A 60,948-nucleotide genomic window follows, 5' to 3' on the forward strand; every position below is an offset into this window, starting at 1 on the left:
TTACAAAAATTATTTTGAAAGTCATACAAGGCCCCGTAGTAAGAGGTCTGAAAGTCATAGAAGACAGTGGATTGCCAGTTAGCAGGAAAGAAAGGAGGGAAAGGGTGATAGTTTTTAATAATTTTGAAAATTTTAAAAACACATCTTACAAAGGTTATTTTAAATCTATATTAAAATTTATGAAGAACATTATTCTATAAGCACTCAACAATTTTAGGATTACAAGATGAGAAAAAAAATTTCCAAAATTGAGGAAAATGAATTAGTTATACTTTATATTTTTAATGTTAAAAATTTTGATATATGGATATAACATGATATATTGATAAATAAGTTTACAATTCTCTATCATGTAAATCGTTATAAATTAAATTATTTTATTCAAATTTTTATCATATATTGACAGACAATAGGTTAACAAAATTTGGTTTCAACTTATTTAAGATATTAAAATTAAGAAAGTCTATTTTGTACTTATGAAATAAACTTTTTTTAACATGTTAATCATATACTTCTTTGAATTTTTTTTTTTGCCTTTTTCCTGTACTTTATCATATATTATAATATATAAGTATTGTTTTGAAATGATATATAAAACTGTGCATAGTATAGATCAGAATACTAGTTTACTTAGTAACAAAACTCATTGAGAAACTTAATGAGACAAATGCCTCATATTTATCTAGTCTTAATTTACTTAGTAACAGAACTCATAGTTTTAGAACTTAATTTATACTCATCGTATTACTGGCTATTATTAGTTCTCATCGCCAATTAATTCTTAAAACTTTTTTTTTAGCTTCCTTTATGACTAATTATATTACGGTTACGTTGCTTTTATTTTAAATTTTAGAAGGCCTATCGTAAATAATGCACAAAAATTCTATGGTACGAATTACATAAATAAATTTGAAAATGTACATCTAACATATTTTTTTGGATTGAGTATTAGTATCTAATAAAGGAGCGTTTGGTCTAGTGGTTAAGGTTGAGGCATTTAAGAATTCAAATTTCTCCTTCCCCTCTCCGTTTCTTGAATTCCACATCTCCCCTACTACTTAAAAATTTTAAGTTAAAATTATGAAGTGTCACAATTGTTGTAGATGTGTTTTTTGAAAGGACATTTTAGAAAAACAGACCATCCAAATGGAGCCAAAGCAGAGCACTGGTCAAAATACCTTTCATGTGCAAGCACTTATAACTATGATGATCAATTTATTATTTTTTCAGTTTTTGTGTGATAGGAAATGTTAAGCACTTGTTAAAATGTAAAAATGAATTCCTGGTCATCGAATTTTTCTTTACATTCAAATTATACTTCTTCAATTTTGAGGGCCAATATAGATTAAACTGTCAAATTTTCCTCTAAAAGCTTTGAATTCGAACTTAATGTCGAAACAGTGAACTAAGTGCTCTACCTAATTTTTAAGTTGTATTCTTATGTAGGAATTTAGTTTCAAATTTCTATTTACATATGAAATTTGCTTATTAATATTTTGATAATATATGTTTTTGTTTATACAAGATCCAGAATGCATATGGCTACAATGTACCTGTTTTTACTAAAATTATTTTAGGATAAATTACACTTTACCTCTTGTGATTTAGCTCTTTTCCACATAATTCTCCTATGGTTTCAAAAATTTTACATGACCCCCTTGTGACTTGGATTAAAGTGTTAAAGTGATAGAAATGATCCTCTGCAATGGAATCCATGGAAACATCGAGATTATCCTTGTCTAGAAATTAAAATGACTAAAGTGATAAAAATATATAAACATAATATGCATGGCACTTTAATTCCTTATTGTTTTAGTGCTCTATTACATAACTTCTTTATGCTTTTCAAAATATGTACGTAACTCCCCTATTGTTAATAATTAATTTTCAACTTTACATAAGCGTACTTTTGACATTTTAGTTAACTCCATTATGGAATGCAAATTTCATCAATTTGACATTTTAATCTGAATCACATGAGGATTATATATAACTTTTGTAATCATAAGAAGGTTATGTAGAAAAGTATTAAACCACATAAGGGTAAAGTGCAATTTATGAATTATTTTTATTTTTATTTTTATTGGTACCAGATGCTGATTGTATATGGGCATGCTTAGAATTGAAACTTTTAATAATAGTAAAATTAATTAGATTCATCTTATGCTGGCAATGGTAAATTAATAAGATTCAATTTTGTTTTTAACATGTTCTTAATAAATTCTTGAACTTTTTACCTTTTGCTTTTCATGTAAATTTTTTTAGTGTTTCCTTCACAATATTAACCAGTGGTATGCGCAGGTTAAAAAAATATTATACTATACTATAAGAATTATCAAAACTTAGTTGGTTTCGTTTCAAATTAAGAAGAAAGCAGCACTTTTGAGATTAGGGAAATCCTGATTAAAATTGAATTATATTGTCCTGGTAATCCTTGATGACGTTTAAGCAATTTTCCAAAATCCTCCATTTGTAGATAATAAAATGTTGCAAATTACTAAACAGTCAGCAAATTAATGCCAGAAGTTTTTCCAATTTAATGGTGACAACAAATAATTTTATTGAATTGACGTGAAGTAGCAGCAATACTGGAAACGCATATGCATTTCGTCAAAGACGATGCATACTTCATCGGAATCGGTATGCCTTCAACTTCTGAAGTTCTTCAGCCAAATCTCAGCCGATGAAATCAATCTTTGTTTTTTTTTACGCGATGAAATTAATCTTTTGAGCTGCCTCTGTGTAAACTTTGGATTTTGACTGTTATTTGATCTTAAATTCGAGTGAGATTTTGAGGGAGTTGATGAAGGAAGCTGGTTAATTGCCATAATCTCTTTTTTCTTCTAATTGTTGTGTTTTATTTCAGTATTCTAGCTCTGTTCTGTGAATTTTGTATAGATCGCTGAAGAACTCATTTCAATAGTTGAATGCAAAGCTTTAGAATTTTAACTCTCTAGCTGCTTTTGTTAATTTATGTGCTTTTGTGTTTAAAATTTTAACTTTAGTAAAACGGAGTATGAATTTATTTATCTGTATAAAGTTCCAATAAGCATTAGTAGCTCAAGTGTTTCCAATAGTCAGTAGTGAAGAACTCCATAGAAATGCCGTTAAATTTTTTATATGAATTGATTGATACTACATTTTAGCTTAAATTGAATTTAGAAAATGAATTTTCCTTATCTCTGTCATTAGGAAATGAAGTTTATTACCATGTGAAAAATTGTTCTAGGGCATTAAGGAGAAGTTATTGTCAATTAATGTTGGAGTTATGTATTTCTAGGTTTGTGTGTTCTATTTTGTTTGTTGATGTGGCCTTTTCTTTTTCATCTTTATGCATGTGAAGCAAGCTGGAGTTCACCTTCTAGACGGCCTTTTGTTGATCGCGTATCATTAGTTGAAGATGTTTGATACATCACTTGTTTAATTAATTTATTTGACTAAGCTTAAATGTTTGATGATTGAATTTCTAACCTTTGTTAGCTGATCTTTTTTTTTTTTTTTTTTTTGTCGACGGAGTGGGGTGTCCGGGTCAAGTCCGTAAAGGCGGCCCGACTAATCCCCACTCCGGCCCGGTCCAGCGCCCCAACCAGACCTAGCACGTTAAATGCACGGCGAACTGATGTTGCTGCGGAGGTTCGACCCCAGGACCTAACGGTCCCGAGGAGGAGACGCCAACCACCAGCCCATTCACGTGGGGGCTGTTAGCTGATCTCAAATTGAAGAAAACTTCCCAACTTGTGGAATTGGTGGAAGAGAGTAAGGTTGCACTAGTTAATGAAATTGTAATCATGTGCAAGTAAGATGATGCACATGATTCTGTTGTGAGTTCTTTGTTTTTCGGTGAACCATGATGCATATAATACTTATTCCAATTGTTGATGGCTTTTCTGTTATGGTCATAGCTTGAAATCTGTTGTGTCTGAGTCATCAACTCTTTCCATCTTTCCTCCTATTGAAGTTTTGGATATTTATTCTGTCACTAGACAAATTGATGACTATAGAATCGACAAGAATGCTGCCAATGCTAAAATGAGCTACATGATTTTTAAGTAAGCCTTAGAGTTCAATAGCTTTATGAATTTTGAGAAGTTTCATTCATTCATGACTTGAATTCTGAGAAGTTCACCATAAAACTTCTTTTGGTGTTTCAGGTGTCGTAGAGAAATCATGGGAGGCTTTCTTTGAACACTTGTATTTCGAACTTTCAGCAGAGGAGGCTTTCTCTGAACGGTTGGATTTCAAATTTCAGGTAATTAAGTTTCTTGACTAAGTACTATGTGAAATTGCAAATTGGTTTATTTTAGATCAATTTTTCCTGCAGTAGTTGTTTTGTTTTCACAAAAATACTCTCTGAATGAATTTGTTAAATGGAGATAAAATAGTAGACTATTAAGCGGTAGTTTGACCTTTGCAAGATTTCTCTCATTCAAGTAGAGTGAGCATTTCTTGAGTGAGTCATTGGCATTGAAAATCAGTTCACTGATGCAGAGATGTGGCTTTGAGCTTATGAAGTCTCTTTCTGCCAGAAATGGTCATCTATATTCTTAATTTTTCTGGGGGCATCTCTTCAGATTGGTTACAACTTACTTAAGCCTCACGATGATGATTAAGAAAGAAAATAACTTGTTTCTGATGCATGAAAGTTGTGGTTTCATCTGCTGTATCGTGTCTCATATTGAAACAGGTTACAGACATTTTTTTGTCTCTGGATTTCATATTCTGTGAATGCATAAACATAAGAAGTTGGAAAGTTGGTCAGAGGTATAGTTTTCTGGTAGATAGAACTCTTGCAAATAAGAGAGAGGGATTCATGTCTGTTTCCTGGAGTTAAAGAAAAATGCAATACCAGATACTCTGTTTTATAAATGCATCGATCTGATTTTTTTTCATCCTTTGGTTTTGCTTTCTTTTTTCAGTTTTACAATAATTTCCCTAATTTGCTGTTGAAATTTTCTTGAGTAAATAAAGAATGATTAAAGATAGAGCTCATAATAAGGACATAAATTCTTTTTAGAATATCAAAACTGGATACTCCGTCCCCCAAAAAATATTTTTGCAAGAGTGCTGCAAAGCAATAACATTAATCACTTCCTCTGAGAGCTCTTATAATTGAAATGCTTTCTAAAGGGTTGTGATATTATAAGTGTTTCTATATTATTCTTGTCAACTAGGGCTCGAAGACCCAAAAGTGGAAGATTATAGCGCAGAATCTCCCATTCAAGGTTTCTTATGCTCATTTTCTTCTCTGTGCATAATATTAACTATTCTGCAATTCTTATATTCCGTTTATTAACACGTGCCATGTGTTTGACATAATTGAACAACTCTGGCCTATCTTATTGAAAAATAACGGCAGATGAGGATTGACTCTTAAGCCCCCAAGAGTCAGCTCGAATGGTCTGCTCCCCCTCTTTAGGGTATGGCAGATCTTCCTGGACAACCAGGGTTCGAGCCCCCTTGTCACCGTGCTCGAGTGGAGTGGGGCCTCCTCTCCGGGTCGGAGTGGGATTAGTCGGGGCCCCGTAAGGATTGACCCGGATACTCACTCAGTCAGAAAAAAAAAAAAAAAAAAGAGGATTGACTCTTAATGCTACATTGGCTAACATCTAACTGCAGGCAATAGTGAATGAGATAAAGAACATGTTTTCGGCTGTGGCTTTCATGTGGGACGTTTTTATTCCTCAAAATCCTGAGACAGGGTGTGTTTCCTTAAGCTGCAACACTTTACAGTTTTGTTACCTATTTATATTTAGGGTTGATACTTGTCCTGTCTTTTTTCAGGTTGTCGAAGGGATTTGCTTTTGTTAAATTCACATCAAAGCAGGATGCAGAAAATGTATGTATTTAGTCTAATAACATCTTTAATCTTTGAGGCAGTTATCTGCCTTTCCAGTTGAAAAAAGAATAATAATAAGATTAGTGCGTAAAACCGCAATATTTCCCAAAATGTTAAAACCTTCAGAGATGAAAAAAGAATTAGGGACAAAAAATACAAAAAAAAATTGTTCAATTACTACCAAGGGAGCTTGTCACCAATAGTGTAGCTTATGTCACCATGATAAGAAAATTAACTCATAGCAAGTGACAGGTGTCGAGCCTGTGCAATAATAAATACCTACTCGAGAAAAATGAATTTTCTGTGTATAGTAGTGAGTAAGGTCGAATCCACAGGGACTGGGAAAAATTCGATTCTTTTCAAGTTCGGGACACGGGGGATTTTTATCAGAAATAAACTAAAAATAATTAAATAATTTAACCAAAAATAAATAATTAATTAATACAATTGTAAATAGCAATTAAATAAATGATAAATAAATTCTAGCCAAGGATACAACTACGCAGACACAGTCCATTCATCCGATCATTGATGCAAAGAAGGTTCACTTAATTTTATTAATAGGCTAGTTATAGTCGCCGATAAACTCTAACGACCAGCTTTTCCTTAATTTATTGATAACCAAGGTACGACCGTTGATTACTTCTAACCAGGAAATACTCCTAGGTACGACCATAGGAATTAATTTCCTAATTGCATTAAAAACTAGAAAAGCCTAACCCAAATTAATAACACGCTACGAGGGTTATTTAAATCAGATTGCATGTTCTCCTAGTATGTGAAAATACTAGTTGTCACTAATATTAACCAACTAAACAATTACGGATTTAATTGATTAATTTGACAGGAGATTAATAAGTCAAATTGCACATCGGGCCCTTGATATCCAATTAACAAAATAATCTCATGGAAATTAAAATAGAAAACATGCAAATATTAACAAATTAAGGAACACGTAAAATTAATTAGATCTCACAGATATTTGGGACTGCGTCTTCGCGTTGATCCTTGACTAGATGAGAAAATTAGTCACGCCTCATAAGAAAATCTTCACACAATTCAATTGAATTCGAAGACATAAATAACTCTTGCTAGTAACTGAAAATGAAAATTTGATTCTCCGTAATCTAATGCAATAAAACTAGTTTCATGGAAGAAACTATTTGAATGAAAGAGACCGAAGAAACATAAAACAAACTTCTGGAGAAAACTTCACACCCAAAATCCAACAAACCAATCATCTACCTATTCTACCTACGGAGCTTCTTGGAGACAAAACTAAAACTAGTCTAATGTCTTATATAGCACTCGTCTCATTCCTTTCCATTATTTTATTTTAGCACTAGTTTCCTGAGAGAACTAGTGACGTAGGAAGCAAATTAGAAAAGCTCCATCATCAAAGCCAAAGCTCAATCATCAAAGCCAACATCTTGGCTAATGAGTACATCTCCCACCATAAGGACAGACTTTCTACGTGGTCCCCGTTAGATAATGAAAGAAAACATCATTCCAATTAATTCCAGCACAATCATCAATTCCTCTGCAATTATCAAAACGGAGGAGTCCACTATAATCATCAATTCCAGCACAAATACACCCGTGGAACCTAGCTTGTATGTTCTTTAGAAACTTCCCACGTGTGGAGTATTTGTTGTAAGAAAATCTCTCTTTTCTGCTCCACTTCCTGAAATTGAGTCCAGATGCCAAATATAAGTATATGTTGACAATTAAAATAATATTTGGCATGGAAACAGGGAAAAATTAATAATAAAATTACTAACAATTAACACCTTATCAGTAAGACTTAAAATGACATGACCAAAGTAATTAGTTGATGATTCTCGAGAATTACTTGAATAGTTCAAATTGTTATCGTCTCTTAAAAGGTTTTGAAGTATCTCCTAATTTCTTTGAAAAGAGGAGAAGTAGTTCTATGCAAATAGGTTTTAATTAGATTCTCTGAGCTTGGAATGTCTTTTTTCTTCTTAGAAAGCATTTTTTGTCTGAATGTCATTTGTTCGGTTCTGATATTGTATTTGGTTGTGGGGTTGTGGTCTTCTGCTACAATGTGAAATTTGAGATACACATCAGTATTTCTTCTATTAGTTATTGCTTATGGAATATGGCCTCAAATTTATTCCTTTTCAGTTTAATTGAGTACGAAATCTCAAGCTTCAAAGTTTGATTTTAACAGCTTCAGGCAAACGTACCGCTGGGCCAAATTCAGCTGCTAACACTTCGAGTTTTGGTGGACTGAATCATGGTTTATGTTGCCACCTAGTTTTTTACTCCTTTACATTATTTGAAAAAAAAATTTGTTTTTTTTTTTTTGCCCTTTTAATACTTCACAGATTATCAAGATGTTCAATGGGAACAATTTTGGTAAAAGATTGATAGTTTGTTCTAGTGTACTGGAACTTTAATTTTATTCTGACATTCAATTTTAGTATATTTGAGCAGGATAAGTTTTGTATCATCAAAAGATTGATTTCTAGCTTTATTAGTGACTTTTGTGTGCGACACAATTTTATGTTGCAATAACATTGTGGCGCATTTTTTGTGCCGCAAGTAGAGTGGCGACACTCAAACTAGTGTTGCAAAAAGCGACGCAAATACATGCGACATACCCAAAAATTGTGTCGTTTTCTTTTGTAACGGCTACTTTTGTAACACAATTGAATTCTGTCGCATTTGTACTGCAGAAAGGTTTTTGCGGCGGTTTTCTGATTTCTTGCAGCAGAATTCTGGCATCGCAAAAAGTCAGTTTTCTTGCAGTGCATTGTTGAATTTGACATTACTGTACAACTCTATTTATATTTTTAAATCCTAAATTTGATTTTACGAGTTGAATGCAAGAGGTCAAACAAAATAAGTTTCCTTGTAAATCGAAAATGATAACCACAAAAAATGAAAAATAAATGAAATAACCACATGTCAATAGGAATTTGAGAAAATACTTATGACATACCCTATAGCCTAGCTGACTATGACACGAGCATTGCCTGTCATTCATTTGCTTAAGGTTTTCAAGAAAAAAAGAAAAACAAAAGAGATTGCATGAGATACATGACCAACTTGGAAGATGTTATCGAAAATTTGAAATTTAATTCGTGAACAAAAATAATTAAAATTTATTTTATTGGTTAAATAATTAAATGGGTTATCCAAATTAAAGTCCATTTATTTACAAAAACAAGTTATTGATTTAATTAAATTTGGCCTAAAGTGAAAGTTAGAATTAATATCAATCACTCTAGCTGGACATTTTGAGCCATGTTTAAAGGGTTAACTTGATTGCCTTGTATTTGCTGATGGAAATCTTGAATCACAAATAACCCACTGGAAGTTAGGATACACAAGCTTTCCATAGATATAGGGTATTCTTGCTCTAAATAAAATACACACACATATATATATATAACAGATAGACATAGGCGGCAAGAATTCTTCAAAATTTCTTGGAGTTTTTCAAGCCCTCAAACCCATAATCATGAAATGTTCTTCCTCAAGATCTGCTACGACTCCCGTGGATCTTGAGGCATTCTTTCTCGAGATATACACTCAAGTGTTTTTCTTACAAGCTTTTGGGCATTATTGAGGTAGATTTGTTGTCTATTTTTGTGCCTAAATCTCCATTAGAAGGGAGTAAGAATCAAGGAAGTTTTATTATTCATCTTTTGTAAAAGATCAAACAGATTAGTGTGCCCATCAAATTCGAAATTAATGTCTATGTTTCTTTGTTAATTTGTTCCTACACTTCTACACACTTGAAATTTGTCAGAACAATTTATGGCATGCCTAATCGGACCAAAACAGTCCATCTCTTTTCCTTCAAAAAGCATCATTGCCATTCAAGAAAACTTGTTTGCTCAAAGGAACTTGATCATTGGGGACGATCCGTATGCTGGTCCTATGACATTAATGTACTCGCTGCCAAAATAGCCGAACAAGTGAAATTTCATTTGCAATTGAAAGAAAGTCCGCAATCTTGGAGGGATCTCCTAACAAAATAGCCAATCTTTTGAGAAAGTGGTCCTCTCTTCTTACCACAACAAAATATTTGCTGGGACATCATGCCATCTATGCGAACTAATGCTTGGCAATTGGAGGAGTAAGTTTTAGAGATGTTAAAGGTGATCGACAATTTGAAAAGTATCATAGAAGAGTAATTTAAAGATTCTCAGTGATGTAGAGTCTGACAGCAAAACTTTAGATTTAGGCACCAAGAAAGATAACTGCAAGGACATCAAGGAAAGTCCCCATAAACCCTCATCTCAAGAAGATGAACTGCCAATGTCTATTGCTTCCTTTATGATGTAACAATTGCAACGTATTATTGCTAACTTAGTGAAAGCTTAGTTTGCTAACTCATCACAATCCTCGGTTCTTTACTCAAAACCATATAATAGAAGGATCGACAGTCTAAGGATGCCACTTGATTATCAACCTCCCCAGTTTAGCAAATCTTGCCAATGTTGCTTTGCTACCCACGAGATCTCATTTGTTGGTAGAGAAAGATTTGAGGTCACATACATTGGAGATATGAAAGTAATTAAAATACATATAATGTACTGACTGGGGAGGGAAAGTAAAATATTGTATATGAATTAGGTAGTAAAAGAAATTTAATTGCAAGTGTGTCTCATTTATGTACACTCATACATTTTTTGATGAAAATTAAATTTAAGACAAAATAGTTAGAGCATTTCCTTTCTAACCTTTCGTCCCCTCCTCAAGAATTACAATTAAATGCAAACGACCAAATCCCTCCTACTCATGTATTTGCCTGTCCCTTCCACTCTTCAATCCAAACGATGCCTAAGCAATTTTTCTTTTCTTATCACTATTTGTTTGTTGAGGCCATGGTTAAACGCATTTTTTCTTTTCCTGGTTATTGGTTTAGGCAATTAGGGGCAGGGAAAATGGGAAACGATTCCTAGGCTTATCTTACCTCAATTCTTTTTTTTTTTTAATTCAAGAGAAGACTCTAAACCTTATATCGGGGAAGGGAGAATGGCTTGAGAATTGAATTAGGGACCTCAAGCTCACGTGGCTGTGTTTACCAATTGAGCAACAGGAAAAATAATAAGTCATTGTGCACCAGAATAGATGAAAAATTAGGTGAGAATTATAGTAATGATTGTTATCCACTGTTCAAAAATAATTTGATCCTCCACATCCATGTAAGGTTCCTTTGAATGCACAATTTTGGATCCCATCAAGTCATTGAAAGGCTAAAGCCCTATCAATCTTGAGTTGTTGTTTGGATACTGGATAGCACTTGCTCTGATTCATTCTCACTGACTAAATCATCTTTCATGAACTCCTTCCACAGTTTCTAGACATCAGTTTCTTTTGATGTCTTGACTGAAGCATTTGCCTTCTGATCGTCTTGATCCTTGCGATTGACTCCTCATTTATGGACTTAGCTATGCTTTCGGAGCTTTTGGTGCAATCAATTTTCTTCTTCATTTTCTAATGGCTCTCAGGTTCTTGTTCTACCTCCATGCGCTGAATTATCTTGTTAACTAAGGAGAGGCCTAATATTCGGGCTGAGAACACAATCAACTCTTTTGACTTACTCTCCATTTTCTTGACATTTTGTTTCAAGGTGGCTATGCGACTCTCAGACTGCCCCACGTGACAGTTTAGTTTTGCCATTTCTATCTTCAATGAATTGATTTTATCCTGAAAATTTTCCAGTTTTTCCTCCATTTTAGACCTCTCAGCTGTTAAGTATTGATTCTTCAGTCCTTGTTGTTTTTAGTTGTTGGAAGTTCATCATTCCGCCTGGTAATCTTCATAAGCAAATGTTCATGCCCTGCCTAAAAGCATTTATTCTGGTATTCATATTGACTGAGTCCTATCTTCCTGAACCCCTGCAAGGTTTAGACACAAAATGAAGCCAAATAAGACGCAAAGGAGAAAGCAAAATCAGAAAAGAAACCATGTCTATTTCTTTGGAAACCAAACCTCAAATGAGTACAACAAAAAGGCCTTCACCATGGTTTATGAGTTATGATAGACTTGTCAAATCCTTGCATTGACTAAAATCGTGATCATCCAAGGTTAGTTATAATATGGCATGTGCATATTGTGAAAACTATGTGCTCAAGGGTGTGCAAAAATCAAGAAATGAGTAAACTCACACAGTTATTAAGTTGGTAAATGAAGCTCGAAAAATTTCTATGCATAAAATGTTATAGGTAGAACCTCCGCAGCAAACTTGAGATGGTCCCAGACTATTAAGCTGGTACATTCAGAATTCTAGGATATCATGTTGTTTATTTACGGATCATCTATCATCTTGAAGGTCTTTGTCAATAAGGGGGGTGGAGAAGAACCACATACGCTCTTCACAAATTCCATCTTCTCTGAGGCTTCCGCAGAGGGTAGTGATGATGGCCTAACATTTCCACCTGTTGAATTCAAAGCCAAGCCTCAATTGATGACTTTTTCAAGCCAAAATTGAGGACTTTGAATTCTTTGGCCTAAATTTCTAAATCCCACATCGGTTAAGTTTAACATTTGAGAGGTTGTTTGAGAACTATAAATAGCTCTCAAACAAACCAATTCAAGTACACCAAGCAAGAGCCAATAACTTGCTTTCTTCTCTCTCTTTGTAATATTTCTTCTAGTGAAATATTAAATTGTCGGTAGTGTCCGAGGACGTAGGCAAATTAGCCGAACCTCGTTAAATTCTGGTGTTCTATTTTATTGTCTATTTAGTAGCTATATTTGTAGGTATATTTGTAGTGAGTTATTGTGCAATTAAGTGCATATATAGGTGATTCTGTCTAGGAAATTGGTACTTAAGCAGGCCAGTGTGCCTCACCAAATATTTCCTGGGAATTACCATTTTGCAATTTTAGGTACAATAATTTACTCGTTATACCTTAACTTTGGTAGGGCTTCCGCAACAATTGGTATCAGAGCTCGAGGTTTCTTAGTATGCTCTGTGGTTGCAGCATGGTCTGATCTTCCACATCAGAAAAGATTTCTTGGGCTATTGTTACTCTACATTTAGGAGCTACTAAATATAATTTGTAGAGATGGCCGAAAGTAGATCTTCATCTACAATGCAAGCATCAACAAGCTCGTCATTATCTATTATGGCGAGAAATGTTATGACGAATACAAAATTAAATGTGGAGACATTTGATGGTACCGGTCATTTCGGCATGTGGCAAAGTGAGATTCTAGACGCGCTCTTTAATCAAGGTCTAGACATTGCCATCGAAAAAGAGAAACCAGAAGAGATTGAAGAGAAGGAATGGAGGACGCTAAATCGTTTAGCGTGTGGTACAATTCGATCGTGTCTTTCAAGGGAACAAAAATATGTGTTCTCAAAAGAAACCTCTGCAAATAAATTATGGACTGGATTGGAGGAGAAGTTCTTGAAGAAAAATTGTCAGAACAGGCTCAACATGAAGAAGCGTTTATTTCGCTTCACTTATGTTCCTGGCACAACTCTAAGTGATCACATCACTAATTTCAATCAGTTAATCACTGATCTGATGAATTTAGATGTGACATTTGAAGACGAAGATTTGGCTCTCATGTTGTTGGGATCTCTTCCTGAGGAGTTTGAGCATCTTGAAACAACTCTACTCCATGGGAAAGCTGAGGTGTCCCTCAGTGAAGTTAGCTCTGCCCTGTACAGCTATGAGCTCAGAAGAAAAGACAAGCAAAATAGCAGAGATGGAGCAGCAGAAGCTCTGGTAACTAGAGGACGCTCACAAAACCAGAGAAAGGGGACGAGAAGAAGATCCAAGTCAAGAGCCAGACTAAGTAAAGATGAGTGTGCCTTTTGCAGAGAGAAAGGGCACTGGAAGAAGGACTGTCCAAAACTGAAGGGTAGACCTGACAAAGAAAAAGCTGTTGCGGATTCAAATGTATCTGAGTGCATTGATCAAAACTCAGATTTTTCATTAGCTGTCATGCCTACTGGTCATTCTAGTACATGGCTATTGGACTCAGGTTGTAGCCATCATATGACGTCCAATAGAGAATGGTTCTTTGATTTCAAGGAAAAAGAAGGTGGAGTCGTCTACACGGCAGATGAGACCACATTAGCAACAAATGGGGTTGGTTCAATTCGGCTGAGGAATCAGGATGGATCAATTAAGATTCTAACTGATGTCCGATATGTGCCAGAATTGAAAAAGAACCTCATTTCTGTGGGAGTACTAGAATCAATGGGCTACAAGGTGTCGGCATATAATGGAGTGATGAAAATCATTTCAGGTGCATTGGTGCTGGTGAAAGGAATCCGGAAAAATAATAACTTGTATTACTATCAAGGTAATGCAGTTGTTGGAGTAGCGGCCGTGGCTTCCAGTGATGATCGAGAATTGAAAGTAACCAGATTATGGCATATGCGCTTAGGGCATGCCGGAGAAAAATCTTTGAATCTTCTGATGAATCAAGGACTATTAAAAGGAGCCAGTGTTTGCAAGTTAGATTTTTGCGAGCATTGTGTCAAAGGAAAGCAGACAAGGGTAAAATTTGGCACTGCAATTCACGATACCAAGGGTATTTTGGATTATGTGCACTCTGATGTGTGGGGACCTTCCAAAACAACTTCTTTGGGAGGCAAGAATTATTTTGTTACCTTTGTCGATGACTTCTCTCGAAGAGTATGGGTGTATACTATGAAGGCGAAAAGTGAAGTATTGGGAATTTTCATCAAGTGGAAAAAGATGGTGGAAACTCAAACAGAAAGAAAGATCAAACGCCTTCGAACAGACAACGGAGGTGAATACACTAGTGATCCGTTCATGGAGGTCTGTGAAAATGAAGGCATTGTTCGGCACTTCACAGTCAGAGATACACCACAGCAAAACGGGGTGGCAGAGCGTATGAACCGGACATTGGTGGAGAAAGTTCGGTGTATGTTGTCCAATGCTGAGTTGGGCGGACAATTTTGGGCTGAGGCCTTAGCATATGCAAATCACCTCGTTAATCGCTTACCATCAATTGCTATTGGCGGCAAAACGCCATTAGAGAAATGGTCGGGAAAACCTGCTACAGATTATGATTCCTTACATGTGTTTGGTTCTACTGCATATTATCATGTTAAAGAATCAAAGTTGGATCCAAGGGCGAAGAAGGCGCTCTTTATGGGGATCACAACAGGCATTAAAGGTTATCGCCTTTGGTGTCCCGAAACGAAAAAGATAGTTTTCAGCAGGGATGTCACCTTTGATGAATCTACCATGTTAACAAAGGTAGATGTACAGCAGAATGATAGTACTCCCCAACAGGTGGAGAGCACTCCTAAGCAGATGGAGTTTGAAAGAAGCATTATCAGACCAGCAGTGGATATCGGAGTAGATGAAAGGACTCCTATGGTAGAAGAAGAATCAACTGAAGAAAATGTTCCAGTTGAAGAACTTTCACAGCAACATGAATCAATTGCAACCAGTAGGCCAAAGAGGACAATCAGAAAACCTGCTCGTTTTGCTGATATAGTGGCCTATGCATCCCCAACCATAAAAGTTGATATTCCTGCCACTTTCAATGAAGCAGCTCAAAGTTCGGATAAAGAAAAGTGGAGGATTGCAATGGATGAAGAAGTACATTCCCTTCATAAGAATCAAACATGGAGGCTAACCAGTCTTCCAAAGGGAAAGAAGGCAATCGGATGCAAGTGGGTATATGCAAAGAAGGAAGGATTTCCTGACAAGTCTGGTGTTCGCTACAAAGCAAGATTGGTGGCTAAAGGCTACGCTCAGAAGGAGGGAATTGATTACAACGAAGTGTTTTCTCCAGTCGTGAAACATTCCTCCATCAGAATTTTATTGGCTTTGGTAGCACAATTGGATCTGGAACTTGTCCAATTAGATGTAAAAACTGCGTTTTTACATGGTGACTTGGAAGAGGAAATCTACATGACTCAGCCAGAAGGATTCAAAGTTGCTGGTAAAGAAAAGATGGTATGCAAGCTTGACAAATCGTTGTATGGATTGAAGCAGTCTCCAAGACAGTGGTATAAGCGATTTGACAAGTTTATGATGGGGCAAAGGTACACAAGAAGCAAATATGATGATTGTGTATATTTGCGCAAGCTACGAGATGGATCCTACATATATCTTCTTCTTTATGTTGATGATATGTTGATAGCTTCCAAGGATCAAGGTGAGATTGAAAAATTGAAATCTCATTTGAGTCGGGAGTTTGAAATGAAGGATCTCGGCGAAGCCAAGAAAATTCTCGGCATGGAGATAAGTAGAGATAGAAGATTGGGGAGGCTTTATTTGACACAGAAAGAGTATCTTAGTAAAGTATTAAAGAGGTTTGGTATGAATGAAAAGACTAAACCTGTTAGTACTCCACTTGCTCCTCATTTCAAGTTTAGTGCATCGTTATCTCCAAAGAATGATGCAGAACGAGAATATATGGCAAAGGTACCGTATGCAAATGCGGTGGGTAGCTTGATGTATGCTATGGTGTGTACAAGGCCCGACATTTCACAAGCAGTTGGAGTTGTGAGCAGGTACATGCATGATCCTGGCAAGGAGCATTGGCAAGCTGTGAAATGGATTTTACGGTATATTTTGAACACCGTAGATGTTGGATTAGTATTTGAGCGGGATGAGAAGATTGGTCAAGGCGTAGTTGGATATTGTGATTCCGACTACGCAGGAGATCAAGATACACGTCGATCAACGACTGGGTATGTTTTTACACTTGCTAAGGCACCAGTCAGTTGGAGGTCTACCTTACAGTCAACAGTTGCTTTGTCTACTACAGAGGCGGAGTATATGGCAGTTACGGAAGCTGTTAAGGAAGCAATTTGGCTTCATGGATTGCTTGATGAATTGGAAATTGGACAGAAGTCTATCAAAGTTCATTGTGATAGTCAGAGTGCTATTCATTTAGCAAAGAACCAAGTTTATCATGCAAGGACGAAGCATATCGACGTACGGTATCATTTTGTGAGGAAGATTTTGGAAGATAGTACGATACTACTTCAAAAGATTCAGACCAAGGAGAATCCTGCTGATATGCTTACGAAGGTTGTGACAACTATCAAATTCCAACATTGTTTGAATTTGATAAATGTTGTGCACGACTTGAAGATTGGCGCTTGACAACGCATTTGAAGACACCACCGAATTTGAGGGAAAAAAAATTTGTATTTTTGGTGGGATTAGAAATTATGCCAAGGTGGAGATTTGTTGAATTCAAAGCCAAGCCTCAATTGATGACTTTTTCAAGCCAAAATTGAGGACTTTGAATTCTTTGGCCTAAATTTCTAAATCCCACATCGGTTAAGTTTAACATTTGAGAGGTTGTTTGAGAACTATAAATAGCTCTCAAACAAACCAATTCAAGTACACCAAGCAAGAGCCAATAACTTGCTTTCTTCTCTCTCTTTGTAATATTTCTTCTAGTGAAATATTAAATTGTCGGTAGTGTCCGAGGACGTAGGCAAATTAGCCGAACCTCGTTAAATTCTGGTGTTCTATTTTATTGTCTATTTAGTAGCTATATTTGTAGGTATATTTGTAGTGAGTTATTGTGCAATTAAGTGCATATATAGGTGATTCTGTCTAGGAAATTGGTACTTAAGCAGGCCAGTGTGCCTCACCAAATATTTCCTGGGAATTACCATTTTGCAATTTTAGGTACAATAATTTACTCGTTATACCTTAACTTTGGTAGGGCTTCCGCAACACCACCATTACCTACTATTCCTCCACCGCATTCTTCCATTGTTCGTTGATTAGTTGGTTCAACTCCTTTGGGGTAGTAGGAAGACTCAGCCAGAGTATTTCTATTTGGAGAAGTTCAAATGGGCACAACAAATTTCCCCTACTTACAGTGGCTGTTCTTAAGTAAAAAATAATCAAGAAAGTTATACACCTTTGTGATGAAATCACAAACGTCAATTTACTATATTTCCCAAACATAAATTAGCAGGAATAATACTGATACTATGTTTCCCAAACATAAAAGATGATTCCTCTTGGAAATCATATGGGTTGTTAACAGAGAAAGATGCCCAAATGGTGTGCTCTAGGCTTTCCTAGATCAACAATTAACTTGTATAGTTTTCTTGCCATTCCAAGTATCAATAGAAAACAAGCAAGTGATTTTGATGTTGACATCTTTTGTGCCAAGGCCTACCTAATCCCTTATTGGGTCATTTTAGTATCTTGATGGCGAACATACCAGATTAAAGATGCTTAGATTTGGGGGCTGAATAATAAAATTATATATTAAAAAAACAAGTGGAGATTGGAATGATATTGGACGAGTTAAATTGGAATGGTATTGGCCATTACATAAATTTTATGGATTTTTTGGTTATCTTATTGATATCCAAATGTAGTATGAAGAAATGGAGAGAGAGAGAGAGAGAGAGAGAGAGAGAGAGAGAGATGAGTACAACTTCTATGATTTGTGGATGAGATTATTTTCTGGTACTGTGATAGAAAAAGCTCTGAAATTTAACAATATTTTTTAAACAAGGTACAAATTCATGTATAATTTTACAAGCAACCCTCTCCAGTTCAAACTGATATTGTTGGTCCATGTAATTCATCAAAAGCGTTTGACTCTCTACCCTGGTCAGCTTAGTTTAGAATGTTTATTGCAGTAGGGTACAGACCATTACTTGGGAACATTTTCTCTGAAAAAAGGGAGCTTTTGCAACATTATAAGAGATAGACTGATCAGGATAGAAAGAAACTTACAATCATACTTTGTTTGGTTCAAAGAAAAAGTGCAATGCAACTATAATTGATTGATACATAGTTGTATATAACACAATACTAGCTTTTAGCAATTGAAATTCTGGTATTCAAGTTATCAGTACTGCTATGGTCAATAGAATCCAAACAGATAAATAAAAAGAAGTTTGATCCATAGATTCAAAGCTCTGCAGTTATAAGGCATTCAAAATGAGCTGGAAACAAATGTAGCTTCAACTGATCAAGGCATCGTTACTTTAAAACTAAAGTAGGTCTTGAGAAATACAAATTCAGTGGTGCATCAGTTCAAATGTTCAGATGAGGAAAGAAATACAAGAAAGGAGAAATAAAGAAAAGGAGACAAAATAAAAGCTGAACATAATCTGGTGTCCGTAAAGGAATTAAATTGATCCCGAACTAGTTTTGCACGAGATGTTTTGGCAATCCAATGAACCTTCAAGATTATTCGCCTGACACAAATTAGCAGATAAAAGTGATTTAGAGATATTAGTGTTCACATTTGAGAAAAAGAAATAACAGGATATTTTTTCTAGGTAATACCATTTTAATGAACTCTTAAACTCCTTGCTTTCTTGCCCAGGCCTTTCACAAACTCAGCCCAATCTGCAGATCCTTCAATCAAATCTTCCAAAGCAATGACATGATTTTCCTGAAGCTTTGCTCTTTCCTCCTCAGGCACATTCTCAAAGTTCAGATCATCCATTAGCTGCTTCTTCAGCAACGAATAATCTGCAATAGTGAGATCAGGAAATCGTACATTTTTCCTTTTTGTGAGTCAGAGTGCCCAAGTCAATATTTGACAGTGCCTTTTCCATACCTAATTCTACCCTTGGAGACTTTCCCGAGCTCTTATGTGATGTTTCACCTTCATACAAGTGCCCTTCCAAGCTCTCAGTGCATTTTTGTCCATCTGATCCTTGTTCCTTTATAGCATCAGTGCTCTGTAGGTCGTTTTTGGCCATAATAACTTCTTTGAACATATACTTTCGCGCTTTTTGTTGCTTGAATATAATACTCTCAGCATGTTTCTGAAGGACTAGCATTTCACTCTCTAAAGTTTCTTGCATCTCTTTCAAATTCATCATTTCCACCTTCAATGCATCATGTTCACGCATTAAATTTTTCAATTTCTTCTGCTCTTCGCACAAATTCAAATCCCCTACATGAATTAAATTCTGATGTCCTAGGATGATACATGTTTTGAGTTCCTTGATATCTTCTTTTAATCTTCTTTAGCCAACTCTCTTCCCTTTTTGGAACCATTCATTCTGGTATTCCAATCTATCCTAATTGATCTTTTTGAACCCCTAGAATGTTAAAACAGAACCAATCAGCTATCTCTTAATCTTTCTAATGTTAGAAACTTAATTCCAAGAATACTGCGTTATTGTCTCATATCACTAAGTAAAAACAAACTGAAAAAGAAAGAACCAAGATACTGGACCATTTAGTGAGAGCAGATTGCACAGAAGATGCAAAAAATGATGCCTCAGAAATATTACATTAATATTTGTAGGCAATTCATTTGGCATTCTAGACTTGTTGCTTCAAATAGGCAACTTTGAAGTGCATATAAAGAGCGAGAACTCTTAATATAACACTACAAATTGCTACTTCAGAAAAGATTGGTCCAGAAAATCACGTACACAAGACAAAAGATTATTAACTCGTTAAAGAAGAGTAAACGAAAATGAGAAAACGAAAGGAAACAGTAAGAAATATCAGTTCAAGGATAGTCACGTATTTGTTGAGTTGACAAATGAAGCTTGAGAAGTTGTTGTTCCTGAAATATTTTCCAAGAATGTCAGCAGCAAATTTGTACCAATCCCATACAATGAAACTGTTGCCTGTGGAATTCCAAGATATGATGGAATCAGTTTCAGGTTTCCTTACCATATCATAAGCCTTCTCCAAAAATGGAGGTGTTGCTCTCCTTCTTGTGGATGTAGAAGGTGAACCCACAGGATTGCTCCTACTTTCACTGACATCAGTTTCCGTCCGTGTTGTTGGATTGAGTCTACTGTTTGTCACCTCACTTCTCTCTTGGTTTGCTTCCATGGTTCAAATTTCAAAACAAATGTCTTTGCTTTTTTGAACTCAGAAATAAAGTACAGTATCTTTTTTCAACTGGGCAACTTCTCACAGTTGGTGAATGATAACGAACCAAATTTTACTTGATTAACATGATTTTTCCCTCATGATAAATCAGATTCAGCTTCTACAAACTTCTAAAACAAAAAAAAAATGACAAATAGTAGTTATCATATCCTTTTGTCAGTTGTCCCTCACCATTTATTATACTGCTTAATGTATCAAATTCAAAGGCAGTAAATCACTCCATATTCTTAACACCAAACTATCTTTTACTTGTTCCCTTGTCTGGCAAATAGTAGTAGTATTTGCCCTTCGTATTCCTTTTTTTTATCATCTTAAAAATTCCAAATGCCAAAGTGTACATAGAAAATCAGTTCATTGGTAGGTTGTAAAAGTTACACTTTGTCTTATTATTGCATGGTAGTGGAACTCTAGTGCTCCCATGAGATCTAAACCGTTAATGAGCCCCCAACATAGTTGCACTGTATAGTCTGTATTTGAAGTAGGTGGTCAAGATTGCATGGGAGCAATAAAGCTCTCTTCCGATAGACCTGTCAATTTGGCCATCCGAGTCAAGTTTTAATAAGTTCAGACTCAATTCATATAATTAGTAATATTTTCGAGTTTTAGACTATGAGTTTGATAAATATGAAATTCATATTTGACTCACAAGATATTTTAGCTGTGAGCCTAATTCGGGTTAATTCAAATTCACTTATTGATCCTTAATTTCCTTAATATATTTACTATAACCATTAAGTTCTAAAACTAATTTAACATCAATAACCCCTTTGAGTTCCTAATTGTCCTCTACAGTTCTCTATATGACTATTCTTGTCAATTAATCCTATCACTTTCGCGAAGAACATAGAATGTGGAATTCAGTTTTTATGGGAAGTGGGGTGAAATATCAATATCAATGGCCGAGCTAAGCAACTCTGGAGAATAAGAGATTTTCCATATTCCACTAAGAGATTTTTCGCCCATATTGACTTCTTGTTCTCCACGTCTACCGACTACGAGATTTCGCTCTATAGTTCTAATAGTTCTAAGGATTGTTAATTAATACATGCACCAACCAATATAATTCTTTAGGTGATAAAGCAGCAGTTGTCGGTCACGGTGAGGGGAGAAAGAGAGAGAGAGAGAGAAGCCACAGAAGACATGAGAAAAATCAAGACTTTGGATCGTTGCTTATGTTCCGAATCTTTTGAATTTATATTTAATATTTCTTATATAGATTAATATAAATTATTAATATTATATATTTAGATGTATAGTTATATATATCAAAATATGAATATATTATATACAATTATATATATAGATACAAATTAGAGGACCGGGCTTATATTGAATTTGTGTCTAATAAGGTCCAAACTTGGCTCACATTTAATTCGGTCTTAATATTTAAACCCAAACTCAACTCGGCTCAATAAAATGTTAGGCTCATTGGACTTTTTCTCGAGTCGAGTAGGATGAATTCAAATTGGTTCAACCCCGCTGGTAGTCCTATCTTTTAGCCATAACCCAAAAGGTGAATATGATTAAATGAATAAAATCAAAATTTTTCTTTTCTTTTTCTTTTTTTTTGGAATTAATTCTTAACAATTAAATTTACCCACATATTTAAAATATAGCTCAATACTATCAATCACTATAAAATAAGGATAATCACAAATCACTATAAAATAAGGGTAATCACAAGAAGTCCCACTAAGGTTTGTGTGTTTTGCAATTTATCCCCTAACATTTTATTTTTCTCATTTTATCCCCTCCAACAGTCCACCTCAGCAACTGACCAATTAAAACATTGCAATTAACAAAAATATCCCTCACTTTAATTGTTAAAAGTTTTGATGAAAATGGCACTGTTCATGTTCTATAAAGAGCATTTATAACTAAAACAAAAAAAAAAGTCTCAAATTTCTTCAAATTTATTTCGTTGCACTTCCTCTAGATATTGTTCACGTCACCATATGGAAGAACCAATCCAAAAAACCTGTGAATGTGGTAAAATAGCACCCTAGAGATGACCTTGGACACCGAAAAGTTCTTGAAGGAGATTTATTGGGTATTTAGAATATAAGGTTTGATTTTTACAATAGACTTATTATTTTTTTGTATTTTTAGAAAATAATTTGAATTATGAAAAAATTATCTAGAATCATCATGCATGTGATTATTTCAAATGAATAAACTCGGAACTTTATGCAAAGGAAGAGAAATTATGTACTATAATGTTTGTTCATTATTTTTTTAGAGATAGCATTGTCCTTTTAATGTCAACTATCAGCATCCTAAATGTTTGCTTTGACTACGAGCCAAGGAATAAAATGAGAAAAATAAAATGTTAGAGGATAAATTGCAAAATACACCAAACCTTAGGGGGACATCTTGTGATTAACCCATAAAATAATTGCTCGTTGAATACACTTGTAATGGTATAGCGTAAACGTCCCATACGCATTTTCAATTTCTTGATTTCACTAGTGCTCGGGGCCACGCTTACGTGGCCCTACCCTGGTATAGTAATAGTTTGGTTTTGTTGTCTCAGCTGGAAGAATTTGTGGATTTTGGGGGGCCATGTCTAGTGTATGTGAGAATTATGGTCAGACCTTGTATTTGTTAGATTGAATGAATATGGTATTGCACAATGTTTTCAAACCCGGACCGGACCGGCCGGGTCGACCGGTTCGACCGCGACCCGGCCATGTGTCCGGTCCGGTCTATAGCTTATGTTGACTTTTATAAGAAACCGGTCAAAACCGTAAAAACCGTTCAAATCTTCAAAATCGGGTCGGACCGTGAACCGCGGTTTTCCAATTTTTGAGTCAAAATTGACAAAAACTTCAATTTTGACCGAACCCTAATCTTCATTCTTCATTTCTGATTTCTTCACTTCGCTAGTTCGCTTCAGTCTTCCTCTTCGCACTTCACTTCGCCGCTTCGGTCTTCCTGGTTCCTCTCTCTACAATTGCCGAAATTGCCTTGCCTGCCATCTCTATTTCCTTCTCCTCCCTTCTCCAAAGTGTGGTGTGGATCACTTTTGGGGAAACGGCGTAGATGACCACTGGTTGGCAGTGCTCGTTGTCGACTGTGGACTGAAGGTGCGGCTGAGCAGGGTGATTGAGGTGGTGCAGCTGCGGTGCAACTGGTGGTTTTTCCACCTGCTACTAAGTCCAAACTCCAAACTCCAATCTTGATCCATAGCAATCAGCAAAAAGGAAGCACCGAAGCCTGAAGTTTTTCCGCCTGCTGCTGCGATTCTAAGCCAAAAAAAAATGTGGAATTCAAGCTTATCTACTAATAGTGGAAGTCCAAACTCGTTCACACTTCACACCATCTTCATCAGCTTTTCTCGCAACCCTGTCTCAGGTATTTTACTTCATACGCCTGCTGCGCTTCTATCTTCTTTTTTCAATACGAATTGGTTTACGGTACTGATATTCGGTAATGAAATTTGCATGCGAAAAAATTGGTTAAAAATTTATTTAAATAGAAAAAATTAAACCAATTTTTTCTATTTAAATAAATTTATGAAAATTAAAATAACGTATTTAAAAATTACGTTTTTATTTGAAAAAACGCATTCCTTGGATGCGTTTTTCACTGTTTGGGAAGAGACTAAAAAATTACCACCCTTTAGGAAGTTAGATTAAAAAATCCCTCTTTTTGGGAATTTACTCGAATTTTGACCGAATTATCTAAACCTAATCTCCGGTTCACTCTTCAATCTTCAGTCAGTCTTCTTCTTCGCTGCGCCGCTTCGCCGCTTCGGTCTTCCCACTTCCCCTGCAATTGCCAAAGTTGCCTGCCGTCCCTAATCCCTTATCCAAACTCCAATCTTTGATCCAGTGCTATTTCCACACTTGCTCATCGATCAATACCCAATTTCTTCCCGTTAGATTTTCCTCCAGGAATTTGGGCGATAACCAGTTCACTGACCTACCTCACTGTCAAAGAATAACGGCTTAAATTTAGTGTAAGCTTGCTCAAACTTTAATCTCATCCTCGTTTTGGTTCCATTATATAGAGTTTTCTGTTAGATGGATAAACTGCTTGGTTATAAAAGTTTAGAAACTTTTAGAGGTAAGTTTAGAGGTAAGCAACTTACCTCTGGATTGCTGCTTGTCACTGGTAAGTTTAGAAATCTTGCATTTCTTTACGTGATTTTGTTTTTGGTTTTTAGTCTTAATTTAAAAAAATTTGTGGGGTTCTGAGTCCTTGGTGGTGTTTAATGAATTGCCGTAAAAAAGATTTGGAAGTAATTTTAATTGTTTCCTTTGTGTTAAAATTTCAAGTTTCTTGTTGATGATATAATGCAGCGATTGAGTTGTAAACTTGTGAGATTCTGTGGAAATAATTGCATCTCTAATTTGATGCCTTTTCTAAGGTCAAATGGTTTTTGATAAGCAATTTGATGGTTGTCTGATGAGTATTAGGTTACATTATATGGAATTTGTATTGTTAAATTTGGGCAGTTGTAGCATATCTTCTTAGGTCCAACAGCTACTGATTGGCTTAGAATGGAGGTGCTACTGACAAAATGTTGGAAGGATGAAGATAAAACAATGGTTTTAACTTAATTAATGTAGATGAGATTTTACTTAACCTAATGTAGATGAGTCTGTTTTGTCTTCTGTTGGACGTGAGCTGAGTATATGGTTTCAAAGGGCTTCCATATTGACGTGCTAATCCAAAGTCACAGATCTTCAACTCACCACAATTATTTAAAAGTATATTTGATGTCTTTAAATCTCTGTGCAAAACCCAGTTATCATGAAGATACTTAACACCCTCAAGAAGCTGAAGCATGAGGCACTTAACTTCACTCTCCCTAAACGGTTGTTTCATTGTCTCCATTAACCACTTCAGATCTTTGGTGACAGTTTCAGTTCCCAAATACGAAGTCTTAAGCATCATTGATTCTACTAAAATTATTGCATTGCATCAAAATTTATATCTTATATTGCATTGCATCATTGGTGACAGTTTCAGTTTTTTTGTTAATTCTAATATTTAGACAATTGGACATATAAGTTGGATAACTATGATATTGCTCTTATTTTAATTGTGGTTTATCATTTATATCTTATTTTGTGCATAGGTGTGTGTGTGTGTGTCTATATATATATATATATTTATATTTATTTATTTATTTATTTATTGGGTTAATATCAGAAACCTCCCTTGAGGTTTCTTCTAATCACACCTAGCACCCTTCATGTTTTCGAAATCACATTTAGCACCCCTGGAATGACAACTTTGGTATCATTGTCAACCCCTCATTATTTTTGTTCCACTTTTACCCTCCTCGTGAACTCTATTTACGTAACTCACATCCCACCAACTTTGGTAACACTACAAAATCGTGCCTGAACAGTGTAACATGTTTTGAACATTTTGTAATTTTATGTAAGTTTCTTGTACATCTTTATAATAGATTGCGTTTTTGTTATTAAACTTTACAAATAATTCACATAGAGTTACACATTGTTTAAAAAATGTTACATTGATCTGAACGGAGATAAAAAAAAAATGTGAATATGGATTCTCATAATGGCAACAATAGTTTCAATATGTGGTTGTAGTTGTAAATAAACTTGCTCTTCCATTTTTGTGAAAATGAGGTAGTATAAATAGCTTTTTGTGCATCCTAGTTGAATGGAGTTTATAAGTTATTAATATTACGATACCTTATTGTCAAGTAGAAATTGCTTGTTGATGCTATATACTCATGAATTCCCATCATCTTTGAAATACTTTTAGATTGTGTTATTATTCACTTAGGAATTGCAAAAAGTTAACATCACTGGAAACTCCATGACTATTTAATACTAGGGAGTGGGATAGGAACAGTTGTTAGATCAACCATTCCTATATAGTGTAACATTTTTTGAACATTTTGTAATTTTATGTAAACTTCTTGTACATCGTTACAATAGAAATGTGATAAATTGTTAGTGTACATATGAGTCCAATATGTAATAATCGTATTTGTGTTGATAAGTTTTACAAATAGTTCAATTAGAGTTACACTTTGTACAAAAAAATATTACATAATTACAGAATAGTTTTACATAATTTAGGGAAAACCTCAAGGGAGGTTTCCGAAATTAACTCTACATAAATAGAGTTCACAAGGAGGGTAAAAGTGGAACAAAAATAATGAGGGGTTGACAATGATACCAAAGTTGTCATTCCAGGGGTGCTAAGTGTGATTTCGAAAACATGAGGGGTGCTAGGTGTGATTAGAAGAAACCTCAAGGGAGGTTTCTGATATTAACCCTTATTTATTTATTGAACCGGGGTTGAACCGGTCCGACCGGTTGAACCTCGACCCTTTCATTTCACCGGTTCGATTAACGGTCCGGGTTTTAAAACATTGGTATTGCATGGAAGGCAGAATAAAATATGAAGTAATTGTTTGGCTAGATGACAAAGGTATTGCATTGCATTGTATGCATGAGTGCTAAGTTTCTTTGGTGTGGCTGGCACCTATGATAGTCTTCAGAACATTTGTGACAGGTACGAAGAATGTGTACGTTGGCTTGGACGAAAGCTTGATTTTTGTTCTATAAAAGTGGATTGTATTGTGTATTACAATCATTTCATTGTAGTAGTTGAATTTTATTTGTAAGAAAAGTAGTTTGTAACTTTGTTATTTAGGTGCAATTGATTATAAGATTTTGTGTGATGGAGCAGAATGTTGTGTTTGTTAATCAGTTACGCTATCCATTAGGGGCGTGCAAAATCGAAAAATTTCGATTTATCGATCGACCGAATTCGAAATTTTCGAAATCGGTAATTCGAAATTTGACACTGAAATCGGAATTTTTTATTTCGAATCATGCGAATTTGGTTCGAATTCGGTAATGAAATTTTTGAAATCGGAATTTCCGATTTCAATTTCGTTTTATAATATATATATATATTACTATTTATTTATTTATATATATAATAATATTTTTTATTTCAATTTCATTTTATAATATGTATATTTATGTATATAATAATATTTTAATAATATATTTATATATAATAATATATTTTATAATATATGGAATATAAAATTTATATTATATAACAATACATCTAACAAAAAAGAAAAAAAGGGAAAAAAGGTTTCCGAATTCGGTGAATTCGGAATTTACTGAATTCCAAATTGAATTCGGAATCGAAATCGAAATCAGAGTTGGTGAATTCGAAATCGAAATCGGTCGGTAATTCCTATACCAAAATTCCGAAAATTCTGAATTCAGACTTCCGAATTACCGAATTCGAATTCGATATCCACCCCTACTATCCATGGATGAGTTCTTCGAGTGACACTTGTTGAAAAAAGTCTTATTCGACAAAGTCGTAATATGGGTCAAAAGTATCAATATCGAACGCATCAATGGCTTGTTTTAGTGGATAATTTGGTAAGTATTAAATTTTGTTTGCTGCTATTTTATTTTTAAATTTTTTTAGGGATTTTCATGATGTTTATTTTGTAGGGTGATACGATTTAAGCAGTTGCATATTATAATGACGTTCATGTCTTGAATGAAACTTTACAACTGTACTCGACCGTATTATATTGCAAAGCTACCGTTCATCGAATCCTTAATGGCTCAATAATGCTTGGATCAATTCTTTTTGAGTTGACATTAAGACCGAACGCTTTTATTGAACTTGATGTTTCTGTTCTTGTAGTAGTAGAAGTATTTGTTTCTGCTACAGGTGAAGGGAGTTGCATGTAATGTATATTTGGGAGCTTGCATGTAGGCATGCACATAGTATTTTGTGATCCAAGCTAATCTAGATTGATAGGAGAAGCTTTTCAAACTGCCAGGATGATTTGTTTTTTCGACATAATAAAAGTATGTTAATTTTAGATGCTGTTATTCCTTGGTGCATTTTTTTTTCTGGGTTAACTATGGTTGACATATGTTCAGATAGATTACATTTATTAGCTATTGTTGGAGATCCTAAGTGCTTTTGTGAAATACATACAGCAAAAAAAATGATCTTGTGCATAAACAACAAACAAAAATGTACAAGAAACAATACAGCAAACATCTAATCTACGCAGCAAATTAAAGAGCAAGTCGAGAGAAATGTAGAAATGCATAAATGAAGGAGGAACGTACTCAGAATTAATACACCGAATAAACAAAGAATACTCATTTTGTAGCAAGAAACACTGGTCATTAATTTGCATCACACCACCACAAACAGAAAGAACCTCACTTAATAGGATTCATTGAGCTCCAATGAATAGAAAAGAACATTAACTCCAAAGCAGGCAAAGGGAAAAAAGATGGTAGTTCAGAAAATGAGCAACCACCACAAAACAGAATTAGTTTATTGAAGTCGACGATAACAAAAAGCAATGAAATGCAATGGCTGTTCTTCTACTCAAATAAACCGAAAAGCAAATTAGTATTGCAATCTACACAAAGATTGCCTGTAATTCTAAGTAAAGAAAAGTGTGAATGTGGGGAAAAAAAAACCAGACGGACTGTATTATCAAGCAATTGAAGACGGAAGGAAAAAGAAGACGAAAGTCACTGTTCATCAAGCACATTGAAATCACATTGAAACCGGACTAAACTATTGCCCCTCATAAAGTGAATATTTACGCTGAAACCAGACGAAAGTGCAAAACAAGCAAAGGACAGCTGGCCAAATGTTTTCCCGAGGAAAAAAGCCACCGCTTGAAATCATGTATCAGCTCAACGTCCACTAACTGCTTCAAAAGAAAAGGGGTTAATTTCACTTTGTCCCCTCAAACTATACACGAAATCCCACTTCAGTTCTTAAACTTTAAAATAGGACACTTAAATCCTTAAATTATAAAATCTAATCCACTTAAATAAAATCTGTTACAGAATCCAAAAAATTGACTGTAGCTTAAGGATGTGGGGGGCACGCTCCATTAGTGTGTATGTGTAATTGTTATAAACCAAAAAAAAATAGGGATATAAAGGTATTTTCACACCTTTTTTTTCATTTTTTCTTTTTCCTATGCTTCTTCTTCCCATATCTGCCGCCACTGACATCTCCAATCCTATGCTTTTGTTCAATGGCCTCCAAGCATTTTTCATCTCTTATTTACCAATCCAAAACTATTTCCGTCAAATCCCACTTCATATTCCAAATCTGCAACCGTATTCCAAAAATCGTCGAAGTCTCACAAAATACGTGTCTAATCTAACCACTAAATTTCTTGTCAAATTCACTTCCATGAAATTCTTTTTTGTTGAATTCGAATTGTTCTTGGGGCAGCTGTGATTTCTGCGACATCTGCAGTGGTACTCCTAAGCGGCTGGTGGTGAAGTGGAAGATAGACTTAGCATTTGCTGGCTTCATCCTGTTATTTGCAAGAACCCTACTTCATTTCTTACCAGAATCCCACGAAAATGTTGTGGTCAAAGACTCCCAAGAAGCAAGGTGGGCTTATTGGTGCTGGTGGCTGTGAGTTGGTTGATGACAAGATAATTAAGGGATTTAGTGTCAGAAACCTTTCCAATGGAAAGGCAGCCATCAAATACTGGTATGAGCCATTTCTTAAGCTGCCATAATCTGTATTTGTGATGAGGAGGGTTCTGATAAGGTACAAGCAATATTGGGTTGGTGATGGGTAACGAAGATGATGATCTCTTGGCAGCTAGAGCAGCTTTTCAAGGGGAGGAAGAAAAGGTTTTTGGTGAACCTATAGCAGAATTGTTAAGCAAGAAGAATTGTGGAAGAGTCTCTAAAAACTCCTCCACTAGAGGTTGCAGGATTGGAGTTTCCTGGAGGAGCTTCGGATCTGTCCTGGGTTCTCATCAAAACTTGCTCCACCATGTCCTCATCTACACTAGCAGACTAGCTCACCTAGTCCAACATTCTAAAGCTGCAGCCATGGCTTTTGTACAAGTAGAACTGGAACTAAAAGCCTAATAGCATTAGTAAGCATAGACATATAAGAATAGAAGCTTTTGAAGGTTGTTAAAGCTTTGTCTTTTTTAGATATCTTGATAATAGTAGCAATAGGATTGGAGCCGTCAGTGGTGGCGGATGAGGGAAGAAGAAGAATAGGAAAAAGAAAAAAAAGGAAACATAAGGGAGAGGGGAGAAAAGGGTATAAAATTACCTTTATGTCCCTACTTTTTTGTTTTATAAGAATTACACGTACACACTGATGGAGCGTGCCTCCCACACCTCTAAGACACCGTCAATTTTTTGGATTTCGTCACGGATTTTATTTAAGTGGGTTAGATTTTGTAGTTTAGGGACTTAAGTGTTCCATTTTAAAGTTCAAGAATTTAAGTGGGATTCAGTGTATAGTTTGAGGGGACAAAGTGGAATTAAAGAAAAGCCACCGCTTGAAATCATGTATCAGGAATTCATGCAAAAAAAGCCAAGTTCCCAAATCACCCCTCTAACAAGCAAAATTAACAAAGAAACCGGACAAAGTCTTTACCCTTCATAAAACCCATATTTACAATTAAACCTGCCCAAAAAGTACTGTTCACAACCAGCATTGACGCTTTACTTATAGTTATGATATGATATGATTTGTTGGGCTGGTTGCCAGCTACGTTGTTTTTACCATTGATTCTTGTGGCTCTGTCAGCAAAAGGAAGATGAGGTTGATAATCATTTTCCCGGGCAACAATTATAAAGACAGAACCATCCTCTCCTTTAAAAGAGTTGTACTTGTCAACCGGATATTGAACTAAGGAGTAAATGTAACAATACGCAAACACAAGAGATGAAGTTTGTTCGAGAGGTCGTAGTGCAAAAATTATAAGAAGGGGTAAAAAAAAAAAAAAGTCAAGGTAGTATTTAGTGAATTTATAACTTTTCTTGGAATATAACGGAGACAATTGGAATTGTCTTGCAATTAAAAAGGGCAATAAAGAATGATAAAAGGATAATGAAGCAAGTTTAATAAAAATAAAAAACCAAACAAAAAAAAGAGGAGGAAAACAAACCACTGGTCACCAAGAAGTTAAAACCTGGAGAATTTAACAGGTGAATTGCTCCACAATATGCACTACTAAAGGTTCAGAAACCATGACAATATGCAACCATGAAACCAGACAAAAAGTTACGAAAAATGTCTAAACTAGAAGAAGTCAAAAAAGCCAGAGTAACTCTCATATCATCTAAATCTGAATACACAAAACTCAAAGCTAGGAAGCAACATCTTCGTCCCCATGATAGCAAGATTGCCCCCAAAGGCTGGCACGGGGGGAATTACAGAATTTATATTCATATCCCAGATGATCGCAATTCTTCTTCTCCATGTGCAAAGTGACACCTATCCCCAAAAGTACAAGATCCCTTGGCAAAGTTCTCACAGAGTTTGGTTTTGAAGTTGCTAGCAGCAGCTGAGCCTTTAGGGCCCCCATGGTTTTTCAGAGGAGGCCGTGCAGCTGAACTTACATTGGCAATAAGCTCGCGCACCATCTGAGTTGCCAGCTTTATCTGATCGAATGTACCCTCCAGCTCAATGTTCTTCGAGTTAGGGTCTGAATCATGGTCCCTTATGGCAAGTTTTGCCCCCGTAGTGCGACAAATGTGTTTTGAATTCACACCACCTTTCCCAATAATTGCTCCAGCAAGAGAGGCATCCACACTTATCTTAGCTGTAGCAGAGGCTCCAAAGCTCCCTGCAGCTCCAAAGTCCGGAGGGGTTGACTCCATTCTGCCACCAAACCTACCAGGGTGTGGTCCTGTAGCACGAGGATCTTCATGTACAGGAGCAGTAGGCTTGCCGAGCTCCCACGCACCATGGGCAAAATGGCATTTATCTCCAAATTTACACCCTTCAGCTGTGTTGTATTTGTTGCAGAGACGAGTTTTAACAGCTGGAGGAGATGATCCATCTGGAAATGATGGTGGGACCACAGGATTTCTGGAAGCTGCTGGAAGAGCTGGATTGCTGCCAAGGATTTGTGTCACAGCTTTAATGCCACCAGGTACGTAATGCAAGAAGTGGCATCCTTCACCAAATTGACACCCCGAGGTGCTACATACGATTTCAAAGGAAAGAATTAGAGAAATGATACATACTTTCCATCTAGCAAAAGTGATACTAGGACAGTCACGTGATGCCAGAGCCATAAACTGGATTTGTATATAAACAAATGCACGTGAGCTTAGGGATGAAAATAGGTAGATGAAATATATGATCTTGCTATTTCCACTATACACAACCAGCTCCTGCACTTTCCCATATCAAGACTACAAAAGAGTTCAATTACAGTACAGGATAATTGATAGGGCAAATTGTTGTACCCGAAATCCACAGGAGGTTCCAAACTCAACAATGTGTGTGTAGATACAATATTATATCTTCACAAGTAAAACGAAATACAAATCGAGGAAACAAGTAAACAAAATACAAAATCGAGGTAACAAGTAGGTCAAACAGCCATCCATTAGGCTCCTGAAGTTAAAAGAGAGCAACTATTCCAATACATGACATCTAGCTGTGCAACAACTTCCTTAATGTCTTGGCACATAGTGAAAGCAAGTAGGCAATCTATGATAACAGCAAGCATAGAAAAACAAATTTAACCACAGCATAATTGATGGTGTAGACACTTTGGCCAAAAGGACCTACGAAAGAAAAAAGGTGACTAAATACATGAATGAGGGCTCAAAATTACAAGGGCAAAAGTTCTCATAAGACACCGTGCAAAGTGAGACCTCTTACAAATGCTACCCAACAAGCAATCTCTCAAAATTACATCAAATGCCACTAACGAGCAAAGAAGTTTAGGCAATTGCCAATTAGAAGAAAACACGAACTACCTAGCAGGATAATATACACAACTTTCTAGTACACTGGATTACAGTGAGGGATAACAAAATCTGAAAATCACAATTCCATTTGTCAAACTAAACATAAGATTGGTAACAGGACCCATTCACCACAAGATAAGTCATTGAATGATTTACCAACGGCATACATGTTAATATGCATCCAAAAATAACATATTAATCGCAAAAGAAATGAACAATCGAGCATAAAATATATGCAAGCTAGTAAGAGGCCAATTGCTTTCCAGGAGAATAAAAGCTCCCATATTAAGTTTGAAATGATGTTCTCGTTGCAACCAATCAATGAGATGAATAAGCACGATAGGCAATCAAATTCTCATCAATGACACAGAAATCTGGACAGACAAAGAATAAATAGCAACTAGTGAGTGGAAAAGCTAGAACAAAAGGACCCAGATCTATAATCCGCTTTACAGTTTGAAAACCTGTTCCAGATCCCTAACACAGATACGGCCTCATCTAGGATAATATGCTCTTTAATTCACTTCTTGTCCAAGGAAAAGAATTTCCTGGTTCTACTATCAAACTGCTGAGAAGCAGCAGGATGCCAGACAAAACCAGGGGTTGAGGGAGCCAAAAAGAAAATAAAAGTTGCCTTGTAAAAATTGATCACACACCATGAATGAGTTATTATATGCACTTAAGGTACTATTAACCTAATATACATCATCTTTAAACACATAGACATCTATTATCTTCATGCGATCAGACCCAAAACCTAAATCTATTTTCCCATTCACCTCTTTAGAGCACCCCCGGACCAAACCAACCACAGAAAAAAACGGAAAAAAGACTGGGAATTCCATCCGCTCTTCAATTACTCTCAGTCAATCTCCCAACCTCCACATGATTTCTCAGTCCAACTGCTCAGCGGCTGCCACTGAGTCATATTCAGTAACACCAACACCAGCAAATGATTTTTCACAAGGTCTCTTTGATCTCCTGTCTATAATCCCCAACCTGAACCCTCCAAATCTTCCTGTGTCTTCTCTGTCAGTCTGTACCTCTAAAATGAGCATAAATACAATCAAGAACCAGAACTTGTAGGACAACCTGCCATACCAAACCACATTTAGCATGCCAAAAGGAGGAAAAAAAAGCACTTTTTGCAAATTAATCCATTGAAGTCCCATTGTCTTTCAATTATTTGGAAGAAAATTAATACAGTAGTGAGATATTGGCCAATCTCCATGTGTCCTACACCACATATGATTTTCAAATGCCTGGGATGAGTTTAATGCGATGCATGCTAATGAGAAAGCCATATTCAAACTTCAGATTTCTACAAGCTAATTTTGTCAAAGAGCAAGCTAAAGTTTCTTTGTGAGTAAATTACAAAGTCATGATTTCAGGTACACAAAGATTCAATGAATATGTAGACAATGGGATATAGACACTCTGACATCATAAAGCATTCAAGTTTCCCACTAAAGGAAGACAAGCTCAAGTCTCAGCACATCAAAGCAAGCACAAAATCCAGCCTGTAAATATTGACTTGATCAAACAACACAGTTCCATTGAAGTAAATCTTCCAAAGACAGTAAAACATCAAAGGTCTGCCCAAATTTACATATAATATCTCTCCAAATAGCAAAGCAAGATATGATGTTTTACTCAGTATGTGCTCAAAAATCCATTCTTATCACAAGTACCATATAGAGAAAGTGGTAAAGCATCAGTCCAAATCATCATCTTGACAGGAAAAAGAAAAAACTTCTTAACAGATACAAAAGAGGGCAAGAGGTGGACAAGGAAAAAGAGGAGAAAGAGAAAATAGACGTAAATCAACTTGCCCCAAATCTACATGAAAGTACTAGTTGGAAAACAATATACAATAAGCCAATTTAAGTGAGCTACCAGTACATAATTGTCCAATAAGTTACCACTCGCTGCTCTAAGGCTTAAAAAGGCCATAACAATTGCAAGGTCCAACTAGGCCTATACATACCCTATCTTACATAAAAAAAAAAAAGTAGCATTTGCATCATGCAAACCAACCAATCTGTGCACATCTGAATCAAGATTTATAGCAAAACATGTAGGAAGCCAGCCTATTCGAAACTTAAAACAAAAATGACAAAAAGCAGCAAAATCCACAGAAATTCCTAGCCAAATAGCTCTACCCCTAAAGTAGCAACAACAAAGAAAACAATGCAAAATAATGACAGCATCAGAATGATTAATGTCACACTCGATAGCTGTTACCAAGTTGAATAGATGGCTGGTTATTCATTTACAAACCCAGCACCATTCTCATTCACTAATGGCTATTGGCTTATTATAAAACCAGTGACCTGTATCCAAATTTAGTGTCGATCGCTTAGCCAAATTCCACTGCATACTCTGCATTTTCCAGCATCAGAATGATTAAGATGTCACACTCAATAGCTGTTACCAAGTTGAATAGATGACTGGTAATTCATTTACCAACCAAACACCATACTCATTCTCTAATGGCTATTGACTTGTTATAAAAACGGTGACCTGTATCCATATTTAGTGTCAATCGCTTAGCCAAATTCCATTGCATAAACTCTGCATTTTCCAAGGAGAATTCGACAATAATCAACTTAGTTATGTGGGAGACGGCAGACAAAGTTCATCAACTGATCAACTTTTGAGTTATATAACCGAGCAAGTGGCTAGTTCAAATTACTCGTTACCCAGCCAATTCCACTCACAGATCGATATAGGTTAAACAAGTATTCCTGTATCAAAACTTCAAATACCCAATTCATTAGTCAAACACCAAAATTTAACTTAGTGACAGTATGCATAATTCTTGGGCTTGCAGCTTATACACACCAGCAAACATAATACTGCATTTTAATATTTAGTTTAAGTGAGTTAAGATTAGAACCTGAAAAACTTTGTGCATGGCTTCGATTTGCTTCCTATACCGGATGAAAAGGACTCCGTTTCTGTTACAGCAAATTATCGTTTTTCAAAGTTAAACTTCCAATGAGTTATTAATCTTAAAATTTTGCGATATAGCTCAAACTCTGAATAACATTTCTTGTCATCATAACTACACTGTACTTGCATTATTCATAGTAAAGATGTACATAATTAATTAGATAATGTAAAAAACCATTGATAATTAGATTATGCTTCTTATGTTTCAAACAGGCCCTTTCAATATTCTTGAAGGATCCTTTTACACATCGACTTGAACCTTAAGACTTAAATTATTAAGTTTACTTGAACATCATTTCCATGTTCACTTTGAAGGCAAGGAGAAAAACTAGTATTCTGCATTCCAAATTCTTAATGAAATGTAATCAAAATAATAATATATTGATTGAAAAATGCGCATGTGATGCATGCAAATAATGTATTGCAAATAATGCCAATCCAAGCACACTCAATATTTTCTTATATAAGCTTAACTAAAGTGGGAGAGAAGTGTAGAGCCATAAACACATCTATATTCTCCTATTTAACATGAATTTCTTTTTCTTCTTAGCTTTTTCACTTCAATGCATAGCAAGTAACAAACACCCTAAAGAACTCACACAAAATAATGGAGGATATTATTTTCCTTCAACTAAAAAGTAGCATATATGCACAAAAACTTGTATTGTTTTCCTTTAATCAGAAATTTGAAGCAAAATTCTTCCATTACGTTTGCTGAGTTTTATGTATGCCAAGTTTTTTTGGTATTTGCTTTACTCTGACAACAGGACTCATCAAAAATTGCAGATAAATTCTTTCCTGTTTTCATACTAAGTATCTGACAACACAAAACCCCAAAAAATAAAACGTACAGTAAAAAGAATAAAACTTTACATGCTTTCTTATTCCTGAAACAGAAATAAAGAGATTAACCCAATCAATCTTATCAAATATTCCAAGACTTGAATCTTTCAAAATGGCAAAGACTCTTATTCTTGGAGAGCAAACCAATTTACCATTAATTGGGGAACTTTATTTTTTTTAAGGAAAAAGGTAAAGGAGAGAAAAAATAAAGACGCGGACTACAGTCTAAAACTCGAATAGGCAATACACACAAAAGTTAGAAAAAAGAAAAAAAGGAAAAAAAAAAACCCTAGGAACAAAGACGATATAAATGTACTCCCAAAAACCGACTTCAAGGATTTACACCGCAGAGATTTTGTCGCAATTCCACAAAAATCTCAAACAAACAATGACATGCTTAAAAATATAACACACATACACATGCATGTAGATAGTAAAAGAAACCAAAAATAAAACCTAGATTCGACAATCAATAATATATACAAAGCAAAGTACAAGTTTAAGGAAGACAGAACAAGGAAACAACCAAACCTTGTTTCGATTTCTTAATGCCGCCATTGCCGTTGGTGGCTGCGCCGCCGTCGGGCCTTCCTCTTTTCCGAGCGCCTCCAAACTCCATAATATTCCAAAAACGAACCTTTTAGCAAAGAATTTCACTGTTTCGAGGAATTCTCAAATGGAAAACCCTTGAAATTCGCAAGCAGAAAAAAGCCCTAATTTTTTGCCTAGGGTTCGAAGCAGAAGAGGATAGAGAGAGGCAGAGATGTAGAGAAAAAGCGGTGACGGAAAAGAAAGTGAAGGAGCAGTGGATTTTGGCAGTTATAGAGCTGTCTAGTGTGTGTTGTGCGTGAGAGAGAAGGACATCGAGAAAGGAAAGTAAAGTAAATTCTGGGTGATGTAATTGTAAGCGAGTGTTTTCACGTGCCGTAATAAATTGTTACCAATTTACCATAGGTTGGTTGTAGTACCTTAATAATTACGTCAATGCTTTGGTTTGGGAACTTAGGGTCAAGGAATCAAGCCTGCGTTTACCACTGGCCAATGGTTGGTTCAGTGGCCATCAGTCTGCCTCGCAATGCTTTTCATTTTTCATTTTTCATTTTTTTTTTGCAAACCTGTTTGGATAGCTTTGGATTGATAGTTTTTGCAAAAAAATTTTTATATTTTTTCGTAAATATATTTTTTAATCATTTTTTTATCTCATACATATCAAATCATTATGTCACATTTTCTATAAAAACTCCTAAAAAAAACAATCCAAATATAATATTTTCTTACATCATAAATATATTTTTTAATTCACATTTTTATATTTCTAATTATCATTTTATTTTACATATAACACATCACAAAAAGTGATACAATAATTATTTCAAATAATATCTCAAATAGTACCTCGATCCAAATACACGCATTGGAAATGGAGGAAGAGAAAGAGTGGGTTATTTTTTATGGAGTTTTTTTTTTTTGGGGAGAGAGGGCATTTGAGATTTTGACAATATAGGGCAAATGTAATAGAACTTCATCATTTCTGTTTTTTTTATTCACAAATTATATTTTCATGTGTATGTGTATTTGTGAATAAAAAATCAAAAAACAGAAATCATGAAGTTCTATCACATTTGCCTGTTTGTATGTATGTATTTGATATTTAGAAGGTGACATTTATAAAGAGAATAAGCTCAGCCTTTTTTTCTTTTTCAAATTTTTGTCTAACAAGAAAGGAATAGGATTTGAGAAGGGCACAGGGGAAGGGAGACTTGAATCCTAAAATTTCTAAATCCCGAGATTTCAACCTTAACTGTTAGCCCAAGACAATGTAAACTCATCCCATGCTAATGTGAAAACATATTACAATGCATTAGCCAACTACAATGATTCATACAAATCACCTAAACGGCACTTTAGTTGACAGTAGAACTCAATAAGTAGGAGTGTGCAAAATCGAAAAGTTTCGATTTATCAATCGAATTCAAATTGAATTCGAAATTTTCAAATTCGGTAATTTGGAATTTTCAATTTCGAATTATGCAAATTTGGTTCATATTCGATAACGGAGTTTTTGAAATCGAAATTTTTTATTTCGAATTATATTTGGTAACGGAGTTTTTGAAATCGGAATTTTCGATTTCGAATTATGAATTCGAAATCAGAAATCGAAATCGAAATTTTTTATTTTGATTTCGTTTTATAATATATATTTATATATGTAATAATATTTTTTTATAATATATGTAACATAAAATTTATATTATACAACAATACATCTAACAAAAAAGGAAAAAAAAAGGGAAAAAAGATTTTCAAATTTGGTGAATTCGGAATTTACCGAATTCCGAATTGAATTCGAATTTGGAACTTGTGAATTCAAAATCAAATTCAATCGTTAATTCTGCTGCCAAATTTTTGAAAAATTTCGAATTCAAACTTCCAAATTATTAAATTCGAATTAGTTGCACATCCCTATCAATAAGTTCATGCCAATTGAGCTGCAACTACTTGGCACTCTCCCTTCTCTTCTTTCCAAGAAAAAACAAATGATAAGAAAAGTTCAAAAATCGAGCTCGGTCAATATCGAAATCGAGTTGAGTTCAAACTGATGAAGTTGAACTCGAACTTGACTTTGAGTAAAAATTATTAAGCTCGTTAATTCGCAAGCAGCTCGTGAACTCGATTATATATATATGTTGTTTTTTATTTTAATAGTAAAATTACATATATATCCCTAATATTTTATTATTTTTTAAGAAAATTTATTATTTTATTCATTTTTAAAAAATAAAATAATTATTTTTTTAAGCTCAAACTCGAGCTCAATCTTGACATTTTGAACTCGTCGAATTCGAACTCGAGTTTAAGTTTCATAAAATTAAGTTTAGACTCGACTCGATTAGGATAAAATTCGATTCGACTCATCTCATTTGCACCCCTACTTAGATACACTTGTGCCAATATTTGTATTGGTTAATTCCATCATTTAGTTCTGTGAGAAATATTTGATATACTTTCTTGGATTTTCCAAATTGATGACAACGTTCTCATTTTATCCTTTTGCGATTTCAGCAAAACATAGATGAAGTAAGTTTCAAAATTTTCGCACAGAAATTGCAAGGGACAGAAGTATAATGAATTGAAACTTTGGCAAACTTGTACAGTTCATTTTTTGGAATTTCTGTTTTGGTTTCTAACCATTTTTTTCCATTCAACTATTCTGTTTTACATGCATTACCTCGCAAACAATGTCACGCTATTATTCTAAAAAATTACACTCGTGTTATTGCCAATGTGAAGAGGTGATTTTTGACCTGACGAGGTGGCTCGGAGGTCTACGGTGTTCCTACTTGAAGAGGTCAATGAACCAGGATCACCTGCTCAGTTGTTTTAAAAGACGGGGCTAAGTCCCCCGATTTATCTCCGAAGATTAAGTTAGTTGAAGTTATATGAGAATGCCAAGAATCATTTTTTAGAGAGAAAATGAGCCATTTTTGTTACCAGAGTCGTCCCCTTTTCCAATGGAAGGTCCTAGTATTTATAAGGGATAATTTGGAGGGAACGACCGTGGGGTCCAAGTCCCTAAAAATCCGATTGAGACAGCATATCACTCTGATTTTGACCACTGTGCAAGGAACAGTGTGTTTAGGCCGTGTGTCAGGACCAGTGTGTCAGAAGTCACACCTATTACTTTTTCAGTTATCAGACCTTTAGGTGGTACCTCGGCGGTGTGAGTCGTGGCTCCGTCCAAGATGACAATAGAAGTCAAAATCACTCCGGTCACCTAAGGGCACAGGATGCCCGAGGCGATTACGCCAGGGGTTTAGCATGCCTGACCAGGGTAAGGTCTCGAAATCTCCGAGCAGAACTGGTCATCCTCACTAAGCCCCCTAAGCTTCGAGAAGAGGGAATTTGCTTGCCGCTTTCCGAAGCTTAAAAGTGGTTCTGTAGCGCGAACCATAGCAATGACATGTCATGCACGTATAGATGGAACTAGGGGTGCAAACGAATCGAGCGGCTCGATTCGAGCTCGAGTCGAGCGGCTCGATTCGATCTCGACCTGGTCGAGTCAGAGTCGAGCTCGAGCTCGAGCTCAAAACATTAAGCTCGAGCTCGAGTATATATATATTTATTTTTTTTATTTTTATTTTTAATAGTAAAATTACATAAATATCCTTAATATTTTATTATTTATTAAAAATATTATTTTATTTATTTTTTTAAAAATAAAATAATTATTTTTTATTTTTTATTCGAGCTCGAGCTCGAGCTTGAAAATTACCAGCTCGTTTAGCTCGAGTTCAAGTTCAATGAAATTAAGTCAAGGTTCGACTCGATAAAGCCAAAACTCGACTCGGCTCGGCTCGTTTGCAGCCCTAGATGGAACTGGAAGGAAGATGATGTGATGGCCAACAGCTTTAATGACAGGTCTATATGTAGACGCGAAATCCCCAGTCAGATGAACAGCGTCTTCATTAATAAGGAGAGAGAGTGCCCCCTCGAAAATCTCAAGAATACCGTTCTTTCAGTTTCCTATCGCTTGCCTATAAATAAGGGGGTCCCTTTCACCCTTTCACCTTTTGTCACAAAAATTTTTAATCATCTCAGAGCAAATCTTCTCTAAATTTTCACCTCAGCAACCCCCGAAATCTCGACTTCCTTCAAGAGTAAGTTTATCACTTCTTCTCCTTTACTTATGGCTAGAATAGCTCGCGCATATAAGGAGACGGTGAGACCAAGCTTCGTCGAAGCAAAGAGGCTTGACCCCTCCGAGGAAAGAAATGTCCCCAAGCCCAGAGGAGAGACTGCCGAAACATCTAATCAGGCCGAAACGCCCTAAGCGCAGAGCGAAGAAGAAACCGAGGCCCTCTACAATGACGATCTTGGCAACGAAATACCTAGGGACGAAGGCGTGCCAGTGCCAGCCACTCCTCCAGACCTATCATCTATCAACTACGGCCAGGTCCCCATGTTCAGCAGCATCATGGGCCAGACTTTGATAGCCGAGTTGGTTCGCAAGTACCCTTAGCGGAGAAACTACAGCATTTACCCACCTCGGCTGGATCAATCAGCCGAACTCCCGCCAACGAGTAGGGTGGCCATCTACGTTCATCAGTTAGAGGCCAGGCTCAGGATGCGAACTACCAGGTTCCTCCGAGATTGCCTGAGGTATTAAGGGGTGAGGATCACTCAACTTGCCCCCAATGCAGTCCGGGTCCTCGTCGACTTTCAGATGCTGTGCTGATATCAAGAAATAACCCCCATCGTCAACCTCTTCCGTCGCTGTTACACAATCAAAAACAGTGGGAGTGAGAAAGGGTGGTTATACTTTGGAAATAAAGTCCCGAAATTAGTGATGGATGCCCCCACTTCTATAAAGGAGTGGAAGCACAATTTCATTTTTATCTCGGCTGAGGACTTCCCAAGGAGGTTCTGGTGGAGGCCTCCCACCCCAATCAAGGATACCTCTCCGGGCAACTTAGAGGAGGAGAACTTCCAGAAGCTCTTGGGGTCAGACCTCAAGATCAATTGCTGGATTTTTCCCGAAGCAGTCCTTGGTAGCGGCAGAATTAGCCGATCTCTGATCAGTCCGGATCATCCTCATTTTTTTCTACTAGGCTTCAAAAACCTTGTATCCTTCATTCCTAACTTCGTTTTTACTCTTCTTTAATTCTAAATAACTCTGCTTTTATACTTTGCAGCAGTGAGAATTTCCGATCTAATCACTTCGGATACCACCGAGGTAGCCAAGAGGCCAACGAAATGTAAAGACACCGCCGAACTATCTACCCGGTTGAAGAAGAAGACTACCGCGGCCACCGCAAGCCGCGATTTCCTAGTGATAATTACGGGAGAAGGCTCCCGAACCTCGGCCATTTCAGAGGGGGTACCCGTACGAGGTGTGACAATAGCATCTCCTCTCCCAGGCCGAGGTGTGACGATCTTTCCCGAGGTTCCTGTCACGGGATCGTCACTGTTCAACCTCCACCATGTGCCTGCTCAAGAAGCCGGGGAGGATAAGAGGCACTCCGGTGTGCAATGGTGTTCGGAGTGGGACCGTTGCAAAGACCCCTGCGTCGATCAGGAGCTTCTGGTACATTTAGTTCTGCCAAGGGACAGCACTTATGCCAGGAAGCTCACTCCTGCCGAGCTGATGCAAAGTGTCTCGGTTTCCTGGGCCTCCACTACGACTTTCCTAGCCAAGATGATCTAACGCTACACCAAACTTGTTGAAAATTATCAGCCGTCCTTCGAACTCCACAAGAAAATTTTAAAATTTAAAGAAAAGTTAGAGGCAGCCCAACAAGAACACAATAAGGTGGTGGCCGACCTGGAGCAAGCCGAGGCCGCGGCCAATTCCTTAAGAACAGCCCTAGAGGAGGAAAAAGACAGGAGGGCTCAAGAAGACCAATCAGCTCGGGAGGCCATAGAGAGGGCAGACGCCTCGACTGTGGAAGCTTTCCGAAAATTCGAGGTTTTCACTTATGATCTCGGCGAGTTGACACTATCGAGTTTCATGTTTGGATACACCTCGACGGTTAACAATGCATCTCCTTTTCTTTCTCCCGAGCAACTGGAGTCCCTTCAAAATAAGCCCAACTTCAACGAGGATGCTAAGAAATTATGCGACCGCATGGCCGAGGGCATCCAGGCCGGGAAAGACCTGGCTGAGGTTCGAGCGGAATTCAACTGATGGCTTTTTGAATTCGATTTGGAAAGGGATGAGCTCGATGGTGATGAGGTTGGCGAAGAAAACACCAGTGCTGGAGAGATTGGGGGTGACCAAGGCACCGGAGCAGGGAATGCTTAGAAGCATTTCTGCCCTTTTATCAATTTTGTAACCAAGCGCTAAGGTAGTGGATGCTTAGAAGCCTCCCGGACCTCGATTTTGGTAATGGATGCTTATTCTTTTGACTTTTTTTCTTTCTTACATTTGATCTTGGCTTCTTCTTCTGTATCTGATTTGTCCCCTTATTGTTTACTTAGGAAGGAGTAGTGCTAAGGAAAAACTAAATAAGCTTTTGAATAATTTCATTAATTTTTTAATACACCCTTCAGGGATGATACAATTTAAAATTCTCTGTATGCCAAGTTTGGGATACCAAAGTACCATATTGATAGGTTAACTTGCAATAGCCATTCTGACTAACTTAAACTATATGATACGGGCCCTCCCACTTCGGAGTTAATTTGGCTTGAGATTCAGATTGGCTAACAGAATTTTTCCACAATACGAGATCATTTGGTCTGAACCGAAGATGTTTAACACGAGCATTATAGTAGCTAGTCAGGATATTTTTATATAAAGCTACATGGGTTGCCGCGGCATCCCGCTTTTTCTCGGCTAGGTCAAGATCCATTCTTTTTTCTTCGGCGTTCACCTCGGCAATGAAGGCTACCATTCGAGGGTTAGGAGTGAGAAACTCATTAGGGACCACTGCCTCCGACCCATAGGTTAAGAAAAATGGAGTCTCTTAAGTAGCTGATCTCGACGTGATCCGATAATACCACAACACACTAGGGCGTTCATCTACCCAGGAAGAGCCGAGGTGATGTAACCTAATTTTGAGGCCATGGAGGAGTGTCCAGTTGAAATTCTCAATCTGCCCATTGGCTTGAGGATGCCCAACCGAAGTGAAGTGTTATTTGATGCCCAGGTTTTCACACCACTCCTTGAATGAATTGTCTGCAAATTGTTTTCCATTGTTGGAGATGACAATTCGGGGTAAACCGAATTGGCACACTATACTTTTTCATAAGAATTTCTGAACAACTAGGTCGGTTATGCTTCGTAAGGGCTTAGTTTCAACCCACTTAGTAAAGTAATCGACAGCCACCACCACAAAGGCATAATTGCCCATGGCCCGAGAGAAGAGTCCAATGATATCTATCCCCCATTGCTCAAAAGGTCATGGCGGGGTGATAGAAACCATGAGATTGGTCGGTTGGTGATGCTCCGGGGCATGATGCTGGTAGGACGGGCAGCAAAGGACCAAAAGTTAGGTATATCACCGAATGGTCGGCCAAAAATAACCGAGAAATAAGGCCTTCTTGACTAACATCCTATAGTCGATGTGTGTCCCACAGAATCCCTCATGTATGTCCTGAAGAATTCTCTCCCCGTTTTCAACCATGATACACCGTAGTCAGGGGCCAAGGTATGACCTTTTGTACAAGAGGTTGTCCCGGAGAGGTACCGAGCAGTCTTACATTGCAACTTCTTGGCCTCAACTCGATTTTCAGAAAGCTCTCCCTGGATTAGGAACCGAACTAATGGACTCATCCATGTGTCTCCAGAGTGAATGGGGCACACTATTTCTTTAAGGTAACCAGACTTGGACAGGATTTTGACAAGGACTGTCTTATTTAAAACTGAGAAAGAAGTGGAAGCAAGGCGAGACAATGCGTCGCCCGTTTGTTCTGTGATCGAGGTATCCTTTGGATTTTGAAAGATTCGAAGTGTGAGATTAGTTGGTAGACCTTAGAGAGGTAGCGTTGCATGATCTCTTCTCTTACTTCATACTCATCAAGTATCTGACACACGACGAATTGGGAGTCATTGTTAACCAATATATGCCGAACGCCGAGCTTACAGGCTAGTTGGAGGCCAGCGATGACTGTTTTGTATTCGGCTTCATTATTAGAAGCGACGAAATCGAACTGAAGGGCATACTGGCACAGCTCTTCTTGCGGTTCTTCGAGGAGCAAACCTGCTCCACTACCCTCGCTATTAGATGAGCCATCTACATGTAAGATCCATTGTTGATGCTCGGCAGAATCCGAGGTCAACCTCTTGTTTTCATCAAAAGTAAGCTCGGCTAAAAAGTCGGCGAGAGCCTGAGCTTTAATAGATTTCCGGGGCTCATAGGTTAGGTCATATTCCCCCAACTCAATGGCCCACTTGGTGAGACACTCAGATGCCTCAGGGCACGATAAAATCTACCGAAGAGGCTGGTCCGTTCTTAGGCAAACATGGTGAGCCAAAAAGTAGGGTTTCAACCTATGGGCTGCATGAACCAGGGCCAGTACGAGCTTCTCAACCTGAATGTATCTGGTCTTGGGCTCTTGGAGGACCCAACTCACATAATAAACCAGCATCTGCACACCCTCCTCTCGTATTAGTATAGCACTTACCGCTTCATTGGCGGCTGACAAGTATAAGAACAGTTTGTTCCCAGACCGAGGTGAAGTGAGAATGAGGAGGTGGTGTAAAAATTCCTTTATTTGTTCAAAGGCTTGCTGGCATTCTTCCATCCAGGAGAATTTATCTGCCTTCTTCAGGATCTTGAAAAATGGCAGTGCCTTAGAGGCGGATTGGGATAAGAATCGATTTAAAGCCGCAGTCGTCCCGTAAGTCTTTGCATATCTCATATACATCGAGGTGATGACATCTTCTGAATCGTTTTCACCTTATTAAGATTTGCTTATATACCCCAGCGTGACACAAGGTACCCCAGGAACTTTTTCGAATTTACTCCAAACATGCACTTCTTGGGGTTTTGCATCATCCACGTGTTACGGAGGACTCTTAGGACCTCTCTCATGTCGGATAGGAAAACCGAGGTCTCCTTACTTTTTAGAAGAATGTCGTCTACGTATGCCTCGATGTTTCGGCCAATTTGAAATTTGAAAACTCAATTGACCAATCTTTGATATGTTGCTTCGGCATTCTTTAGGCCGAAAGGCATAGTTGTGTAGCAGCAGACTCCTTGATCAGCAAAGAAGGCCGTTTTCTCCCGATCCTCTTCACTCATTCCTATTTGGTGGAAGCTTTTAAAAGCATCTAGGAAGCAGAGGACCTCGTAACCCATTGCTGAGTCAACCAATGCGTCGACTTTTGGCAGTGGGTAATAATCCTTTGGATTAGCCTTGTTTAAATCAGTGAAATCCACGCACATCCTCCATCTTCCGGCGTCATTTCTGACCATGACAGGGTTGGACAACCAAGTAGAATATTGCACCTCTTTAATCATCCATTCCGGTAACAGCTTGTGCACCTCTTCGGCTACGGTTTTGTCACGTTCTGAGCCGAAGTGCCTTCTTTTCTGCTTCACGGGCTTAGCCTGCGGGAAAATATTCAGTTTGTGCAGCATAAGATGGTGGGGTACCCCCACAACCTATTCGGCACTCCAAGCAAAAACGTCCTGGTACTCTTTGAGGAGGTCGATAATCTCATTCTGAAGTGGCACGGGTAAGCTGGTACCGATGCGGATGGTTTGTTCGAGATCGCAGGATCCAGAGAGATTTCCTCTACTTCGTCCCCGGTCTTTAGCCTTTTAGGCTTCCCGGGCGGTTGTGAATCTATACAATCAATTGAAAGGATATTGGATCTCCTTCCTTCGACCCTTGGCTCAGACGTCTAGGTGGATGCGGCTTGGAGGATGGCAAGGTAGCATTCTCGTGCCACACAAATATCGCTGCTCACTTCGATCACTCCCGCGGGGGTCAGGAATTTGAAACTCAGATGGTACGTCGTATAGACCGCACGTAGAGCATTGAGCGTAGGTCGGCCTATAAGTAGATTATAGGGAGAATCAGCCTTGACTATAATGAAATTAACATGGATGGTTCGGCAGCGGGGGTGACGCTCCACAGTGACCATCAATGTGACCATCCCTTCTGAATGCATCACAGTCCCCCAAACCCAACAGGAGGAATTCTTACTGGGGTTAACTGCTCCTTAATCAACTTTAAACTTTCAAAAGTTCGATAGTACATAACATCGACCGAACTCTCCCGGTCAACATACACTTTCTTGACGATGTAGTTATTTACAAGCACTTCGATCACCAAGACCTAGTGGCTGCTGGAGGCAGCAGGGACGGGATCACTCGAGCTGTAGGTAATCACCTCAAAAAGGCAAGAACTCGTCTCTTCCTGGTCCGGATTAGCCTGCTGGTAAGTTCTCTTCCGAGAGTTTTGGCTATCTCCTCCCGTCAGACCTTTAGCTATGGTGTTGATTACCCCAACTATATTGGATCCATAACCAGACCCAACTAAGTTTGGTCAATAACTGTGGGATTCATCTCGGGAAGGTCTTTTCATCTCCCTAGGATTCTCAAAGGGTCGACAGCTTCTCCTAGACCCCCGCCTATCGTCTCTTCGGGCGTCACCTCGGTTATTATCTCGGCGGAAGTCGCTTCGGTTATCGCGGCGAGGGTCATTCTTATTGCATTCTTCGTCTCTCCAGATGAATTGTTTCAGGTACCCCCGCCTAATTAATTCTTCGATGTCCCTCTTTAAGTCATTGCAATCCTCAGTTTTGTGGCCGATATCCCGATGGCAGGTACAGTAGAGGTTAGAGTTCCTCTTTTCCCTTTTTCTAGCCATCCGGGAAGGAACGTGTCCGAGGTGATTCTACTCCATAATCGCGAGGATGTGGGATCGATTAGTGTTCAGAGGAGTCAGGTCGGAATCCGGAACGGAAGACTTGCCCTTGGCTATTCTATCAAAGACACTTCGCCGATCATGGCTGGGGCTTTGAAAAGCTTCAATTCTTTCTTTTTATAGGAGTCCGCCCCCGAACGAGCCACCTGGGCTTCCTTTTTCATCCGGTTCCTTTAGGGTTCGGAGATATTTCTTGTGCACCCTCGTGTTAAATGTCTCACAGACGAGCCCGTTAGTGAAGGCGGCTAATGTTACATGTTCATTGGGGTCAGGTATTTGTACGCTCTCATCTTGGAACCTCTGGACGTAAGAGCGGAGGGACTACCCCGGATTCTACTGCATATTTAGTAGATACACCGAGATCTTTGTTAGCGTTCTGGACGACACAAAGCGGTGGATAAACCTGTCCACCAATTCTCCTAGAGAGGATATGCTCCTAGGTTCTAGACCTCAGAACTATTTTTGAGCTGTCCCCTAGAGAAACACTGAAAATGCCCGACAAATAATCGGATCGGGGATGCAGTATAGCCGGAAAGCCGAGATGAAGGCATGAAAGTGGTCCTCCGGATCACCTCGGCCATCATAAGGTTGTAGTGCGGGGAGTTTGAAGTTAGGGGGAAGCCTCTCTTCATTTATGTCATCCGTGAAAGAATGAGCTCTCATATAATCCACCTCTTGCTTCCACGGAGCCGAGATTCCTCCTCAGTTTGCCTTCCCAGTAAATCCCGTGAGAATGCCTTAGAAAGAGTGGCAATTCTAGTCGTAGCCTTGGATGAGGCTCACTTTGGAGTACTCCTGATGGAACGTCTCCCATCAGATTCTTCTCCAGATGGGACCTCGGGAGGCCCATCCGACTTCCTTTTAGAGGACTCAACTTTTTTGCTTGCTTTGCCCCTTGAAGTACCTTCCTAACTCTTCGAAAATATTGGGGTTCTCAGCCACAAACTCAGCTATCTTAGCAATGGCTTCTCCGTTTGTGGGTCCAGCCTCATGGGACTCCTGCCCTTCGGGGGCATTTTCCTGTCGAGTTGCGGCGCTTGGCTTAGCTCCAATAGTGAGAACCCTCCTGCTTCTAGAACGTATAGGTTTCATTCTTCAATATCTCTTCATTTTCCACAGATGGCGCCAATTGAAGAGGTGATTTTTGACCTGACGAGGTGGCTCAGAGGTCTTGGGTGTTCCTACTTGAAGAGATCACTGCACTAGGATCACCTGCTCAGTTGTTTTAAAAGACGGGGCTAAGTCCCCCGGTTTATCTCTAAAGATTAAGTTAGTTGAAATTATATGAGAATGCCAAGAATCCTTTTTTAAAGAGAGAATGAACTATTTTTGTTAACAAAGTTGTCCCCTTTTTCAGTGGAAGGTCCTAGTATTTATAGGAGACAATTTGGAGGGAAGGACCGTGGGGTCCAAGTCCCTAAAAATCCGATTAAGACAGCATATCACTCTAATTTTGACCATTGTGCAAGGGACAGTGTGTTAGGGCTGCGTGTCAGGACCAGTGTGTCAGAGGTCCCACCCATTACTTTTTTAGTTGTCAGACCTTTAGGTGGTACCTCGGCTGTGTGAGTCGTCGCTCCATCCGAGGTGACAACAGAAGTCGAAATCACCCCGATCACCTAAGGGCACGGGGTGCCCGAGGTGATTACGTCAGGGGTTTAGCATGCCTGACCAGGGTAAGGCCTCGGAATCTCAGAGCCGAACTGGCCATCCTAACAATGCACCATGTTTTAGCTACAAGTCAAACGAGAAACCAATGGCAAGAACTATGAACTTAAAGCCTTAAAACAACGATAGCCCAATTTCAAATGAATAGCAGCCAAAAATTAAACAGATCTTGATTTTTTTTCCCTCTTGCACTTGTCATCATTCACTTATTTCGTTATTTATTTATTTTTTGAAAATATTGCTTTTTTTTTTTTTGTTCAAGAAAGACTTTAAACTTTCCAGGGGAGAAAAAGAATCACTTTCAACAAGAAACCCTATCGTTTTAATCTGTAATTAAGTCACTAGATATTAGAAAAGATGGTCTCTTCATACCTACCCAAAAAAAGATGGTCTCTTCAATACAACTCTGTAACCTTTTTTTATGGTTGTCAGTTTTTAATTAATTGTATCCATTTTTCTAATTGTACACTTTCTTTTCCTGCAAAATAATAAATGGTAAAATACCAAAAACCCCCCTGTGATTTGTCAAATGTACATTTTACCGCTTTATGGTTTGAAAATCTACAATTTAACTCCCTGTCGTTTCAACTAAAGTGAAATTTGACAGAAAACATCTACAATAACGGTATTTGAGTTCCACGCACTTCTATTAAGAGTTGTGGTTGCGATAATATTTTCACTTGCCGAAGATACCCTTGTGTGTTTCCAAACTATAGGGAGGTAAAATGTATATTTGGCAAACCACATGGGAGTTTTTGATATTTTACCCATTCTCAAATGCACGAAACATTCTTCCGAGGAATTGACTTATAGAGGGGCAATTCTGGCATTTTTCGTTCAAACATTAGTTTAGAAGTTTTCTGTTAGATTTCACTTTAGTTGAAACGGCAGGGAGTTAAATTATAGATTTTCAAATCATAGGGAGGTAAAGTGTACATTTGACAAATCACATGGGGGTTTTTGGTATTTTACCCAATAATAAATGACTAGGGATTCATGCAAAATCCCACTAGATCGAAGTCCCCCTTGAGCTTTTCTTTTTTATCTTTAAGAAAAGTCATTGCGCTAATTGTTGTCGCTGATAGAAATTTGAGCTTTTCTTTTTGATCTTTAAGAAAAGTCATTCCGCTAATTGTTGTCGCTGATAGAAATTTTGTCATATAGTTTTAGTTTGTTTCTAGTAAGATGGTCAAATTGTTTGTTTTTTCTTTTACTTGATAAATGTTTTCTTAGAGTTTCCCTTGTGCCTGAAGTCATTTAATCTTTGGACCAACTCTACTTTGCACCTCCAAATTTGTACTGCTTTTTTTATTTTACACCTTAAATTTTAATTTTGAATAATTTGTACTCTATGCTCTCAATTTTGGACACTTTGTATCCTAAACTTTCAAATTTGTCCTATTTATGTCCAATTAATGACAATTTTAGAAAAATTAATGGAATAGAAGACTCTATAAATTAATGACGTTGTGTTGAAAGTGATCCAAAGGAGTCTAGTGATCACAGTTAAAATAATATGCTATAGTATCATTAATTTGCACTATCTTCTATTTTGTTAATTTTGATAATATAATTAGTGATTGGGACCATAGAAAACAATGACAATGCGCCGAAAGTGATCGAAAGGAGTTGCAAGATCACTGTTAGAACAAAATCATACGTTATCAATAATTTGCACTATCATTTATCTCATTAATTTTGCTAATATTGTTATTGATTGGATTTAAATAGGACAACTTTGAGAGTTTAGGATGCACAAGTATCTAATATTGAGAATTTAAGGCGCAAAGTGTCCAAAATTCAAATTTAGTGTGTAAAGCGAAATGTAGTATTCCTAGTAGTCCTCCATCCCATTTTATTTGTGATGGCCAACTTTGTACACAGTTTAAGAGTTTTATTATTTGATTAGCTAGTAAATAACTCTTTCCATGACTACCTCTTCATTTAAATTCAAATTTTGTTATTTGCTTTTAAATTTTTGAATTACACAATGGATAGTTGGAGCAATTAATTTCAAAACATGACTTTGATGCACTTTTTGGAAATTGAAAGAAGGGTAAAATGGAGAGGTTAATCTTTTTTACTTTCCTTTTTAGATCAGGACAAATATCAAGGGCCAAATTAAAATGGAAATTAAGACTAATAAAATGGGAAGGAGTACAAGTTTACGAGTGCAAAGTGAAGTTAATCCTTAATTTTTATAGTTCTTCCACCTTCGTTTGAAACATAATGATCTCTCTCCATGGAATTCTTAGCATGAAATATTGAAATTTACAATTTGTGCTAATATTATGATCTCAAACATCATGACTATTCAACTTATGATTAACTATATTCAGAGGATACGTTTATTGAAATCTGCAAAGCATATAATGAGATGTGATCATGCACGGATGGAATTATTAAAAGTAACATACATAAAAGCTTGGTGGGCATGACAAACATATTCAACAACATAAATATTAGCTTATTAGTGTATTTGACGCTATTCACGCCGGAAATAATTGACTGATAAAATAAACTTTTTTTATATTTGTAACAGTGAGTGGTGTCATGTTACATGTTCGCAACGCTTTTTGATTTCATTAGAAACTCTCTTAATCTTTGAGGTCATCTAGCTCGTTTGGAAATTGTATTGTATTTTTTGAGAGTGTTTGCAAGTTTATAGAAAAACTAGTTTTGTACCCATTCGTTTAACATGATTCTTCAAAAAATAATAAACTATTTAGTCAATTTTATAAAAATGTCGATATAAAATACAAACTTAATGTATAATCTATTATAACCTGTCTTAAGTATATTACTATGTGCGCATTGTAACATAAAGTATTCTTATAATATAAATTTGAACATCTAATTCAGTGAATAATAATTCAAAAATGGAAAAAATAACATTCAACAATACCATAACATTCAAAAACTTGAAAATAAATAAAAAGTGCAGTAAATAGTATTAAATAATATTCTACTCTTCAGAAACTTGTTTTTGTTTTTCTTCTGTTTGATCATTCTCGTCGATTTGTCCGTGCAAATCAGCATTTATTGATTTTTCATTATCACTGCATGATAGCAAAGCAGGATAACTAAGTATAAAAAAATAAATGATTTATCATATTTAAAGTTGTGTATAACAACATGTAAAGATTATAATTTAAGAAATTAAAATAGTATATTAAATCTACCTCCTCATGCAAATCTTTTTATGGGGATTCCTTTCCTCTGTGATTTTTGTTGAACCCTCTGATGAATGATTCATATGAAGTGTATTGCAATGTTATTGATTAGAATCATCTGTTATACTAATTGAGATTTGGGAAGAAGATGCTTTAGGTTGGTATTGGTTGTCACTTCCACCAATCTGATAATGATTTATCAAAATTAAAGGCAAAAATATTATGTAAGATATAATATGTGAAACATAAGAGAAATTTAGTACAAATTACCTGTGAAAGCATGAAATGTGTTTCCCTTCCGAAATCACAGTGGAACCATCTAGTCACTATAAATCTATTACTACCTTATTCCAGATTGTAATTGTTCAACTTGATTTGGACACTTCAAGAATTTTGGTAATCAGTAATAACTACTTTTCGTCACAAAAAATCAAAAAGTCGTCACTGATGACCATTATTGACAACATTTCAATTGTCGCAGGGTCGTCACTGAATCTCCGTCTGTAAAAGTATACAGTGACGACTTTAAAGTCATCAGTAAATAGAAGCTTTTTTATGACAATCTATGTCGTCAGTAAAAAATGAAAGTATACAGTGACGACCTTAGAGTCGTCAGTGAAGGAAATTTTTTATGACAACACATGTCATCAGTAAAAGCTATAAATCTAGTGACGACACCTTCTCTTGTCAGTGATGCATGGAGGGACGGTAGTGAGGGCATAGGGGAATTAGTGACAACTTTGTTGTCAATAAACCCCTGATCAACTGTGGCAACAATCCTTTATCAATAGACAGTTTTGATTGAGTGACAATAACAATTGTCAATAAAGACATCTTGCCTAGAAAAATACTACTCATTTACAACACCTTACACATGACTTTCCTACTACAATAATATCTAAAAAATGAAAACATCAGCAATGTTTAATAAATAACAAACGTCGGCACCCGTTACAATAGAATATGCCAGAATAACATATTAAATATTCAAATGTCATAAATAAGTGCAACATCATAGTACAAATAGTTGCATAAGTTTGAGTAGAACAAGTACTACTCATATAAGTCAAGACTGCACTAAAAAACATATTCCAAGTCCCAAAACATTTCCTGCGCTTCCGAAACATTTTCTAAACTTAAGACAGCACTATAACCACAGTTTTTGAGCCGACATGTAAGCCGTACTGCTAATCTTCTTCGAAACCTCCAAAATGAGCAATATATCTGCAATATCAGGTGACAAAAGCAAAATAGTCTCTAATTGCTAAATAAACAACAAAAGTAACAAGCATTCACTAATCTGATACCATTGTAATGAATGCAGCAATTGCAGCAGAAATAGAGTGATAAGGGGGAGAGAAACTAGACTTGAGGAAGAAGAAAGAGAGATATTATTCAAAATGATTTTTCCATGTTGCCCAATCCGGATTTCTGCATTCTTATACAGCTCAAGAATAACAAAATAACTACTTGATTGTTGACTCAGCACAACAGTCTAACTAACAAGGAAGATTCCCTTTAACTACTTGAAGGAAATACATTTCGCATGTACTATATTGGTATTCTTCAAGTGAAATACTATACTGGAAATACATTAATTCTTCAAGTTGAAACTGACAATCCACTGCAAAGAGACCAAACAGTATGTGTAACAGGTAGAACTGGTATTAAAGGCTAGACGGACACAAATTAATGGAAGGGGAGAAGATGGAGAAGGGGAGAGTATGTGTAACAGGTGGAACTGGACTTTTGGCATCATGGTTGATCAAAAGGCTTCTTGAAGATGGTTATTCTGTCAACGCTACAATTAGGTCCTCTTCAGGTTCATGTTTGCTAATTTATTAGTAATTAGTTCTTTACTTGAATTACTTTACCATTTCCGTCTGCAACTTTACATATCATCAGAACAACAGTTTTTGGCAACTAAGTAGGAGCTAATTTCAGAAACGAAGGGTCTAAGACAGAACAGCAAATTGTCTGCACCATATTTCTAACAAGAAATCAGAAGCTTTGGTCAGCAGAGACAAAGGGAATGAAGAAGACAGTGCTATGATAAAATTCAACAAGGAAAGAAAGGATTTTCCAGAGTAAAGGCGGTAATTAGGAGCCATCAAAGTTTCCGTTTGAGCTTTAAAGCCTAAATGTCATTGCAAAACAGAAAAACTAGAATCAGGACACCACATAGCAAATCATTAGGCTTAACTGGAAATTGCATGACATTAATGTTTAGCAAGTATTCAAAAAGCTAAATCAGTACTTTGTTTTTGCTGTTCATTTCTAACCTAAATTAGTAAGCAGATATCAAATCTTCCTACTCTGTCCACAACGACCAGTAGTGATAGCAAAGTTATGCATGAACTTACTTTATAAACTCAAGGTGATTTACTCATAGCAAGAGTAAAATGAGAAAAAGAAACATCATGGAGCATAAAAAATGGCAAGTGAGCAAAAAGGGAAAACAACAACAAATTTTCTTCATACATTTGGAGACCTGGAAACTAATCATGATGAAACGATCATAACCCAAAAGATAAACCTTAATGCTAACAAATGCAAATGAACATAGAGCTTGTGAATTGCTGTGCAACAAATTTATAAGCCACGGACTTTACGAATTGCGAAATGTGAAGCATAAAAGAAAAAAGGGTTCCAGCTAAACGGAACTCACTGCTTCATGTAACAAGAGCGAAGTTAAACATGAGAGACGGACTTAAGACATCACAAGCAGAATGCAAGGAAGGAGAATCAAGAAAGACGGCCATATAGGCGTGTGAGTAACCAATAAGGAAAAGGAAACACCCATCAACAAACTGCCATCCAACAGACTTTTGTTACGTGCATTCTGGGCATGACTCACGCTCATTAAAAAGATTCTCAACATCTGACTAATTTATCAAACAGAGACATGAAACAGAGGGAACCTATGAAATGGAAGAGATAAACAAGAGAAAACAGCCCATAAGTACTAACGAATAGATTGCTGTCTATTTACATTCAGATTCTCAAACCAATCTGGCAACTTGGAGAAATCATATCATTCTAGTTCCAAACGCTACTCGGTGAACCAGCAAACAGGGTAAACATTTTTCAATCAGAACCTAGTTAGGCATTTCGTCGAACAAGTTGGGGCATTAGAAATTTCATCAGACTTTTGCTCTAATTGAAGTTAATTGCCCCAAAATTGTTCAATAAGCAAGAGCTTTCAGTTCAATTTAACACATAAGGCACATATGATCTAAAATCCTAAACAATCAACATGACAATTGTACTTAGCAAACGCACGGCAAAAATGCTCTGAACATGGAATGCAACATGGAATGATCTAAAATCGCGGAATGCAACAACGAAAACGTGGAAAAAATCAACTTCAAGAATCATGGCTTTTCTTTTTCTTCCCGACTAGCAAACGCACGGATTCTGCCTAACTTTGGACTGGCCAGAGTCCCTATTGAATAAAAAAGCACAAAATCCTCTCTTTTGGTTCAAAACTTTCGTTCGGGCTTTTTATCAAACAGGTCATGGGCATTAAAAATTTCAATGATTCTTTGTTCAAGTGATATTATATCTAGCCCCAAAATTCATCAGAACAAAATGGATTTCAATTCCAGCATCATATAAAACACATATATTCACGGGCTATGTAAAACACAGAAGGAAGACTGAACTGTAAACGAAGAAATTACCTCTCATGGTCTCGCCAAAGCAAAATTCTCCAAGGCAAGCATCCAATGAGGACCGCTGGGGTAGACATCAATCAAGCCGTTGAACTGCCTCTCTCCTCTTCTACGTGCTTATCATCAGCCTTCAACTTCTTGACATCTTCGTTGTTCTCTCCCTCCTCGTCAGCTTCATCTCTAATGCGCTTTAAACTGCCGGCACCGCCAACCGCCGCGTCATCAGCTTGGGCTTTGATAAGAGTTTATTTTACGTATTTTTAAGTGCATTTTATTAGTTAATTTTGAGTTGATTATTTAGTTTTATAATTAAAATAAAGAGGTTTTTGGTAAAATTATATATTTTTGGTAAAAGTGGATAATATTGCATTTCTATTGATTTTAATGGTAAAAACTTCATTTTTATGCAGGAATGATGATTCAATCACCAAAGGATGTCAAATGAGGTAAAAAATAGAGATTTGGTGATAAATTCAAGTGGCAACAAGAAGAATGAAGTGAAAAACGTTCAAGTGAGGAAATGCAATACAAGTCAGTTTTGACACTCTTCAGTATTTTGACCATATCTGGAGCTACACTTATCGGATTGAGGTGATTTTTATACCATTTTAAAGCTAAGAAAGAGACCTACAATTCGTATGAAGACATCGAAATCCATTTCTGCCATCTTCATGGGCAAAACGTTGGAATACAGAAGCTGCACCCTGTGGTCGGAAGTTAAAACAGAGGTTTGAACAGGTGACAGTATTTCGATCATATCTCAGGCTACAAAGCTCCGATTTGGATGATTCTTGAAGCATTGGAAAGCTAACTCAAAGGGCTACAACTTTTGTGTTTTGCACAAAAGCTAGTTCGGCCTTTATGATAGAGAAAATCGCAGATGAAGTAAGGCCAAATTGAATACGCGAGTACACAAAACGTGACTTGTAACCGCGTTTTGTGTAGGCGCGTTTTATAGCCGAAATTCTGCAATTTGACTCAGCCAATTCTCTTGTGTTCATACCACTTTCCAGCTATAAGATGCAAGGAAATTCGGTGCACATGCTTCAGAAGACAAAAGGGCAAGAAAAGTGGCTTATTTTCAAGTCAAAAATATTGGTTTTTGACTATGCTAACAAAGTGGAGATTTGGGAATCAAAGGATAGAATTTGACTTGGAAAAATGGAGCATTTGAGTGTTTTTTTATGCAGAGATATGGGGAGAGATCTGAAAGCCATTCGTAGCTTAGCTTCTTACAGAAAAACATATTCTCTCTAGCTAGGTACTTGCAAAGGACAATTGAGGTTTCATCTTGTAATCATCTAAGTTCAAGACAAGGAGATTTTTGGAAGGCTTCACCATATCTTGGCTAAGACTTTCTTTACTCTTTTTGTATTTGTAAATTCATGATGATTTGCATTAATGAAGTTATGAGTGTTTCATCATTCATGAGTAGCTAATTTCCTTTATCTAGGGAGTAGATGAAGCTTATGGCCAAATGATATGAAGTGATTGTGATTTATGCTTGTTATGTCTTGTATTAACTTATCTACTTGTGTATGTTGGATTACTTGTTGTTGCTTGATCACCAATAGCAGGTTTATAGTTATTTTTATTCATTGAGAAATGGTAAAAATAATGGAATGACACAAGTAGAACTTGAGTTGTATATTCATGAGAATAGAAATACATTCAAGTGGATGAAATCTGCATTTCATGTGTGAATAAGAACAGATTTAGTATTTACCAAGAGATTAGGAAAAACTAATCTGTTTTAACCCATTATTATCATGAGAATGTGATTTTGGTATTTCTGGAAATGAATCCTTGGTTAAACAAGAGCAGTAACAAGTGCTGAATTAATTCATTTTAGATCTTTTGTGTCATAAGTGGAATCTACATCCCTAGATCTTAATATTTAGTGAATTCTACTCCTATTGTGAAATTGCATTTATCTAGTTAAGAACTCTTGTAGTTGAATTAAAATCTGAAGTTTCTGCTCAAATTAATTGTGAGTCTAAATAATAGAGTAAATTAGTATCTAATAATTGTTTTAAATTGCTCCTCGTGGGATCGACCCGATACACATCTCGTACTACAATTGCGACCTGTATACTTGCAGTCCAACGGGTGTAAATTCGGAATTAAACTTGCATTGATAAAAAAATCCCGTCAAGTTTTTGGCGCCGTTGCCGGGGAGCGGCAATATTAGAGCCTAATCATCTTTATTAATTTAGACAGCTTTATTTTTTAGATTATTTTTAATCTTATATTGTAATCAGTTTTTTACCATTGAAGTTGCATAATATCCCTTATTTCTGTTTGTAGTGTATGCACCGGGAGTCTCGAGAAGTCGCACCTTTCGATTCAGAAATTGAGAGGACACTACGTAGACAAAGGAGGCACACACAACAGCAAGAGGAACAAGAGATTTGGCAACCGATAGAGGAAATTTTGATAGAACTACCATTTGAAGAAGAAATGGCTGAAAATGACCCAAATAGGCGAGTTCTACGAGATTATACTCTACCGGGAACACAAGGATCTCAAACAAGCATAGTAAGGCCTACGGTAAATGCTAACAATTTTGAGATTAAACCATCACTTATCCAAATGGTTCAACAATCTCAATTTGGAGGTAATGCAGTAGAAGATCCTAATACACACTTAGCTACATTCTTGGAAATTTGTGATACAATTAAAATAAATGGAGTTAGTGATGATGCTATAAGACTAAGGTTGTTCCCATTTTCATTGAGAGATAAGGCCAAACTTTGGCTACACTCTCATGCTCCTAATACTTTCACTGGATGGGATGAACTATCAAGAGCATTCTTAAATAAGTATTTTCCACCAGGTAAGACTGCTAAGTTTAGAATGGATATCACTGGTTTTAGTCAAATGGAAGGAGAATCATTATATGAAGCATGGGAAAGGTTTAGAGATTTGCTTCGGAAATGTCCACATCATGGACTGCCGGAATGGTTAATCATACAAACCTTCTATAATGGTTTAGTTTTTTCTACTAAAACTATGATCGATGCAGCTGCAGGTGGAGCTTTAATGGGTAAATCACCCCAAGAGGCTCATAATTTGATAGAAGAAATGGCAGCAAATAACTACCAATGGGCCAATGAGAGAGGTAATACAAGACGTCACGCAGGTATGATAGAAATGGACACTCTCAATATGCTGAGTGCTCAAATGAATAATGTGATGAAGTTATTGAGTAGACAAGGTGGAGTTAGTCCAAGTTCATCTAATGCTCACGTAGCTTGTTGCTCTTTCTGTGGAGGTGAACATGATATTAATGAGTGTGTTGATTCTGAGCAGGTACAATTTGTTAATAATTACAACCGAAATGCTCCAAATAATCCCTACTCGAATACTTACAATCCGGGGTGGAGAAATCATCCAAACTTTGGATGGAAAGATCAAGGCAATCAACAAAGGCCAACCAATCCGCCGGGATTTCAACCAAGGCAACCACAGGCTGAAACTAAACCAAGTTGGGAGATCGCGGTGGAAAAACTTGCTAAGGTGACTTCGGATAGATTCGAGCGAGTTGAGGGGCGGTTGGACCAATTAGCTGGGATGTACAGAAACTTGGAGGTTCAAATTGGTCAAATTGCCAATGTGATCAACAATAGAAACCCTGGTGAATTACCAAGTAAAACCGAAGTGAATCCGAGAGAGCATGTCAATGCAATCATTCTTAGAAGCGGTAAAACGGTTGAGGGATTTGATTTTGAAAATTCAGGTGGTGAAAAAGACAAGAAGCAAGCAATTGAAGGGGAGCAAGAAAGTCAAAATGATCATGTTATCATTGATATTGA

General features: G+C 36.8%; 1 protein-coding gene, 1 long non-coding RNA gene and 1 other non-coding gene across 3 annotated transcripts; 1 reads left to right on the forward strand and 2 right to left on the reverse strand.

Moving 5' to 3' along the window:
• Positions 1-5,627: 5,627 nt before the first annotated feature.
• Positions 5,628-8,225, forward strand: LOC113759727. Its single transcript, XR_003467018.1, has 3 exons — positions 5,628-5,699; positions 5,782-5,836; positions 8,188-8,225. It is a non-coding gene; the product is annotated as an uncharacterized LOC113759727 (long non-coding RNA).
• A 23,388-nt stretch (positions 8,226-31,613) lies between these two features.
• LOC113777016 (zinc finger CCCH domain-containing protein 14-like) lies at positions 31,614-38,035 on the reverse strand. The gene is made up of 3 exons (XM_027322068.1): positions 37,771-38,035; positions 36,341-36,401; positions 31,614-32,662 (listed from the first exon to the last, which is right to left on the reverse strand). The coding sequence occupies exons 1-3, from the start codon at positions 37,856-37,858 to the stop codon at positions 31,903-31,905; spliced, it is 909 nt and encodes a 302-aa protein (XP_027177869.1). The 5' UTR covers positions 37,859-38,035; the 3' UTR covers positions 31,614-31,902.
• Positions 38,036-59,980: 21,945 nt separating this feature from the next.
• On the reverse strand, positions 59,981-60,087 carry LOC113753259. Its single transcript, XR_003465010.1, has one exon. It is a non-coding gene; the product is annotated as a small nucleolar RNA R71 (small nucleolar RNA).
• Between the last annotated feature and the right edge of the window lie 861 nt (positions 60,088-60,948).

This window comes from Coffea eugenioides, chromosome 1 (assembly GCF_003713205.1).
Source record: "Coffea eugenioides isolate CCC68of chromosome 1, Ceug_1.0, whole genome shotgun sequence".
Taxonomy (NCBI): domain Eukaryota; kingdom Viridiplantae; phylum Streptophyta; class Magnoliopsida; order Gentianales; family Rubiaceae; genus Coffea; species Coffea eugenioides.

What these genes read in the sequence shown, in the direction of transcription:
- LOC113777016 (XM_027322068.1), bottom strand. Translation starts at nt 37,858, where the DNA reads ATGGAGTTTGGAGGCGCTCGGAAAAGAGGAAGGCCCGACGGCGGCGCA. An exon ending in CATTAAGAAATCGAAACAAG is followed by an intron (nt 36,402 to 37,770) that starts GTTTGGTTGTTT and finishes TTGCTGTAACAG; the next exon opens with AAACGGAGTCCTTTTCATCC. An exon ending in CCATGCACAAAGTTTTTCAG is followed by an intron (nt 32,663 to 36,340) that starts GTTCTAATCTTA and finishes AATCGTATGTAG; the next exon opens with CACCTCGGGGTGTCAATTTG.